We start from the raw sequence: 70,241 nt of genomic DNA on the forward strand, positions 1-70,241 counted from the left end.
GAAACCTTTAAAGACCATATAATAACCTTGTATGAGTCATTTTACAGCGATACCCATTTTAACTCTTTGTCCACGAGGCACCATAATTTGAATGACAGCACACAATGTGAAATAAGGACACCAGATCTTAAACTGGCTTTAACTTAAATCAAGGCTTTTTTTTGCGTTCTTTCAATTCCTGTTTTCGGTTCAAACTAACTTTTTAATATTACTTTTAAGTCCTTCATACCTCACCAATTCCCTGTAATGTGTCCAACTTATACTGGATATTTTGTAATTCACACCACTTCAATTTGCACACATTCCTTTCGACATTTGAAAAACCCGCCCACGAATGAATATTTTTAATGTACTGGTAAATAGGCAAATAACAACAAATGTTTCCTCTACTTATACAAGACCAGGGACAATAAAACTTTGGGTGCTCCATTTTACTTCAGTGCCAATAGAAAATGGTATAATAGTATAGTGTGCTGGCATTCAAAGTGTAGATGTCTCGTGGACAAGCATTAAAATTGGGTATCGCTGTAAAATGTGTCATAAAAACAGAACGGCAAGTGCTAATTACTTCGTTTTTTCACACAAGGCTACTAATGAATATATCATGTGTTTTAAATCCTAAAAGTTCAATCTGGTTATAAAATAAAGATGAATTCTTTGCACTATTGCACTTTTGGACTCACCCTGTATATTGCTTGTAGAAAATAAACACCATGTTTATGCACTGAACATCTAGTGTTGAGCACTATAGCAGAGTGTGTTTAATCTTTTGTAATGAATTTGTATGCAACTTTTTTATGCAATTTGCCGACAACTTATGCACCTTTGCATCACTTAAGTTGCAGAAATTTTATCACATTCACATTGTGAGACTTAACGCTACTGTGCGACAGGGTAAAAGATGGTAGGGACACGTGTCCATTTTATTCACCATTTAATAAAGAGGTTCTGTGTACTTTTATGGAGTTTTCAATAATGACAATTCAATTAAATGGAATGATATTTTAAATGAAACCTATTACCTTTCTATGTAAATCAAAAGGAGTTTTATATTATTATTATATTTTACAGATATTAATTTGTGCAATTGTAGGCACCTGTGCGCATTTTATGCATTTTTGCAGAGATTGTATTCGTTTTTGCATATCAATACCATCAATACCATAAACTAATGACATTTATGATCCTAGTCTGTACTTTCATGGAGCTGTAGGTAATTGAAAATGAAATGAATTTGTGAAATACATTAGTGAACCAGACATGAATCAATTTTCAACTTTAAGTGCATATCATTAGATTGATAAACTTTACTTCGGGGACTGTTAATGTCAAAAATGTCATTTTTTTAAATATAACTTGTCATAAAATTTTTATTATATCGCAAATTTCAATTTGGTATGTCTGAGTGATGTGCTCTTAGCTCTCAGCCCTTAACTTCAAAAATGAGTCAGTAAAATGCGTGATTGTAACGCGTGATTGGTAAATATTTACAGAACTCAAGGGGAGACAGCCCCTCTGCAGCAACCCCTTCCCCTAAAGCTTGTCTCCGCTAGCTATCTTTTAGATTTTACGTTTGCTAACGTGCAGTGACTTTTTCTTCTAAAATAGCCCCTGATTCCCCCTCCCTTTTTACCAGCTCACCCCACCAAGGTATTCCTGAACACTCCCTTAATGAACACTCCCTTAATCCCCCCATACTTTTGTTGGTCATTCGAAAGAAAACGCTTAAACCGCACCTTACACACGTACCTAAATCAGACCTTATTAGGGGGAACTGAACAACCTGCCCCCCCCCACTTTCAATGTGCAGAGCCACTGTTAATTATTTGTTTATGGTTTTTGGGGCACCCGCCTTAAGTGGGCGCACCTATAGGCATGACTTTGTGAAAAGCTTCTAATTTCACTCTTGCTAGATTTACTTCGCAATTCATGAATTGTTTTGCTAAAACTATGCCCATATGCCCAACTCAGAAATAAAACCACAATTTGTTTGGATTTTATTTTATTATTGTTTTCTGATATGCACGGGATAAAATGTTGAGCGTATATTCTTTGTTTAAAATACAAAATTAATGGACTCATAAAAACACCTAATAAATTCAGACCTTTGACCTTTGTATGCCCTCAACCGGTTTACTTCTTCTTCTTCTTCTTCTTCCAGTTATAGTGAAGGCTTCTTGAAAAGAAGATTACTCACTCCAGAGTGGTGGGTGCGCAGACATATGACGCAGACAAGAGATCACAGGTGCAAAAAATGTACAGTGAAGTGCTGATTAAAAATTTGATGCTGTCTGCTGTCTAGATGGAGCCGTCCCTCAATGCCATCTTGAAGGCATTGAGTGTTGGGAAGGCTGATGGATCCTTCTTTAAGGAATTCCAATCCCTACTTGTGCGTGGGAAGAAGGAAGATAGGTACACTTGCGAGCTGCAATATGGCGTCCAGATGCGGGAGTTATGACCTCTGGTGTTGGATGTTGCTTCAGTGACGTGATCTTTCCAACTGATGTCAACCAGATCGGAGTGAATCCTGTAGAGCATAGTTAGCCGGCTTTGGCGACGTCTACTTTGTAGAGATGGCCACTGGAGCTCACTCAGCAGGGGGTAACACTTGATCTGCGGTCGTAGGTGTTGGTAACGTATCTGGCACTGGTTCGCTGGACTTGTTCCACTTTCTTGATGTTTCTTTGAGTGTGAGGGTCCCATACTGCAGCTGCATACTCAGTAGTAGGTCTTACATAAGTCGTGTACGTAGCCTCCTTAATCCTCCGACTGCTGTGGTAGAAGTTGCGCTGGAGAAATGCACGGGTGGAATTTGCTTTTTTTGTGTTGTTGTCTACATGGTCGTTGAAGCTCAGCTTGTTGTCTATGTTGAGACCAAGATATTTGGCAGATGACACTTCTTCAAGAGTGGTACCATGGATGCTGTAGGAGAAGGTGATTGGTTTCCGCTTCTTGGTAACACGCACCACCTGACATTTGGCTGGATGAAATTGCATAAGCCATGTGTGTTCCCACTTCTGCAAAGCATTGAGATCTTCTTGTAGTAAGGAAGCATCATGATGGGACGATATCCTCTTGTACAGTGCAGTATCATCAGCAAACAGGCGGGTTGTCGAGCTCTTTACGCAGTCCGGAAGGTCGTTGATGAATGCCAAGAAGAGCAAAGGTCCCAGGACGCTGCCTTGTGGTACGCCTGACGACACATTGGCTTGAGTGCTGATTTGGCCATCAACCAGAACTTGCTGTGTACGGTGGCTGAGGAAGTCCGTAACCCATTGAAGAGTAGGTCCACGTATGCCGTAATGCTGGAGTTTGTGTAGGAGAAGCCTATGTGAAACCTTATCGAAGGCTTTAGCGAAGTCCAACAATATCATGTCTGTTTGCCCTTTTTCTTCGATCCCCTTGGCCAGATCGTTGATAGTCAGGATTAGCTGTGTGTCGCATGATCTGTTCTTTCTGAAGCCATGCTGTGCATCGGACAAGATCTTTTGTTCAGACAGATGGTTGATTATTGCACTATGGACCACATGCTCGCATAGCTTACACAGAATGGCGGTGAGAGATATAGGTCTATAATTTGCTGGTGACGATCGGCTGCCCTTCTTAAATATGGGAACTACCAGTGCTTTCTTCCACGAAGATGGGACAGATCCTTGGTCGAGGATGCTTGGTAGAGGAGGCAGATGGCTGGAGCGATCTCTTCCGCAGTTTCCTTCAGAAGTCTGGCAGGCACGCCGTCAGGACCAGAAGCCTTGTATGGGTTAAGATTCTTCAGCAACTTGACAATACCTTGATTGGTGATCTGGATACCATTCATTGGTGGATGAGTGCTGGGTCCAAGATCAGGTAGAGTTGATGAATCATCCTTGGTAAAAACTGATGCAAATTGGCGATTCAGCAGATTGGCCTTGGTCTTTGGGTCACTGAAGAGATGGTTGCCTTCTTTCAGAGGAGCAATACCAGCTTGGTCACAACGCTTGGCTTTGATAATGGCCCCCAGTCTTCTACTTGCACCAGGTTCACTGCGTATTATGTCAGTAAGGTACTTGTTGTAGGCCTGACGACAGGTAATTTGGCTCTGCTTCTTCAAATGCCTAAATCTCCTCCAATCACGGTCTCTGTTTGTCTTCCTAGCTTTCTTGAAAGCCCTTGCTTTCCTTCGACAGATCCGTTTGGTAGAGGTGTTAAACCATGGCTGGTTGAATCTGGTGGAGCTGAGCTTGGAGGGTACTCTGTCATGGAGTATTTTCTGAAGATACTGTTCAATCTCCCTGGATAACAGTTCCACTGGAGTAGATGTTGTGTTGCGAGAGACAAACTTGTCTGCCCATTCCTTGGTCTCCTGACGGATCAAATCAAAATCAGCATGATTCCACAGGAAGATCTTGCGACGGGATGGTTTCACTCTGCTGGCCTGAGCATTCCAATCAGCATACACAATGTCATGGTCGCCCAGAGCTGGCAACCCCTCACAGCGGTTGATTAGAGAGGGTCGATTGGTAATGATGATGTCAAGTATACTTTCATTACGGGTTGGAAAGTCAACAAGCTGTTCCATTCCAGTTCGAGCCAGCATCTGCAGGAAGGATTCATTTAATTCAAGTGGATACTGGTGGCCGACGACTCGGTCTGTAGCCCAATCAATGTCTGGTAAGTTGGCATCACCTGCAATCCATACTGCCACACCTGGGTTGGAAACGCATATTTCCTCAATAACCTGGTTTAAGACATTCATGTAAGGCTGTTTGCTGCTAGGGGGACGATACAGTGCACCAATGATGATGTTTTGTTTACCACTGATGATTTTGGCACCTACGAACTCTGCTTCGGACTCAATCTGGAGTTGTTGGCTGATTAAGCTAGAATGGACACCAAGCAGAACTCCTCCCCAGCCATGTTTACGGTCTTTTCTGTACAGGTTGTAGCCTGGTGGAAAGATTTCACCTTTGCTCATATCAGGTTTCAACCAGGTGAGGGTACGAAGGTTAGAACCAGTGTTGCTCGCTTTAGCAGATGGTTTTGCTGGAGACGATTGAGCAGATGGAGATCCTGGCTCTGAAGAACTACAGCTGCCTGTTGAACTACGCTTGCTGCGGTCAAACACATCTCCAGAGGCTGACGAGTCGATGCTACAATCTCCAATGATGGAGTCAAACAAGCTGGCTGATATATTTGGCAAGCCACAGCTAGTGCATTCCCATGGTAAGTCAGATCTGCCCATGCAGGAGAACATGTCTTCAGACATTTTAATGCAGTCAGCATGGAACCAGGTGTTACATTCTTCGCATAAGATACTTGCTTTTGCACCTTTATAGTCAGTGCATGCTCTTCTACATTCACCACATGGGTACCTGGGTAACCTTGGGCCTGGATTGCTCTCTATGTCACCTGCTTTCAAGATGGTTAACAGGAGGCCCAGGATAATACGTAAGGTATTAGTCTATATACATAGTATACGGTTAACAACATGGTGGATGACATTTTCAAGATCATGTCCAGGACACATGTCCATCATTTAATAATACATTAAAAAGATCAAGATTAAGATCAGTTCATGAGGATTTCATACATGATTATACACATGGTCCATAATTGCATTACTACAGGCATGTATAAATGTAAGCAACATTGATCAATCAATCACAACACACACACAATCACAACACAGCAGGTTGGTTGGCTGTAGGATGGAGGGTGAACAGGTGTTGAAGGATGGAGGGTGAACAGGAGCACACCAGGATGGAGGATGAAGGATGGCAGGATTGGTAACAAGGGTTGGTATAGACAGGGATACAGTCTCTCTCTCCAAACATAAACATTGGCAACAATAGTGCCCTACCTGTTTTGCAGCACTCTCTACACTATCCGATCGATCGCTACAGAAGGTGATTGAAATGCTTCCAAATTCGGCAGTCTAATTGTAGGTAGCAGTAGACAGCAGTTGGGAATTGATACAACGGAAATGGTGGGATAATCTAAATACGTCGAATCCACGGCAAGGCTTGGTAAAGATGGTAAACACCAAGGGGATGACGATTGGGTGGAGAAAACCACACAAACTAAGATAAAAACCAAAATTTTGCGGGAGCGATCTCAAAAATGCGCCATATTGGTCATGCGCACGAACCACTAACTGTGTGTCTTAGAACCCGATAGACGGTGACATGTGACCATACACTACTAGTAGGATCCACAACATGCTCATCTATCATGGGAACAGTTCTTAAACCCTAATACATTTGTACATTCATCCTTGGAAGATTTGGGTAAACAAACTCTACTCTGCAACTTGAGGTCAAATTTTGCACTATGATTATGTAATTGAGGTTATTGGACTATGCCATTAGGATGAGACTCTTGTGATCTATAGTACCCAGTAATGTTTGCTTAATTAGATGTTATCTTAATTAGAGCTCTAGTAGGCCAAAGGGTATAATTGCTGGGGAGATGTCAGAGTCAGGATGTAGGTATATCATTATGAATCAAATCACGAATAATTGTAAGATTAGTGCAGAGTAGGTTAGATATGAAAATGGAAAGTTAAAACAAATGACTAGGGGAGAGCGGGGAGTGTTCGCCCTAGGGGTAGGTTCGCCCACCCCTTGTTTCTCAGCACTACGGCTATCGAGGAATTTGGTGATGGCAAAATTAGGTGACAAAGGTCATGATAAACTTCTCATATTAGCTAAGCGACATATAGGGACATGTTCATCGAACTGCAGCCAAAATAAAAAAATTACACCAAAACGTAATTTTTTCTTGCATTAATAATGTTGTTTTATCATTGATACATAAATACAGATGGTTTTAATGGAATTCTGTATTTGGAACATATGGGATTTGTTAAAGATTTAATGTAGTTATAAACTCCTTATTCGATTTGTTTTTTGCATACCCTGAAGAAAATACAAAAATGTGCACAAGGTTCACGTTCGCCCTTTTTAGGATGGGGCGTGTTCACCCTATATTTTATCCGGGCGGACTTGCCACAGACTGGTGGGCGGACCTGCCCCATCAGCCTATTATGCAAAATATTGATAATTATACCATTAAACAAGGTAAAACTACTGAAAAGCATATTTTTTAAAGTTATGTGGTATCAGTATTACACATATCACCGTTTATGTCCTAATCCATAATCCCCCCGAAGTTGTAAACATTATACGTTTAAGCTCACTTTGGACCCCTACATTTTGCCTTGACCTGACCCCTGCAACAAATTTAGTGATTCCCCAGAAGAGAATGAATGCCCTGTATACTCTTGCTAAATGTTTCCATTGAATATGTTATTGTTACGCAATGTTTAAACCTTTTTTGTGATTAGGGTGAACTTACCCCACCATATGGGCGAACCTGCCCCAATATGGGGCAAGTTCGCCACTTTGCAAAAAACTTTTTGTTTGCTCTACCCTGTTGCTATTGTAACGCCTATAGTTCTGAGATTGTGGTCATATATAGCTAAGACATAGGGCTTTCACATGGGCTAATCAGGTCATCCCTAACCTTAAAATTGACATCGCTAGGCTGGTCAGAAAAAAATAGGGCGAACACTCCCCGCTCTCCCCTATACACCTTCCTGTTTATCCTTCATCTCTATTTGATTTTCAGTGTATTAGCAAGTAGATGATGTATATGTATCACAGACGTTATACAATATAAAAACTTAACGTTTTCTATTGGTTAACATAGGCGTAGATCCCGGGTGGGGGATAACCCCCCCACCATATTTTGCCAGTGGAGCTTACTTATATGTGTCTTCTATACTATTCACCATATTCCCCTGCATAACGAAATTCAACAATATTCAATATCCAAAGCAATATCCTCACTATTATAGGTCCCAAAAACAGAATTTCCCCACCCCACATAATCACAAATTGACACAAAAGCTAATAATTCATTCCCATTTATTTCATCCAAAACGGTCCTGTCATACACCTTCCCCAATCAAACACATTTCTCTTGCATTTGATCATTTCCTACTCTTCCCTAGAAAAATCATTATAATACCAAATCTACACACCATGGAATTCACCATATCACGTCCAAGCACTAGAGGGCACGGTGGCTCAGTGGTTACGGCCTTGGACTCATAATCGGAGAGCTTGCTTAACGTGCATGGGGTTCGAGTCCCCGTCACGCCACCGTGTTGCGCCCTTGGGCAAGGCGCTTTGTCTCACTTGCTTCACCCCGCCCAGGTGCAATGGGAGAAGCTGTTAGGGGTAGTCACATCACCCCACCCAGGTGCAATGGGAAGCTGTTAGGGGTAGTCACAGTCGTTGTACTGATGAACCCTGCGCCATTTGTAGGCAGCAAACGTGGTTCCGACATATTCTAATAACGGCGGAATAAATGTAAAGCGCTTTGAGGCTGTTTACGGCATAAAGCGCTATATAAATATCTACATTTATTATTTACTATACATCATATACCCCTGCATAACGAAATTCAACAATATTCAATATCCAAAGCAATATCCTCACTACAATAGGTCCCAAAAACAGAAATCCCCACCCCACATAATCGCAAATTGACATGAAAGCTTCATTCCCATTTATTTCATCCAAAACGGTCCTGTCATACACCTTCCCCAATCAAACACATTTCTCTTGCATTTGATCATCTTTTACTCGTCCCTAGAAAAATCATTATAATACCAAATCTACACACCATGGAATTCACCATCACGTCCAAGCTCACATTGGGCGCCCCATTCCTTTTTTAAAGGAATTTTTATATGGTTAGGACTGATAAAGGAGATGAGAAAAGGGTCCTGTGCTGGTCCTTATCCATGGCCCCGATTTTTTTCCAACCCCATCCACGAATGTCAAAAGGAAATCTACGCCGGGCTGTGTGTGTGTGGGGGGGGGGGGGGCGTGCCGCTAATATGGGTAGCATTTTCGGCCTTTTGGTATATCAATGACCCCTTTTTCTAAGCCAATTTTGGTATATGAATGGGTCCTTTTTTCAAAGTTTTGTCAATTTTTTCCAAAAAATAGCCAAAATTTCGAAATTTTCCATAGAAGTTTGGGAAATTTTTTAAAAACTAAGACAATTTGGATTAAATTTGGTTGAAAATTTTTACTATCAATGGGTCCAAATTTCTTGAAAAATTGGTAGGCCTATATTTATGGGTCCACTTTCAAATTCTCAGCGGCACACCCCTACCAAAATCAAACTTGAGTGCCTCCGGAGAAAAACAAACTTTCATGCCATCTATATAAATAAAAGGAAGTCGCTAAATCTTGTGCACGAATAGACTCAGAGATGATTTCACTTTCAGCTCTGATTTATTGGTACATTGATCGGGTACATATTGCCATTAAACCATCTGAGGTTCATTTTTGCTATAATTGGTGGTAACTAAGAGAATAACATAAAAACTGTCGTGTTGCTATGCAAAATCGATCGCAGTGGCATTGTGGGTAATAAGGACAGTGTGAACCGCGTAATAATATTTCCATTAAAAACCATACGCAGATCAACATTGCCCCGTTTTCTGCCAACTGCGAGGTGGCCAAGAAATGATTCAGGCTATCTAGATGCACAACAGCGCATAATTTAATAATGATCTTACGAGCTTTTCGTCCCTACGCAGATCTACGCGCCCCATTTACCGCCACTGCATCAAGGTTGGCAGCCAAGAAATTAAGGCTACGACGCGTGAATCAGGTCTTTGCGTCATCACTAAGGTATCACTAAGGTAACGTAGGAAACAGTGGTCTGGTAGTCTAGAGTGGTGATAGTGCCTGCGTGGAGACCCGGGGTGCAGACAGTCAGTGTACAATTTCATTATTTATTCTAGGCCTATGAATCGTCCGGAGATTGAGGAATACGGAAATGCATTGCACTTTATTTGGTTGAAAACGGTCAACAAATATGGTTAAAACCGGAATTTTTTTCCCGGGCCTTTTTATTGTCAAAACTCAGTGGTAGCGCGTACCGTAACTAACTGGCAGCGCGTTGGTGTTAGTGCGTTGGCGTACAAGGGATGTGACTCGCACGCACGGGTCGCATATGCATAGGCCAACTTTCCGTGCCAGAGAAATAGAAAAGAAAAGAAAGTAGGACAAAACTGAAAAGGTAGGCCTACTATGGATGGGTTATGGGTACAGGGTTGTGGATTAGAGTAAATAAATAAATAAATCAATCTATATAAATAAAAGGAAGACGCATATGCATAGGCCAACTTTCCGTACCAGAAAAGAAAAGAAAGTAGGACAAAAAGGGGTAATGGGTTTGGTTAAGAGATTACCAAAATGATAAAAATCGTAAGGATACGGGAGGCAGGAAGGAACCTAAAAATGAAAGAATAAATAAATAAATAAATAATTCATGAAAAAAGGAAGCTAAAATAATGAGAACAGAATTAAATACAAACGGGAAATCACAAGCTATAACTTATAAGCAGGAAATATGAAAAATGGAAACAAAATAATAGAAAAAAAAAACCCTAAAGCTAAAAGGACAAATCTAAGTAAGGGTAGATTTATAAAATAATGCATATGAACGGGTTTCAATAAATAAATAACATGGGAACGGAAAATCACAAGCTAAGCAGCATATATCTATTGGAACAAAATAGATTTATGTAGAAGAAACTGAAAAGAAAGAAAGAAAAAAATGAATAAAAAAGAAAAGAAAGAGAAGACAAAAAAGATACGGGTATTATACAGGTTACTAAATGAAACGGGAGCAAAATAAAGAAGGAAAGAAAGAAACTAATCAGGAAACGTAAGAAAAAAAAGCTAAAATTAAAAACTAATCAGAAAATATAAGAAAAATGAAGCCAAAATAATGAAAACAGAATTAAATATATTAACATAAATAACGGGAAATCACAAGCTAAGCAGCATAAAAAAGAAGCTAAAAGGGAAACGTAATAAAGGACAGATTTAGAAAATAATGGGAATGCGGTTAGGCCTAAATAAATAAATAACATGGAAACGGAAAATCCCAAGCTAAATAGCAATTTTTAATGGGAACAAACTAGACCCATGTAGAAGAAACTGAAAAGAAAGAAAGAAAGAAGCTAAATGGAAATGCAAGAAGGAACAGGTTTAGAAAAATAAAATTTACCTTTTCAATGATTCTACCTTTTCAGTAATTCCTCCTGTTTTAGTGATCGCTCCCATTTACTCATCTAGCGGGGACCCGCGCGAAGCGCGGGTATCCCGCTAGTTATTAATAATGTGTAGGCCCTATTTTCAATGGGACTTTATTTATTGGTGAGCCAATTTTGGTTATATGAATGGGGCCTTTTTCAATTTTTTTTTCCGAAAAATAGCTTAATTTTGCCTCAATCTAGCCTAAATTTCGAAATTTTCCATACAATTTTGGGAAAATTTTTAAAAAACCAAGACAATTTGGGTTAAATTTGGCTGAAAATTTTGACTTTTGGTATATCAATGGGTCCAAATTTCTTGAAAAATTGGTATAATTATGGGTCCACTTTAAAATTCTCAGCAGCACACCCCTACCAAAATCAAACTTGAGTACCCCCCCCCCCGGAGGAAAACTTTCATGCCATTATTAATACGTGTAGTAGGCCCTATTTCAATGGGACTTTATTTAGTGGTGTGCGCCCTGGAACACGGTGGCTCTGTGGTGCTACCTCTGAGTGGCTCTCTCGTGCTGGCTCCGGGCTCTTTTGTTCGATAGAAAATTTTTACGGGTTGGTGAACACGGGTTACGTAACTAAATGTTGAAAATTTGGCCGGCAAACATGTTTTAGCGAAATAGCTCCAGAAATGGGAGACACGGATCGTTTTTTGCTTAAATTGTGTACCATTATCACGGATAAGATACCAAACATTTGTGCAAAGAACAAAAAACGAGTAAAAGTTGAATAATATTGAAAATAAAGAAGCTTGAACATGTCCAAAGTGCCCGGGAAAATGAGAAAAATTGCATGTCACGATCACCAAAATGGTTATATCTACAACTATGAGCAAACGCCGGTCTTATGCTTTTCTGTAATGATAGATATTAACTAACTTGAGCTTGTATTAAATTTTCAGCGAAAATGATTGGTGGAACAATCGAGTCGTAGGTTGGAAAGTTACTCTCAAAACGGCCCGTGTCTCAATCGTGCGTGTCCCGTTAGTGACAAGTGTCACTAGCAAGATAGCAGCCGGCCTTGTCATTATATCGAATAATAATTCGTCAGAATCGTCCAGTTGACTCCAGTGATATTTATTTATTCAAGTAAAATACTGCATTGACTTACAAAATATTGAAGTCAATATAAAAAGTAATATCACCTCATTTGACTGAACTTAAAGGCAGTTTTAAAAATATTATTGTTGATCGAGTCCCTGAATGAGAAATAAGATTGCAAAAGATACGAGTATGTTACAGCAGGTTGTGATGGTCTAGTGGTTGACGCCGTGGTTTGAAGTGCGAGAGGTTGAAGGTTCGAATCCTACAGCATTTCGATTTTTTTTCTCTTTTGTTCTGTTAGGCCTATGGTGTAGGCCCGTCAGTATTATGATCAATTTAAAAATATTTCTATGCAACACGTTTGCAATGTTTTTCTTTATGCGTAGGCCTACATATTAAAAAATAAGATAGCGTCAGCCATAATTTACGAATTTCAAACCTGATATTTTGGCACAATATTATTTGTAATTTTACACCGTTCTTACACCATACCCAGCCATACACATAATTGGAATCAGCGTTTCGTTGTCTAGAGTAACTTTAATTATCTTCAATAGAACACCACAAGCGGTCAAGATAAAAAAAAATGCTTTCTTTCATTTTACCTCATTATTTCTGCTTCAAATGATCAGAAACCCTTCCTGAAAGTTGTTTACTAATATCATAAATATTTTCAAAAAAAAAAAACCCGCTATGGTAGGGTTCGAACTTCCAACCTCACGCACTTCAGGCACGGACTTAGCCACTAGACCATCACAACCTGCTAACTTATTCTCGTACCTTTTGCAATTTTATTTCTAATTCAGTGTCTCGTTCAACAATAATCTTTTATAAACTGTTTGTAAGTTCAGTCAAATGGCTTGAAATTACGTTTTATATTGACTTCGATATTTTGTATGACAGGGCAGTATTTTGAATGAATAAATAAATATCATTGTAGTCAACTGGACGATCCTGACAATTATTAATCGATTATATGGACAAGGCCGGTTGTTAATTTTCCTGCTGACACTGGTCACTTATGGTCACGCACGATTGCGAGGGGAAGCCGTTTTGAAAGCAACTTTCCAACCTACGACTCGATTGTTCCACCAATCATTTTCGCTGAAAATTTAATACAAGCTCAAGTTAGCTAATATCTATCATTACAGAAAAGCATACGACCGGCGTTGGCGCATAGTTGCAGATATAACCATTTTGGTGATCGTGACATGCATTTTTCTCATTTTTAGGCTACTTCGCGCACAATAAACATTCATTTTCTCCACAATAATTGGACTTTTACACGTTACTGTTTGCCTTATACTCATGTTTCATATCTTATCTATGGGCTCAATATGGAAATGAAGGGAGAAACCACTCGTGTATTCCATTTTTTTTGATGTTTTCTGAAAAACTGTATTTGCCACCTGATTTACAACATTACGTTACGTAACAGCAAAGGTCACGCCGGTAAAAATTACCGGAAGTGAGCTAAGTTGCTGTCGTACTGCATGTGGACGGGGCACACCGACATCGCCTGGCTAATAATTATTTGGTGCAGCAGTGACATTAAAAATATGAATACACGGGATCGATACACGTGAATTGCTATGCACGATTTTGATATCAGACGAAAATCTTCGGATACTGAGTTAGAAAATGATGAATATCTCACGTAAATGAATTTTTCTCAAGAAACCAGATGTGGTCTCATACACTTGAAAATACGTGTTGAACAGATATTATAGTCGTTAGCGTGCGCTTTGAAAATTGGCCGTGCGCTTTGAACTCAAAATTTGACCAAGACTCTCAATTTTATATTGCGTTGGTCTTGTATGGACTACAGCGAGCAGCAGGCTATAGCGACACTCACTCAAGTGGAGAGAGTATAACCATTGACCGCAATGTCGTATACAAGCTTGCTCACAGAGCGAGAAATCAATTACCCCGTCTATGTCAGTAGCCTTAGTCAGGTCACTTCGCTAATAATATGCATCTCATAAGGTCCGAATAAAATGGTCATGGGTGGCTGTGGATTCAACCTACCATGGCGATTTCTACCTGAGACTATTATACCTGTAGGTATAATAGTCTCAGATTTCTACTATGAAGATATCGGGGCGATGTCACTGTGCGGGGCGGGGCAAACGTGGAACGAGACAAAATGAAAAAAAAAAGTAGTCCAAAGTGATTATGGGGCAACAGACCCCACTCAGCTCAGAACTATGCAATACAAATGTATCCGGCCATAGTATATACTGATGTACCAGGAGGTAGGCCCTAAATTGTCCACTTTTTCAAAATCCGCCCAGTCCGAAATGGTCCAAATTTTGGGGGAAAAAAGTTCACTTTTTTCAAAAGCAGCCACCCAAAAAAAAAATCCTGGTTACGGGCCTGGTTTTAGCCCATTATGTTTTGCCAATAGCAATTTTTAGAAAATAAAATAAAAATTGTGAAATAAAATTTTATTTCAACGTTCAATGCGCGCGGGGACATGAGACAAATGCTAAATGTGTCAAAAAGAAACCAATAGGCCTATAATATTTATTCTTTATATAAGTAGGGGAGACTGGGCAAAGTGGACTAATCCCTGGGACCAATGGGCAAAACGAAACGCCCCCATTAACTTATGTATATGAAGAGCTTATTTCCAAAAAGTCCACAAACTCATGTTTCTGATTTACCTGTGCGATATTGCAATGGATTGGGACGCTATATAGGTATTATAATTTTAGTTGGATGCACCATTACAAAGCAAACAGTGGATGGATGCACAGTAAAAATACTGTGTGAGGCCTTTGTTTCCCAAATGAGAACAATAGTCTGCACTATATTGTTATGCTACATTGTTATGGTAAATAATGCCTTGTTGATGGTACAACAATTGCTAATGTCAAACTTGTCAAAATAATTGTGATTGTATATGATATCACACAAGTAAATGAGACACATGGGGTTGTGGACTTAACACGGTTTGGAAATAAGCTCTTTATACGCTGCCCTTATCTCCCGGCAAGCTTATGTGCATTTAGAACACGGCATGGATAAGTTCAGCATTGTTTGTGATAGGGGGCATTCGAGTGAGTCGGTATCTGCATTCTTCAGAAAATTTCCGTTTTGTTTTTCACAGGCCCATGTTTAATCCGATAATTTAAAGAATATAATTATCTGCCAAAACACTGTGCTAAGTGCTTTTCCTCTATGCATATGGTAACAGGGCTAGTATTTAGCAGAGCGTACAGTGATGCATGTCAGGAGAACTCTCATGTGGACGGGGCGGGGCAAACGTGGAACGAGACAAAATGAAAAAAAAAAAAGTAGTCCGACCAAAGTGAATGGGGCAACAGACCCCACTCAGCTCAGAACTATGCAATACAAATGTATCCGGCCATAGTATGTACCAGGAGGTAGGCCCTAAATTGTGCAATGAAGACACACGAAGGGGATGCTTCTGTAATCAGTGGCGTACCATACCGTGGCCGCTCCTATCCCGGTGGGCTGAAGAATATCGCCCCTTCATCAACAGCCCGAAAAGGTTGACCCATTTTTTTTCCGGCGGTGGTTTGAAAAAGTGAAGAGCAAAAAAAAAAAAAAGGATTTTAGGCGTTAGCGCCCTAAATCAATGTATAGTACCATTTCTTCACAGTTCTTCAAAATTGTTCGCCCTTTTTCTCTTTACTAATTCTTTTTGCCGCCCCTTCGTTTTTGCCGCCCCCTACTTTGACCCCGGGGCTGGCGCCCCAAAGCCCCCACCCCCAAAAAAACTACGCGCATGGTAATGCCCTCTACACGTTTCACTTTAAGTTTATCCCAGCCCAAAAAAACTTGAGGCAAAGCCGAACGACTTTTTGTACCGGCCAGCTGTGGCTAGCTGGCCGCGCCGGTACTTATTAAATTGGCTCAAGTTTGTTGTTGTTTCTAACTTTCTATTAGATAGTGTAAGAACAAAACAGAAAATATGGTCAAAAAATTATCAAGTTGTCAAGGCAAATAGAGTACCAAAATTGGTGTGTGAAGACAACAGAAGTTTTGTGTTGATTTTGCATTACTAAGGTAAAATCAGTATATATTTTAGGAACTTTCTTTCTAAATTGAAAATTTGGCAAATTCGCTGGTCCTCTTACCATGCACGTTGACCTTATTAGAGTATAAAGCACAGGGGACAATATAATACTCAGTACAAGTTCCAATATCTGTGTGTCAGTCTGTGGTCGGTCAAGGTTATCTAGCAGCGACCTTGCGGGTTGGTACAATTTGTGACCCTACTTTTCATACCCGACTTTTCATACCCCACCTGACCCGACTTATTTTTAAAGTTTTGTTAGATATTCGCAGTTTATTCCGTTGGTAATCAAATATTAAGCAAATACCATACACATTTCCTTAGTATTATTGATAAAGAACATCATTTTCAAGCATTTTCTCATCTCAAATTTCAAAGCCTCGTTCAGCCATATTTAGATACAAAATTGTGATAGGTATTGATGAGTTTTGAGCCCTGTGCAATTCTAAATGCCTGGACTAAGGGATTGTTCAGAAATACTATGGGGGTGGCAAAATGGAGGGGTCAAAAAAGTTTTATGTCTTCAAAAAGGGGAGTCAAAAAAGTTTTTGCTCCTGATAGGGGGCGGGGGTCAAAAAAGTTTTAACAAGAAAATACCAAAAGAACAAGAACATACAACATTTCTTTTTGGAAGCTCGAAGACTTCACATTTACCCATTTCTCTATAAGAAAAGAGTATACCGGTATGTATATTCCACTGATAATACCGGGTCAAAATGATGCAACCGACATTTTTTGCCCCGAAATTTATATTTTTCCACTGACCAAGAAAAATTACGCCCCTGATAAACAAGTCTGATAAAGCACTAAAAATCTTGAGTATGTGCCCAGATGTTTCTCTCAATTTCCCTTTTGTGTTATTTTTATTTAATTATTGGTTCTAAGAATGAAACATGAAAATATTAGAATGCAAACAATGAAATTAAACTTCATACAAGTCACCCTATAAAACTTGCATGTTTCAGTGTAGGAAATAGGCCTAAAGGCCCGGCCTAAAGGCCTATAAATTAAAGAAATGTACAACCATTAAACTTAGTGTATACTTGTTATAATGTAAATTGGGATTGTGATCGTTACTGCACAAATCATAAGTTGTCTTTTAAATTCTTGGAAAGGGTTGATCTAAAAGGTTGTGTATGTCCAAAGATGGGGGTCAAAAAAGTTTCAGGCTCTCTGGAAAACTGTGCACGTACGTAAAGCCCGTGCGTTGATACTCAAACTGTTGAGGTAAGCACGTATATGGAAGGAAGGAAGAGGGGGGGGGGGCAAAACTTTTTGACTCCAATTTCCAAGTGCCCAGCCCCCCCCCCAATGTTCTGAACACTCCCTAAACCTGGTTATAAAGTTTGCTCAAGCCAATCAATAATTGTTTGCTTATATCACAATGCATTGACCAATTAAGCCTTGATATGCTAACTTGATTGAACTTGCTTGGAGCAACTGAGCGGTACACTGAAGTCAATACTCAATTAATCTCAAATGTTGGTAGCAGTGAAAGGGCTGAATAACATGCAATGACAATATTGACGTTTATAATGTCACCATGCGTAGATCTTAATGTGACAGACAGGTATACTTCCTCATGAAAAGGTAACTTATGAACGACTGGTTTGGAGATTATGGCTGCGCACGAGGAAGGGCGATGTTTATAAATAATAATTTCTAAATCATATTTTTTCACCAATTACACTGATTTAGCCTTTTCAATTCGGTAGACTTCATTTACACTTTATTTAGTATTCATTGAAATATCTAAAATGATTTATCATAACGATAAAAAGTTGGGTCAAGTGGGGTATGAAAAGTCGGGTATGAGAAGTAGGGTCACAAATTGTACCAACCCCGATCTTGCTATAAGTTTAAAATGAAACTGTTTTGATGTCATTACACATCTATTCCAGAAAACTTACACATGAAAATTAATTGGTAATTGGTGGGAGAGAATAATTGGCAGGACAATTGGTTCTACATCTTAATAGGAGTTTCACAGGATAATAAATAGATGTTATGATAGAAGAGGGTGTAATGTTATGCCCTTAATCAAAAGTCTGCTATCAAAACCTATTTGCACACATGATAAACAATTACCTTCTTTTGGATAAGTTGATTAACTTCATATATTTTGGTCTATAATGATGATATAAATCAGAAAATGGAGCTTTAATGCAGATGTAACGAATTATGTTCCTATACGTATATCACTAGTCTTTAACCATGCTAACAAAATTAATACAATAGCTTTGGGTTTCAATATGTGTAGGCCTATAATATATTTGTTGTTTATATATATATTCCAAAAATAATTATTGTTGATACATAGTGTTTTTAAAATATTCTGTGTGTTTAAATTTTCAAAACTAGATTGTTATGAATTAATCTATACTAAAAGATGAATGTTGTTTGCTTTGACAAGTTTCATTTGTGCAATATATGGACAGTTTTGACGTAAGTGAGAGAAGAATACATAAACCATTGGGCAAAATCGCTAATGAATTAGCTTCCGAAATTCTTGAGGATGTAGAAGGGATCACATCAAATGATCACATTTGGTACTATACCAAATGATCACATTTGGTGCTAAATGTTATTAAATGTTTGGAATTTATTTCATCTTATTTCAAATTTATGTAACAACGTAAAGACTGATTTTGAGAGAATAGCAACAAATGGAATTTGGCTCAAAATACAACCATAATCTTTACACTTAAAAATTATTTTTACTGGAAATTTATATTTTAAAAATGAAATCTAATGTTACTCATTGTAATTCATCCTTTTGCCGGTACATCCCTTTTAAAGGGATTTTTATTCAAGTTCACACCATCTTACTATAAACTAGATTTCGCGGTTCTCGGGTCGGGCGCTTCTCGTGATTACATACTGCAGTTACTGTCCGTTTTCCTATACACAATACACAGTGCTCTCACCATTGAGCTGTGACCTGTACAAATCGTGCCATGTTAGAAGAATAGGCATTTGTCTAGTTAACGTCAATGTGTGAAAATAACCGGCCAATATTAAAAGTACTCTCAAAAACTTCTAGCAAATATATTCCTCTAACATGACCTAAAATTACAGCTAGGTTAGATGCTCAGAAATATTCGTACTTTGGTAAAATAGTGAGTGAGGGCAAGACATAGCTAGCCAACGTCTCGTGTTAATTGAATTCAGATTTGACCGAAAATGTTGGTAAACGGACCGCTCACTTCTGAAGAATGCCACACGAAAACGGTACAAGCTACATTTAAAGTACTCTCTGTTCGATCATCATGATGAGTTTCTTACATAGTATGCCGAAATTGGGTACTGTAGGTGGTTGAAAAAGGGTCGTACTTTGCTGATGAGTAAGTGACAGTAAACATGAAATTCAGCGCCCATAACCCAAGTTAGTAGCTAGTTAGTGGAGGCCGTCACGGGACTGATTATTGATTATTGAAGTGCCTTATTAATAGATACGCACGATTTAGGACAAGAAAAAAAAACCCGGGACACTTTTGGAGACATCATCATCATCATCATCATCATCATCATCATCATCATCATCATCATCATCATCATCATCATCATCACTTTCTACATTTTTTCTAAACAACATACTGTTTTAATAAGATTTTTTTCTTAAAATGCATTTAACTATAATTATTGTTTAGAGCGTGGTGAAATAAAACATCACGATTTTCATCACAAAACAAATATAATGCATAAGAAATCGTTTGTTTTAGAGCGTGATGATGAAATAAAACATCACGGTTTTCATCACGAAACAAAGTAATACATAAGAAATCAATTTTTCGTGAGTGATGAAATAAAACATCATGATTTTCATCACGAAACAAAGTAATACATAAGAAATCGTTTGTTTTAGAGCGTAATGAAATAAAACATCACGATTTTCATCACAAAACAAAGTAATAGGCCTACAAAAGAAATACTTTTTTCGAGAGTGATTAAATAAAACATCACGATTTTCATCACGGAACAAAGTAATACATAAGACATCGTTTGTTTGATTGCAATCAACCGCGACAGTTCGTCTCACACACATAACAATGCACTGCGATCAAATAGGTTGATGACAACATTTGATTGAATGGACTGCACTGCGACATGATTACGGTGCACCGGTTCAAATCCTTTGTTTGGAGCCAATCAATAATTTCACGTACAGCCTCTATGCAAATTAGAGTTTACACACGCTGCAGCTGGGGTAATCGACCGAAGCTGGTTGTCGTTAGTGATCGAATGCATGAGCTTATTTGCTTTACTGAATCGATTTACTGGATTAATATCCTGTTAACTGGGTTTAATGCCACAAAGGTCGAATCGGGCTTGCCATGGACCATAAGTGCATCATGACCCAAACTCGTTACCCATATACCTGCCCTGACTTTTTAAACTACTAAGAAATGCGTCTCTCAATGATCAAGACCCAAGACACAACTTAATCAACTCTGTTTGTTTTAAAGGTGTGATGCTTACTTCGGTAGGCCTACCCATAATCTGGAAACCAATCATTCGCCTCTTCCAAGCCCTGCCCTGTTACCACATTTAGAGAAACCGAAATTAGTATCTGGACGTGGATATAGGCCGTTACTAAAGTAATGAAATCAATCGCGAGAAACGTGAACGCAAAAACGGTTCATAGGCCTAGGCCTACATGCACGTGTTTGGTGTGTGCACGTGTTCGGTATCTTAATATTGAAATATGTGTTGAAAATAAGGCCTATAATTATTGGTCCGATGAGATGCACCTGTTAGTCACACTGTAATGCTTTTCCGATGCGCGGACTGTACTCCGCGCACACTCCCGTTCATACTCCGCGATAGCGCACCGCGAGCACGCGATAGTGCAGCGCGAGCACGCGATAGTGCACCGCGTGAACGCGAAACTCGCGGGACACGAACGCGATAGCGCGCGGACAGAGGACGGACGGACGGACGGACACGCCGTAATTAGTATTAAGACTAGATTTCGCGGTTCTCGGGTCGGGCGCTTCTCGTGATAGGCCTATTTCTAATTACCCAAACTCGTTACCCATATACCTGCCCTGACTTTTTAAACTACTAAGAAATGCGTCTCTCAATGATCAAGACCCAAGACACAACTTAATCAACTCTGTTTGTTTTAAAGGTGTGATGCTTACTTCGGTAGGCCTACCCATAATCTGGAAACCAATCATTCGCCTCTTCCAAGCCCTGCCCTATTACCACATTTAGAGAAACCGAAATTAGTATCTGGACGTGGATATAGGCCGTTACTAAAGTAATGAAATCAATCGCGAGAAACGTGAACGCAAAAACGGTTCATAAGCCTTTCGGAAATAGTCATGTTCTCATAAAAATAGGCCTACATGCACGTGTTTGGTGTGTGCACGTGTTCGGTATCTTAAGGTTTTACCGTCGTTACTAAACCTATCGACGAAATTTTTTTAAATTGACATATTTTGTACATTAATATGTGTAGATAATAAATCAGGAAAAAAAACAGGGGGTGCCGGACCTCACTTTTGAGCTACAGCCGTTTTAAAAGAGGTGGACATTTCCAAAAATCTCTGTACACTTCAATGGCAAAATCAGCAATTTGCCCAAAATATATCACCTTTTGCGTTGTATAAAAAATTGTCGAGACAAAATTTTTTAATTTTATATATGTTATGAAAAAGAAAAAGCTCTGTAAAATCGCGCAAAAAAATTGGGGTACCGGACCTAGTTTTCGCGTAAATTGACCAAAATAGGTCAAAAATGCATTTTTTCTGCGACACCATGCGTAGTTAATTGCGTACATGGATATTTTGGTGCGTACCAACGCGCTGGTATGAAGCGCGATCTGATGCCGGATCAGCGTTCATTTACGCATATGGCCACAAAAACGGAATTGTCTGTTTACGCAGGAAATTTTTCACTGTAAAAAAAAGTTACCTAAGATAGGCCTAGGAACAATTATAATGATGTCGACTATTAAGGCTAAGAATATCAAAAAGATCTTAGCCTAATTCTAATTTGGTGTATTTTGGTCACAGACGGGTGTAAGAAAGTCTCCCATTCTGCAAAGATATTGGGCCAAAGAGTTATCAAGTTACACAAAGTGAGTTATTTTCAGCTTTATGTTCACCTGACTCGAATGACCAAAAAGAGGATTTATTAAACATCATTAAAGCGAAGCGTTTGACACCATGCGCGGAAGTGTTTGACTATAATAGGCCCCGGGTAATAGGCCTACAATTATTATAGGCATATGCCTACTTAGCATGCTTAGTGCCTTTACCGAGAGGAAAACTTTTTGGTCACAAAAACTATAGGCCTTCGGAATTATCTCGAGGTGGATTCATATCATAAATTGTTGCAGTTCAATTTAAAGCAAAGTTAAACGCTGGGTTGCCAAAAGCTGTAGAAAAACGTTTGGCCAATTATGATATCATTTTTGTAAATGTATGACACATTTTTTTAAAACTGAATAGTTTTGATGGTGTTGTCTATATCGCATGCATTATGAAAATAACAATCAAAAACATTGAACACTTGCTGCAAAACATATTCTTAGTTGGAACAATGTTGCCAAAATAATATATGTCTACAATAACATTTTCACATGTTTTTAATTTTGTTGTAGCGTGTTTCATTATGAAACGTTCTACAAACCTTTAATACGCCAATATACCGTAGTGCTTACCCAACATTTAGACCAAAATATTATTAAAACGAATTAACCAATTTACCCAACACTCGTTTAGGCCTAATGTTAAAAAAAACCTGATTCTGTGTTTGTTTGGTAGGCCTATAACTTCATACCATCTATTTGACCCTATACTGTCGTAGGCCTACTTCGGGGAGGGGGGTCCAGGTCCGTCATTACTGGAAGCACGCTGGCAAGATTTGGTTTGTACATGTTGTATTTAATATATTAGAAGCGATCGACCACTTTTTTTGCGCTCAGCAAACATTGTTTTCTTTATTTTTTGGCCCTAGCTATCGCCGGTGCGCAAAAATAGCATTGACACGCACAACACGCATCGTTCTCTGCGATCTCTGCAACGCAACGCAGAACACGACGCGGCGTACGCACGCCTTGAAAACAGGCGCAATAGTCAAGTCGATTCGGCTGACGACGGTAAAACCTTAATATTGAAATATGTGTTGAAAATAAGGCCTATAATTATTGGTCCGATGAGATGCACCTGTTAGTCACACTGTAATGCTTTTCCGATGCGCGGACTGTACTCCGCGCATACTCCCGTTGATACTCCGCGATAGCGCACCGCGAGCACGCGATAGTGCAGCGCGAGCACGCGATAGTGCACCGCGTGAACGCGAAACTCGCGGGACGCGAACGCGATAGCGCGCGGACAGAGGACGGACGGACGGACACGCCGTAATTAGTATTAAGATAGGCGAATGTTGTTTGTTTGTTTACCCAGGTCCGTGTGTTGAAAGGCTCCGTCAGTTTCGATCCCGATGTCGGCAAATTCATACGGGAGATTGAGGAATATACGGGGAATGCATTGCACTTTATTTGGTTGAAAACGGTCAAGAATTGGCCTCAAAATTAGTAAAAAAGTGAGTTTTTCGGGTAAATTATAAGCTATTATAGCGGCTGGTTGTTTACGGGTTATGCCAACCAACGCGTCCACATATCTAGCAGAAAGCGTGTCGTTAGCGCGTCGGCGTACACAACTCGCGCCACTTGACTCGCACGCACAGGTGCACATAGCCGACTTGCGTACTGGGTTATAGTTTATGATACGGGATGGGATATCGGCGGGGGAAACGGGATTAGGCCTACGAAGACTATAAATATACGGTCAGGAAGGAAGGAAGCAAAAAAAATAAAGAAAGAAAGAAAGAGCAAAAATTAAAAAAAAGGAATGGATCAAAAGTGGCCCATGTAGAAGAAATTTAAAAGAAGGAAAGAAGCTAAAAAGGAAATATTGGTCTAAGGAGAGTCAGGTTTAGATAAATAAAATTTACCTTTTGGCCGTGTAAAATTAATATTTTGGTTCTCGTCCCTCCCTCCTCAATTTCTGGGATTTGTCAGATTTTTTTTTTTTTTTTAGATTTTCCAATTTTTTAGACTTTGGAATGATTTATGAAATCTTCATACATATAAATAAGTTTATTAGAGAACAAGTATCACTTCCAAGTCTTTTTGTGGTACTCTAGGGGTTTATCTCTCAGAATCTCACATTTGAAAAAAAAAAAGGGCCTCATCGTTTCCTCGAGCACAGTTGGAGAAGACCGAAAACTACTGACAATTCTAATTTTACATTGAGAAAAAAAAAAAGAAAAAGAAAAACCTCCTCCCTCATCAATTTATTCATGAAAATCCTCTGGACGAGAACCAAAACATTAATTTTATACGGCCTTTCATTTATTCTACCTGTTCAGTAATTCCTCCTGTTTTAGTGAACGCTCCCATTTACTCATCTAGCGGGGACCCGCGCGAAGCGCGGGTATCCCGCTAGTCTTACTATAAATAGGGAAATGTTGTATCTATCTATTACCCCGTTTACATTGGAAGAAAGTCGTAATCGAATTCACTAAAGTCGTAATCGACTTAATTCGTATCATAGGCCTACGTGTAAACAGGTACAGTCGTAATTAATCGTAATTCAAAAGTCGTAATTCCAATGATGACTTGTATCATCATTCATTTAAAGTGAATTCGAATAAGTCGTCATTAATTACGACTTTTCGCTAATGTAAACGATCGTGTTGTTGAATTCGCATTTACCAGCCGTAACCACTGGTAACAAACGAATTCGATATTCGTGAATGCGAATTTCGAATCGCATTCAGCCGATGTAGTGTAAACACCCACCAAACGAATTAATCTGCTGTCGTAATTCAAAATACAGCTTAAGTCGATTACGACTTTTGCCCAATGTAAACGGGGTATATGTATCTATAAAGGCTCCGTCAGTTTCGATCCAAATGTCGCCAAATTCATACGGGAGATCGATGAATATACGGGAACGTGTTTAAACTTTATTTGGTTGAAAACGGTCAAGAATTGGCCTCAAAATCAGTGAAAATGTGGTACGTTGCTATGCTGGGTAAACAAAAAAGGGAGTCAGTTGTCAGGCTAGCCCGTGCGCGTCGTACGGGCGTATCTAATGCCAAACCGCTCGCGTAGCGCAGCTATAGCGTGCGGGTAACGCAGCACTACGCCATGTCGCGCGTAAACGACGCAGAGTCGCGCAATGAATGATAATACGGGTGAACGACCGACCGTAGGCGTAATAAATACGGGGAAAAGATGTGTGTTAAAAAGTACAAACAACATGAAGAGGTAGGCCTACTGTAATTAAAAAAGAAAACAAAATGAGGACAAACAGGCCTACGAGTAGGCCTATGTGGGTTAGCCTATAGTTAGTCACAGTAAGAAAATGAAAACGGGAATAAAATAGGCTAAATGAAATTTACCTTTTCAATGATTCTACCTGTTCAGTAATTCCTCCCGTTTTAGTGAACGCTCCCATTTACTCACCTAGCGGGGACGCGCGTAGCGCGGGTGTCCCGCTAGTTTAATAAAACCGTGTTTTGATAAACTTAATATCATATGTTATAGTTGCAGTCCTAGGTAAGATTATAAACCTAAAGTTTTGCCTTGCCTTGCTTTGTAATCTGTTTGGGCTGGACAAATTTTTTTTTTTTTTCTTTACCCCGGTCTCCCCTACTCCCTGTTCCAAAAAAAAAAAAAAAAAAAAAAAATACAGCACTATTTAAAAAAAATATATTATCCTGTTTTGCCAAATGAAACACAGCTAAATCCTAATCCTTTATTTGGTTCTATTAAAGGCCCATTCAGTGATTTGCTCATCCGGACAATCGTAAAAATCACCAAAATTCAGATTTTGGTACCTTTGTCATTGTCATAAATATGTAAACATAGCCTGCTAGTGGTTCAGCCGAAAGCCGTGTATTTAAGACAAAAATAAGGAATTTACATGAATCTGTAATTTAGATACTGACAGTATGGGGCTTCAACTTCGTTAATACTGCTGTTTTCTTTGTGTTTTGCCAAATTTTTCATTTCAAAAATACCAAATGACAAGTTGAATGACTTATCCTTCACCTTTAAGCAATTTATAAACAATTTTGATTTTTTTACATTTTTGCTGGGATCACTGAATGGGTCTTTAATGGCAATGAAATTTTAATTTTATTTTTTGGAAATAAGGGCCAAAAACATGCGTATTTAGGGTGTTTTTTGGTATGCTGTGACAATCAAACCTGACAAAGACTAATTTCAAGCAGGGCCGTCGCTAGAGTATTTTCTCAGGGGGGTGTCGAGAATTTTTTTTCTGGCCGAGTTTACCTTTTGATGGCCCCTGGGCAAGGCAATATTGTAACGAAGATGGATTTTCGCTCATTCTCTAAAAATTGGTTATTTGAGCTCGTGTGAGGCTTATGGTCTTATTTTTGTATTGTTACACGTACCTATCTCTGTTGGACTAGTTGTCATGATTTTTATAACTAAATTTATCAATTTTGATGAGTCCTCGATTTCGATGTTCTGGTCATGCATTTTTATAAGCTTACTGAATGAAGAGTATTGTATTACTCACCAGTCACTGATTTTGTCGCCAGATTTTTATGATCCAAATTCTTATATTGTGCAAATTAATCAAAGTTTATAGCAAAGTTTATAGCAAAGCACAGGTGGAAATACTACCTAAATTACTTATTGAAATCTGAAATGAATTTCAGCTCAAATTAATTGATTTAAAATGATGTGTTTCGTGCATATTTTCGATCTGGGAAAGTTTTTATTTGTTTACTAGTTGCCAGTTCTTTGTCGATTTTGGGTGTAATTCTCTGAATCTAGTAAAGATTCTGTCAAATTTGCGGCCCTGGCAACTCGCTTTTCATTCTGGAGATCGACCCCGTCTGGGGATGTCTATGGTCGGATTCTCGCTTGTCTGGGTTTGCGCCGCGTTCGTTTTTCATGTTTTTCAGTCAATCAGAAACCTTTTCGGTGAGTGAGTTCTCGTGAGCAGAATGTGCTGTTTTCTTGCTCACGAGAAAAGACGATAAATTGCTCGCGAGCAAGGAAATTAATTTTTCTGCTCACTCAACTCTCGTTTTGTGCGTGTTTTCGCGATAAATTGCTCACTATAAAAGCGGCTGCTCGCCAAAATTGCTCACTTTTTGGTTTGACGCTGCCAGGGGCAGTCACGCCCCTGGTCAGCTCTGTCACAGCAGATTTGAAATGAGACTCATCGGGCATTGGAAGTGATTGCCACTCACTGCCGTAGCCTCGCTTTCCTTGACATTGGTTCAGTAAACTTCAGCTTCGATGTGGAAGACATTTAATGCAATTTATGGGAACTTTCAGCCAAAAATGATGGTCAACTTAGCAGACGACATGCAGCCATGTCAGCAGTGTAAAGTGGGTTGTCATCATCGAGCCTTTTTCAAGGCTAGCCTAGCTTTCTCCGCTTCGTAGTTTAATGGTTCCCATGAATGCTTAATTGTCTCCCTCGAAGATAGGCCTACAGAACTGCACCATTTTCAGCATCTTTACAGTCACAAATCGTCATAAATCGGTAAGCTTAGATGGCCTAGGCTGCTGAGCTTTGCGCCTGTAGGTGGCCTGGAAAGTTTAAGCTTACCTAGGCTCTTGGATATCATGGTTCAACGTGACTGATAAAGCTTCATTTTAATCATCTTTAATTACGATAGAATATAAAAGGGGAAGTTCCTAGTCTTCAAGAAAGGCTAAGCTTAGCCTTGCATTATGATGTGCATGCATGCCATGCAGATGGTGGCTCTGAATTTAGGTGTTATGGATTAAAGGCACACTCGTCGTTTATGAATTTAAAAGGAACTTCCTGTTTATTCTATCAATCGTGCAGTTCTATACTTCATAATCAAGTAAAGCATGTGGAAAATCTGCCAGTGACTTCAAAATTAATCAAATAGGCTGAAGCCTATTATTTTCTGGTTTCATTTATTGATTTTTATATCACAAAGAAAATTTGACTTCTGATTGGCTTAAATTGCTCAATTGCCAAACTAAGGGAGCGATCGTTATTTATGGCAGGGGGGGGAATGGGTAAATTTAGGGGGGAACACGAAATTTTTTTGTGGTCTTGAGGGGGAACCTGAAATTTTAGTTGAACCAGGAGGGGGATTGTTAAATTTTAAATGGAGAAAATTGGGAAAACAAGGGGAACGCGAAAATTTTGAGCGGACGCGAGGGGGGAACGCGAAATTTTTTGTCGATATTTTTGCCAAAACACCCATTCCCCCCCCTGCCGTAAATAACGATCGGTCCCTAATAGACAAGCTGGCATCAGTCGAAAGCTCCCGCCATGAGTAATATTTTTAAGAACCAGTGAAATTAGCAATAACAGTAGTTCACCATTTTAGATGGCATTTCGTACAGTTTGTCTTTTTGTCCAGTCGTTCCAGGTTCCGGATTCTCAGTATTCACCCCGCGGCCCAGCCGCGTTACAATATGATTGCCACCTCTGACTCTTCGGATAGAAAAACACCCCTCCCCTCCCTCAACTGTAACCCAAGTTTTTTCCAAGCTGTCCCCAGAATTCCTTTACCGGGGAAAGCGAACGAAAAGTTGACAAAGTGCGCGCGTAGCGCGAGAAAATTTGCTATTTCAAGTGCTAAAATTCAAAGGGAAATGTACCGGAGATACCGAGCCAGGGGAAAAAAAAGAACATTATTGTGACAAATGCGAGCGAAGCGGCGAAAAAATTGCAATATCAATGCTAAAATGAACAAATTGAGGACAACTTGTGCCCTAAAATCGTGCCAAAGGAAGATGCATCTAGGCCTTTAACAACTTTTGGTTAATTTAGTCCCGGTATTTTGATCCAGTAGGCCTATACAAGTTTTATGCTCTTTCCAGACATCAGAGGAGCTGCCCTAGCACTTATATTACTATATTCTAGACTACCCCGTATAGCCCGGGGGGGGGGCACTTCCATGACAGATATGCATCATGTGCCTCGTGATAGACCCCCTTTTTCAAACCGACTTGTACCCAATGACCCCCTTTTTTGTGTTATGGTCCTACCTATTACCCAATGACCCCCTTTAAAAAAATCATGTACTCAATGACCCCCTTTTTCTATTTCCTGCTACACCCGTACCCAATGACCCCCCTTTTAATTCCCAAATTTAGGTGGTATTTGTGTTCTCCTCCAGAAATAATGAGATTTTTCACATTTCCAAGGTGGCCAAGTTGTTTTTACGCAGTTTGGCCCTAATTTATGTGTACTTAATGATACTCTTTTGGCAATCCTGTACTCAATGACTCCCAGGTTATTCAGGTGTGTACTGAATGACCCCATATTTTTGTAATTGTACATTTGACCTGAATCCCCCTACTTTTAACATGGCCGAGGCACATCCCTGCCATTTCACTTGTCTATTGTGCATAGGCCTACTCTGATTTAATCAATGTGTGCACAATGAGATTTTCACATCTGATCTTTTCAGTTACCCTACCTCCCCCCCCCCCCCAGCCGTGTTAAGCATGTAAACCGCAATCCAAAGTCAGTAGTCCACTTGGGAAGCTTACAAACAGAGGGAGTAGGGTGACTGAAAAGATCAGATGTGAAAATCTATGTGCACACATTAATTAAATCGTGGCGACGGGCCTGCGACCCGGGGGGGTCACTCCCATTGTGGCCTGTACACCATCCGCGATAATCAACTTTTGAAAAGCACCCTAAACAAGGATTTAACCCTTGGCTAAAACGACACCCTAAACAGGGATTTCATTCCTAACATCAAATTCCAGACCCTAAATTTCATTTCCGCGTATTTAGAAATTGCAATTTTGCTACCCTTTTTTCCAATTTTTCATGGTTTTGACACCCTAAACGCGATACGCGCGTATCGTGCCTACCCACGAAAAACGTCCTTTATGCGTTTTCATTATCGCGGATGGTGTACAGGCCACAATGGGAGTGACCCCCCCCGGGGCCTCGAGGCCTGACACAAAACATTTAGACTAATTCCAATCAGCCGTCTACACTTCGCATGTACTGTGTATGCTTCGTAGACGGTTGACGACTGAGGGCAACAGTCTACAAAACATTACGACCAGAGAAGACAGTGGCGTAGCTAGGGGTCGCGCGAAAATTTGGACAATTAGGGCCTCCCGGGGTTATCTCAATAAGTTAAATGGGTGGAATCCCTATGATCCAATCAAATTGTCTCTTGGAGCACTACTAGTTTGAGACTGAGAGCAAATTTGTAAAATTGATTTGTTGGGAGTGGCTTTTCTTTTCCTTGTTCTTTTTTCCTCAATCCTGTTTCCACGTGCATTTCCACGTGATACTGCTTGCTTTTGGGCTTTCTATCCTCATTAGAATATCCCATTCATAGAACACTCATGCTGTCATGCACATAGACAACTGCTTCCCCGGAAATAGACGCTAGTTGCTTCCAGGTGGTGGCCGCATTGCATTCTCTAAATTCAGTAAATTTTCATCGTCAACCGTGTAATTGAATGGGATTATTTTGAAATTTTAAAACGCTTGAAATATCACAAACAAATGGGCCTATGTTAATAAGTAATAGGCCTATAAATACAAGCTAACACCGTTGGGGTTCGATAATGAACCCCACAAAACTAACCAAGTATATTGAAAATGCCATACGGCCGGGGCGATTTCATAAGTTGCCGGCTCGATCATGTCATCCACCACCTGGTTGCTTCAGAAAATTCACCATTTTCCTTTTCCTGTCTTTTCTTGTCCGTCCCGTCTTGTCCTTGTCCATTGAAACAAGAACTTTGTCTTATTTTGAACATTATGAGGTGGGGGCCAAGCTGAAAGCTCTTCTGCGTTTACTGGCCTCTCCTCTATCATAATCTTTTAAAAAAAATATTTCCTTTTCAGTTGTTTTTAGACTTATTTAAAAAGATCTTTAGACATCGGAAATAGATATGTTATAAATACTTTAGAATAAGCAAAGTAGATTTCAGATGTCATTCAACACAAACATATTATAATTATTGAGATAGTTACCTCAATATTTCGATATGTGTAGGTCTACATATCCTCATCAGGAGGGCTCCAATGATGAACTTGATCATGTACGTATTTTGAGGGGACTTAGGGTGCGCGAGCCCCCCGGGTAAAAGCAGGGGGCGGCCAAAACGAAGGGGCGGCGGAAGAAGAAGGGGCGGCAAAAAGAGGGGCGGCGGAAGAAGAAGGGGCGGAAAAAAGGATTAGTAAAGAAAAAAGGGCAGACAAAATTGGAAAAAGTATAAAATTTTTTGAAAAAATGGTACGGTACGATACATCAAAATGTGTTGTTTTTTTGTTCTTCACTTTTTCAAACCACCGAAAAAAAATTTGGTCAACCTTTTCGGGCTGTTGAGGAAGGGGCGGCAAAATTGAATTTTCTTCACCCCCCCGGGGTAGCCGCCTACGCCACGGTACGCCACTGTTGATGGAGTTGAATGTCCTTTTCTCGACCTGTGATGTCCTTTCTGTCATGGAAATAGTTCCATGTTTCTATTGATCGAACCGTGAGCAAGGACTTGAACTCCCTTCAATAATCCGATCAATAGAAAGGACATCAGAGAGGACATCAGAGGCGAGAAAAGGACATTCAACTCCATCGGCAGTGATATACTTTATAGATAATTACCCGGTATATAGCCTACTTAAGAATGATCACAAATCTATTTTTCATGTAGAAAAGAATGCAAATGGTACTTACCTTTACAAGGTCAATAGGGTATTTCTATTTTTTTTTAACAAAATCTATTTTAGTTTCTAATGTTATTTTATGCATTCATGTTTTTGCCTGTGAATTAAACGGTTTCAAGTTTGTCTATTCTTCGATCATGAGCATCAACCACACGTTGGTGCACGTGATGTTGGAGCGCTCTGGACAGTGAATCTTCTTAAGGGTACATGTCTTGATGGGTGCAGCCGGTCACTCAGAAGACCCGGTAGTTAGAAGACCAGCTATTCAGAAAACCCACTATTCAGAAGGCTCGCTAGTCAGAATTTTCTGAGTAGTAGCGGGCTTTCTGAATAACGGACTTTCTGAATAGTGGGCTTTTTGTTGAATTTTATGTAAAAGTCCCGCTACTCAGAATTTTCTGACTAGCGGGCCTTCTGAATAGATGAGGTTTTGGCTAGCGGGCTGTATCCGTTAGATGACCCGCTATTTAGACTTCTCACTAGTGGGCTGTTTTAACCCTAACCCCAACCCTAATCCCTAACCTTTATTTATTTATTTATTTATTTATTTATTTATTTATTTATTTATTTATTTATTTATTTATTTATTTATTTATTTATTTATTTATGTATTTATTTATTTATCATTATTTATTTTTAAATTTATTTCACTCCTTTATATATTCTTCACTCAAATAATTAATAAAAGATTAATGATTCAAAATTATCATCGAAAATATTTAATTCAAAGTAATTTAAAAAACAGTGTGAATGGACGAGCATTTTTTGTTTCGGTCTTATATGAACCATTTCAAAATTTGTGGGCGCGCATGAGACTATTTTAGCCCCAAATTTGTTGTTTGATGTGCCAATTATGCGAGCGAAGCCCGCAAAATATGGTAATATTACCCGATTTGGGCCTAAAACATGGCGTTTTCGTGCCAAAAAGGAAGATACACAGAGCAATTATTGCTTTATTTTCCCCCCCTTCTATTATGATTTTGAGGGGTCGTCCCCTCCCTCCCCCCCGCTTCCACCGCCTTCCACCCTGGTTTTTTAAGAAGTTTACACCCAATCTGCAAATTTTTGCACGCTCCGAATGAATGACCCCCTTTTTTCGAAAAAAATCCTACTCCGACTGGACTCTATTGTCGCCTTCGGTAGGCAGAGGTAGGCCTACAGTGCCCTCCCCCCACGTACCCTTAAGTTGAATTACGCCCACCACAGAACTAATTCTGTGAGGCCCACACATTATGCCACGTGCACGGCGGCGATCAATTGCGGTCAAGTTTTTAATCCGAAAATTGAAACTTTTTTGTCCTATAAAAAGGTTGCCAAACCCGCGATATTGGTTGCCCAATTAGGTGAATTCGGACTATCATCTTGTGACTTGAAAATGCCCATCACGGTGCGATTTTATGACTCTTCATGCTCTTGGGCGACTTTAAAAATGATGATTTTAGCCCTTTTTTGGTGCATTTTGTTATAAAAATTAATCAGTTGTGGATAAGAATTTACAGAAATATAGTTTTAGACCATGCAAGTTTGACTCATGCCCCCGGGCTCATTGCCCTCCATGTTCTCTGACATGACTCTAATTTTGGGCGGATTTTTGTACACTTTGTGTCGGCTCTCGAGATGATACTCATTTGTTGAAAGGTTATCTATGCAAATGCCAGGCTTGGTCTGATCAGAGAAGAGGACCATTTATCTGTTTGAAACGCAGGTACATACGGATAGTTTATTGCTGCTGCTACATATAATACATTAAGGAAGTTACGCAAATGATTGCGTTGGAAGAGTCAAACTTTTTGATCTTTGGATTTTTGGATCTTTAGAAAGTTTTTTCAGCTCAAGTTCGAGGTAAGTTAGTAGGTCTTCAGAAACACCCAGCAAAACACAAACATGTTTTTAAAACGTTTTAAATATGTTAAATTTGGGTTTGAGCTTACATTTTAATAACATTAAATGTCGGGTTATTATAAAGGTCATGGTTTTTGAAATTCGCGATATAATACAAATTTTATGACAAATTATGAAAATTTGATAGTTTAAAATTGTTTGATATAATTTAACAGACCTTGAATTAAACTTAATCTAATGACAATGTATATGTAGCTATGTAGCTGGGATGAAAAGCCAACGATCAATTGAAAATGTTGACTTTTCATATTAAAGATAGGCCCTAGGCCTATACATTTTTCTCCCAAAGACCTATTTTTTATGTGTGTGTTTTGGGGGAAAATCCATATCTTCTATACGAAAGGTAAAATTTTCAATTGATTGTCGGCGCTTGACACCCGGACCCTGCACTCCGTGCATCCGCGGGTACTCAAGCTCGTCGAAAATTTCGCGAAATAAGGGGTGTTTTTAGATGAAGAAACGCGATTTGCGAAACACAAAAAAAAAGTGGCGTTATTTCACGCGAAATTGAAAGAAAGGGGCATTTTCATCGAAATATCACTTCTCTTGGTTTTACCAGAGAAGAGGTAATATTGATCAATTATTAATCTACAGTGGTGTTACGAAAATATCGCAGTTTCACAAATTTCCGTTCGGTTCATCCGGTATGCACCCGGCCAAGTGATTGAAGTTCATATACATTAAACCAAGAGAAAATAGGGGTATTGTCGAAGGGTAAATAATTCGCGAAATCGCGAAAAAAAAGGAGTGTTTTTCCCCTAAAAACTTCGCGAAATGAGATGCAAAAGGGGTGTTTTTAAAGTTCACCGAGAACCCCCTCCAAATGGTGAAAGTCAAAAATTTCGAGCGCTTCGCGCGCATTTCAGCACAAATAGTCATACGAAAGATCAATTTAAGACCGAAATTCAACTTCATTCTAACCAAATTTCATTAAAGTGGTGTTTGTGCAAATTTTCTCGCGCTCCGCGCGCAATTGTTTTAAAATGGTTGGGGGGGAAGGGCATTATACATCCTTGCCCTGCAACCCCTAGCTATTGTTGAATTCACAATTGCATTTTTGTATTATCATGTCCCCTTCAGAGTTCAGTTCATGCAGCAAAAGTCCAATAGAAATAATGAGGTTATGAATATCAAATACTAGTAAATTATATTTTCCTATGATTTGCCGAGAGGAGTACCGTAATTTAAGACAAATTTCGATTGAATCGGAGTATTTTGAAAATTTGACTTCTGTACATGATATATTTGACATTTGACCTTATTTACTCTAAAACTCCTTAACTAGCATCCTAGTGCAATATGACAATTGACTTTTTTATTGCTAGCAATGAGAGGAATTTGATGTATATTACAGCATGATAGAACATTAGCTTTTGGCTCCATTTTGGACCTCCGCCCCCTCGTGGGAAGAATAGGGGGCATAGGATTGAAAAAATGGAACCGATTCTAGTTTTAACCTTTGAGGTGTAAGGATACTAATAATGTAGGAAAACTAGATGTCATATCCCCTGAAATGTTACCAGAGCCCGGAAACGGATCTTGCTCAGCGTCGAGAACAGGAGGTAACACTATGCAGGTGCCATCCTGCACGAGTTCACCATTTCCAACTAAAGACTCTTACAACAAACTATAATAATTATTCCGAAAAACTACATTAGCATGTGAAGACCTGGGCGCAAGAAGACCTTAAGTCCACTTGGCCCCTCAACATGTAGGCCCTATACACTAAAGTTACGTATAGTTTCTTAGGGTTTTATAATGTTTAATACATGTTCAAGGGTGAACAACATCATGAAAGGTTGTGAAAAATTTGTTTTGGCCCCTGAACATGTATAAAATATTACCAAACTATACGAAACTTTAGTGTATACATGTTGAGGGGCCAAGTGGACTCGGGTCTTCTTGCGCTCAGGTCTTCATGTTCACCATACTTGATTAATATGTTATACAAATTTGTTTCAATTGTACTTTTGAATTGTAGCCATATTAAAATAACATTCTTCTTTCTTTCAGGGCACCCCCGGATTACTAGTCATCATGATGCCACGACCAGTCTTAAAACAAGCAAAACTGCGTCCTATCCGCAGTGAACCAAAAATACGTAAGAACTTCATCCTACTGCGTCGTATGAGTCAAGTCAACATATCTGCTCTTGACAAAGAACAATCTGTTGTTATCAGTACAATCAAACAGCAGCAGAAGGAATATATCAAGGAACTCAGGTCGCTACAAGATGGTCATTTGACCGTGCCTGTGGCAGACCTTTGCGAGGATGACAATCATAGGACTCAAAAGAAATGCGCGATGTCCAGAAGAATGAGTCTACCCGTGATGCCATATGAAATTACGAAGCGTCTGGGCAGTTTGCAAATATCTCACGAATCAGATGAATTAACAAAGAAGCAAGAGAAGGGAGCTTGGCTTAAAGAATATGATTCATCGTCTGTGCCATATGTTGGTGGTGGCAGCGGTGGGATGGATGACAACGGAAATGATGATTCAGCGGAAACGTTTCATTCAGAGGTGTCAAGGTCGTCTTCATTTTCAAAACATGCGAATGAGGCAGAAGTTAGCATAGATCCAATGGAAGACGAAATACTTCAGAACATTCGCCGGACATTGACATCTAACCGGGCACCTAACACTGGAGGGGAAACGAATGGCCGCGTGGCAACGCCTTACTACCAACAGAGACGCTCGTCACTTCCTGATGCCAATGCTATGAAAAGGGTGCAAGCTTATCGCCCGCGTAGGAGTCTTTTACGATCATCGACGGAATATTTTCAAAATAAACCTGAAGAAGCAGAGGCTATCAAAACCGAGAAGATAAAAATAATTCCCAACCAGCGACCTAACACGCCGATAGGTGCAGTTCACCACGAACACCACGCGAAATGTTTTCACAACCTTCCACCGCGCGAGCGTCCATTGTGCATGACACCCAAAGCCGAAGTTTCTCGTCGACAAAGACAATTCCGTGCCAAAGCTTCTCCTCGCGAGGCCCTTCTGAATCTTAACCTTAAGGTGAATAATTCGACGACTGAACGACCGCTGACTTATCGAATGCCAACTTTGATTCCGGATGAAAATGATAATAAAAACATTTTACAGACATTGAAAAAAGTCTCCAGGTCGCCGACGTTGACGAAAGAAGAAGGGGAAAGACATTATTGTATTTGTGTAAAGTTAATCAGAATAGACAAAACAACATGGTTATGTCCAAACTTGACGACTTCTTGAAAAGAAATGTAAGGAAGGATGATGTCATATATGATGATGAATCAAAGCTCATATGAGGCCAAAATTATAAAAAAAAGTAATGTTTAGAAAGTAGTCTATGTTATGGTGTATAACAAAGAATATTTAGGTGTGTACCCGGTACCGTATCCTTTAGTTAGTTCTATATATAATTTAATTTGACATGTTTTATTACAATTGTAAGACCTAAGACTTGGCTCAAGTAGCATTCAAAATCTTGAAAAATTCTGATATTTTTGACAACGGTCCTCGAAGTAAACTTTATAAATCTAATGATGAAGTCGGAGAGGAAATGCCGTCATCATTTGAAAATGTTGACCTTTCGTATTGAAGATATACATTGTTTCCACCAAAACACCTAAGAAATTTTAGTGTTTGGGGGAAAAAAAGTATATCTGCAATTAGTCTTAGTCAAAGACGATTCATAATCCTTGCCGAGGGGGGGGAGCGGCGAAGCCGCGACTACGGAAAGCCGCTTGGAACCCCCGCCCCCCATATTATTTTGCATACAAATCAATAGGGAAAGTCGGATTTTAAGATACCGGGGCGGGATTATGCCGCCCCGAACAATTTTTTTCCGAACCTATTTTTTTCTCAACCGCCCCCTTCATTTTTAATACTGACGCGGTCGCATTTTTACCGATATGTTACCGCCCTGACGCCGATTATTTGCCGACCGGGTGCAAATGACTGCCGCCCCCACAGCGAAGAAATTGGTAAATTTTGCCGCCCCCTAATTCCCCCCCTCAATTTCAAATGCGCCCCCCATTCATCCCCCCAATATTGTCAAATGCATTGCGGTGGTCGATTTTTTTTAGTATTCATTACTATGATTATTTTAATGGATGTAATTAGTTCAGCAATCACTAAAATGCACGTAACAAAGTCTGATGTAGGAAGTAATAATATGTAGGATCATTTAGTGTTAAATGATAATTAATTTCACTAACGAAACTAATCGCATTAAAAAATTTGCCGACATGTCTGCTATGGTTACGGTTTCCGACGATGTCGACGACCCAAATGTCGGCATGTCGGCAATGGTATCAATCGACGCGGAATGGTCTGAAACGTGTGCAAAATTGATTTTTAAGTCCATATCTCACATAGTTAAGATTTCCGACGAGGTTGAAAATTTGCCGACATGTCGGCATGCCGACATTAGTGCCAATCGTTGCGGAGGAGGATAAAACGTATACAAACCAACTTTTACAGCAAAATCTGCTATGGTTACGATTTCCGACGATGTCGACGACCCAAATGTCGGCATGTCGGCAATGGTATCAATCGACGCGGAATGGTCTGAAACGTGTGCAAAATTGATTTTTAAGTCCATATCTCACATAGTTAAGATTTCCGACGAGGTTGAAAATTTGCCGACATGTCGGCATGCCGACATTAGTGCCAATCGTTGCGGAGGAGGATAAAACGTATACAAACCAACTTTTACAGCAAAATCTGCTATGGTTACGATTTCCGACGATGTCGACGACCCAAATGTCGGCATGTCGGCAATGGTATCAATCGACGCGGAATGGTCTGAAACGTGTGCAAAAATGATTTTTAAGTCCATATCTCACATAGTTAAGATTTCCGACGAGGTTGAAAATTTGCCGACATGTCGGCATGCCGACATTAGTGCCAATCGTTGCGGAGGAGGATAAAACGTATACAAACCAACTTTTACAGCAAAATCTGCTATGGTTACGATTTCCGACGATGTCGACGACCCAAATGTCGGCATGTCGGCAATGGTATCAATCGACGCGGAATGGTCTGAAACGTGTGCAAAAGTGATTTTCAAGTCCATATCTCACATAGTTAAGATTTCCGACGAGGTTGAAAATTTGCCGACATGTCGGCATGCCGACATTAGTGCCAATCGTTGCGGAGGAGGATAAAACGTATATAAACCAACTTTTACAGCAAAATCTGCTATGGTTACGATTTCCGACGATGTCCACGACCCAAATGTCGGCATGTCGGCAATGGTATCAATCGACGCGGAATGGTCTGAAACGTGTGCAAAATTAAGTCCATATCTCACATAGTTAAGATTTCCGACGAGGTTGAAAATTTGCCGACATGTCGGCATGCCGACATTAGTGCCAATCGTTGCGGAGGAGGATAAAACGTATACAAACCAACTTTTACAGCAAAATCTGCTATGGTTACGATTTCCGACGATGTCGACGACCCAAATGTCGGCATGTCGGCAATGGTATCAATCGACGCGGAATGGTCTGAAACGTGTGCAAAATTGATTTTTAAGTCCATATCTCACATAGTTAAGATTTCCGACGAGGTTGAAAATTTGCCGACATGTCGGCATGCCGACATTAGTGCCAATCGTTGCGGAGGAGGATAAAACGTATACAAACCAACTTTTACAGCAAAATCTGCTATGGTTACGATTTCCGACGATGTCGACGACCCAAATGTCGGCATGTCGGCAATGGTATCAATCGACGCGGAATGGTCTGAAACGTGTGCAAAAATGATTTTAAGTCCATATCTCACATAGTTAAGATTTCCGACGAGGTTGAAAATTTGCCGACATGTCGGCATGCCGACATTAGTGCCAATCGTTGCGGAGGAGGATAAAACGTATACAAACCAACTTTTACAGCAAAATCTGCTATGGTTACGATTTCCGACGATGTCCACGACCCAAATGTCGGCATGTCGGCAATGGTATCAATCGACGCGGAATGGTCTGAAACGTGTGCAAAAGTGATTTTCAAGTCCATATCTCACATAGTTAAGATTTCCGACGAGGTTGAAAATTTGCCGACATGTCGGCATGCCGACATTAGTGCCAATCGTTGCGGAGGAGGATAAAACGTATATAAACCAACTTACAGCAAAATCTGCTATGGTTACGATTTCCGACGATGTCGACGACCCAAATGTCGGCATGTCGGCAATGGTATCAATCGACGCGGAATGGTCTGAAACGTGTGCAAAATTGATTTTAAGTCCATATCTCACATAGTTAAGATTTCCGACGAGGTTGAAAATTTGCCGACATGTCGGCATGCCGACATTAGTGCCAATCGTTGCGGAGGAGGATAAAACGTATACAAACCAACTTTTACAGCAAAATCTGCTATGGTTACGATTTCCGACGATGTCGACGACCCAAATGTCGGCATGTCGGCAATGGTATCAATCGACGCGGAATGGTCTGAAACGTGTGCAAAAATGATTTTTAAGTCCATATCTCACATAGTTAAGATTTCCGACGAGGTTGAAAATTTGCCGACATGTCGGCATGCCGACATTAGTGCCAATCGTTGCGGAGGAGGATAAAACGTATACAAACCAACTTTTACAGCAAAATCTGCTATGGTTACGATTTCCGACGATGTCGACGACCCAAATGTCGGCATGTCGGCAATGGTATCAATCGACGCGGAATGGTCTGAAACGTGTGCAAAAGTGATTTTCAAGTCCATATCTCACATAGTTAAGATTTCCGACGAGGTTGAAAATTTGCCGACATGTCGGCATGCCGACATTAGTGCCAATCGTTGCGGAGGAGGATAAAACGTATATAAACCAACTTTTACAGCAAAATCTGCTATGGTTACGATTTCCGACGATGTTCTCGACCCAAATGTCGGCATGTCGGCAATGGTATCAATCGACGCGGAATGGTCTGAAACGTGTGCAAAAATGATTTTTAAGTCCATATCTCACATAGTTAAGATTTCCGACGAGGTTGAAAATTTGCCGACATGTCGGCATGCCGACATTAGTGCTAATCGTTGCGGAGGAGGATAAAACGTATACAAACCAACTTTTACAGCAAAATCTGCTATGGTTACGATTTCCGACGATGTCGACGACCCAAATGTCGGCATGTCGGCAATGGTATCAATCGACGCGGAATTAGTTTTAAAGTTTTAATATTTATTTAATATTATTATTATTTCTCAGAAATAGTTTTAAAATTATGCACCGATATAAATAAGCAATTGGCTTCATTACGCGATACAGCCGGCCAGGGGCATAGCCAGGATTTATTGGGGGCTGATTTTGAAAAGGTGGACCTGTTTTGGACCTTTTCCTAACATTTTGACCAAGAAAGCATAAAGAGCCTAATTTTTTCGTTCGCAAATTTTGTCCGTTTCTGATTGAAAAAGCATAAAAAACCCGTAAGGGGCGACTACCTCCCGCCTACGCTCCTGATTATGGCTTTCAGTTTGAAATATTTCCAACTTCAAGACACCCCCCATTCATATCATTTTATCGTGCCAATTTAATATTTTGATAGGGTAGATGGTCCATACAATCATTCCCCAATGTTGACGCCTGTATGTGGGTTTCTGACCAAAGTAACCTCATAATTATTTGGCCATTTTAGCCTAAAAAGTGGCAATTTTTTCGCGCGAACTTCATTTAACATTTCCACCATATTTCACTTCGTGCAAATTTGTACCATGAACTTATTTTGTTGCCAAAAGGTGCTGGATTTACTAATTGAGTAGGTCCATGCCTAAAACCAGCGGGCTGAAAGTCGGGCCCGTGAATGAAATCCATAAAAATATGCGGTAAAATAAATATATAGGCCTAACCATAAAAAGGGTGAAAATGGTGCATCAAATGGCTTCATTTGTGTTTTCATTTTGAAAATTTTCCAAATTCTGAGGGGGCCACACCCCCCTCAGACACCCCCATGCCTCGCGCAAGCGCGACGGGCAGCGCTATCGCGCCGCATAACAAATTTACAAAATTGTTTTGCCCCCCTATCAAAATACCCTGGCGCCGCCCCTGTCAGCATGATTATGTGTATTACACTGCTCCATAAGCCACTGTTGTAATACCAGAACGAAATTCAAATTTGGCGATATTTTTGCTAAACGAATTAATCTGCAAGAAATATTTGGTACATAAACATTATGTAGTCAGAGGTATCCAGTGTATAAAAATCTCAACTTTTTTGGGAAAAGTGGGAGATGAGGGCCCATGAGGGCATGAGGCTGTGGATCACGAAATGCCCTTTTAAGGACTAGTAGTACGGCAAATATTTTTAGTGCATGTCAAATTAAATGACTAATTTTTTAATTTACAATCCATCAATTTGTCATGCAATAAAAATAGTTAATAAATGACAAATTGATAATGGCTACTTAGTCATTTAATTTGTCATTTAATTTGTTATGCAATAAAAATATTTGTCATACTACATTTTTTGTCATTCATTAAGGGATCTAAAATGAGCGTTTATTGCGTTTCGACAGTATTTTTTGTGGGACATGAGAGCACCTCAGACCTATCGAATTGCATTCTGAATACGAAGCATGTCTTTCTGATATCAAATAATTTTCATTTTTGAAAATCACAATATAATACAAATTTTATGACAAATTATAAAAATTTGATATTTTTCAAATATTTGATATATAACAGTCCTCGAAGTAAATTATATTAATCTAATGATATATTCTTAAAGTGTATGTAGTAGGGCGGAAAAGCCGACAGTCAATTGAAAATTTTGACCTTTCATATTGAAGATATGGATTTTTTCCCAAAAAGACCTAATTTTTGTTGGTGTTTTGGGAAATAAAATCCATATCTTCAATACGAAAGGTCAAAATTTTCAATTGATCGTCGGCATTTCATCCCACCTACATACACGTTAAGTATAAATCATCAGATTTATAAAGTTTATTTCGAGTACTGTTAAATATCAAAATATCAATTTTAATGATTTGCCATAAAATGTGTATTACATTGCGAATTTCAAAAATCAAAATTATTTGATATCAGAAGGACATTCTTCGTATTCAGAATGCGATTCGATATGTCTGATGTGCTCTAATGTCCCACAATAAATACTGTCCAAACGTTCATACCCCTTCCCTTAATTTGTCATTTTACAAATTATTCATTAATTCGTCATTAAATAAGTCGTAAAAATATTTATAATGATGAAATTTAATTTAAAATGCTGTTAATTGTTTCCTCATTAACATACCAAGCACATTTTCAACATGTTTATCTTGATAACTGAAATGAGGTGTCCGGTCACTATAAAGGTACTATAATTTTGGATTGACCCCCGGGATTGACCAGACTGACAAATAGTTTTACATACACATTGATTATTGACCCTGACCCGAAATCATAGAATCAGAACTTGACCTAAATAAAAATTCCTTTAAAAAAGGAATGTGGCGCCCAATGTGAACTTGGACGTGATATGGTGAAATCCATGGTGTGTAGATTTGGTATTATAATGATTTTTCTAGGGAAGAGTAGAAGATGATCCAAATATAAACTTAGTCCACCTCAAATGACCTGTAACAATTTGTGATTGACATTACTTAATTCACCTCGGATGACTTTGATCTGACATTCAACATTTTCGCGCTTACACCAATCATATCCATAACAATTTAACTCTTACAACTTCCTGTCAACTCTCTAATTTAAAACTCTAAATTTCTGTCTGTTTGCCTTTTCTGTCTTGTACATTACAATTATTAAGATAAGCAAACATTGCTGGGTAGATAACAGGATTTAGTTATTTACTTAATCCAATGAATAACCGTTTATATAGATTCTATGGTAATTAGCAAACAAAAGCCATCAGTTTAAGAGGCCTCGTTAATTGACAAGAGTCTCATCCCAATGGCATAGTCCAATAACCTCAATTACATAATCATAGTGCAAAATTTGACCTCAAGTTGCAGAGTATGAGTTTGTGTACCCATATTTTCAAAGGATGAATGTACAAATGTATAAGGGTTTAAGAACTGTTCCCATGATAGATGAGCATGTTGTGGATCCTAGTGTATGGTCAAATGTCACCGTCTATCGGGTTCTAAGGCACACGATAAACTGGTTGAACGCATACAAAGGTCAGGATTTATTTGGTGTTTTATAAATCCTAATTTTGTATTTTAAACAAAGAATATACACTCACCATTTTATCCCGTGCATATCAGAAAACAACAATAAAATAAAATCCAAGCAAATTGTGGTTTTATTTCTGAGCTGGGCATAATTTTAGCAAAACAATTGCGAAGTCAATCTAACAAGAGTGAAATAAGAAGCTTTTCTCAAAATATCTCAAAATCATGCCTATATTGTGGCGCCTCCGTAGAGGGCGCCACAAAAAGGTAATGTTTATTGCTATAGGCCTACCCACTACAAGCTACCTATGTATGTATGTATGCTACTACAAGCCTGTCAAACCCGGGGGGGGGGGGCACTCCCATTGTGGCCTGTACACCATCCGCGATAATGAAAACGCGTAAAAGGGTCGTTTTTCGTGGTTAGGGTGTCAAGAACATGAAAAATTGGAAAAAAGGGTAGCAAAATTGCAATTTAATTGATCACGATAACACTTCAAACAAGTGAAATTAACATGATTTATAGATATGATTTCAGACGTCACCGACAGAAGCCAGCGCTATTAGGTATGACGTATGGATAGTATATTAATACCGCGGTTATATTAACATGCACTAACAATAATTTCTCAATGTACTATAAATGGAGGACTGTGTCATACGACATGTTTGTTTGTACACCCATGCACATTTCCATATTTGTACACCCATGGACATTTCCATGGTACACCCTAGTAGGTTTTAGAGAACAAAATAAAATGTACTTTACTACAAACTTGGATTTGTTTAATTACTTTTTACTGAGTGTCGTCTTATGTCTATTTTTCATAAAGCAAACTATCAATAACCGTTGCTATTATAGTATTAAGGGCTCTGGTATGAACATGATATTCCCAAACACAGGTTAAGAGTCGGATTTAAGAAAAAAGGGCCCTGTCAGCAAAATATCCTAGGGCCCAATAGCAAAGAGTTGAAATCAGGAGCGTGCCTGAACCTTTTGTTTAGAGGGCCCAGGATGGCAAGACAGAAATTAGACTGTCACACAGTCTCGGTTCCATCTCTGGGTAAATATTTAAAGCTAAAACCACCTTCCCCTTGACTCCACAGATTAATACCAACACACCACTTTAGCCGAGCTATAAACCGTGCTAACTGCCAGCAACAAAGTTACCGGTATAGTGCTCCTAGAGCACTGTGTCTATACGAAAACTCAATTAAACTACAGACCAACTTTTGAAACAGATTCATCAGGATCGTTCATAGTTCATAAGATTGATATCAGGGAACAACCCAAAAGTTCGATGAAGCCCTATAAACGAAAGACCTTTCGTTAGTGTGGGAGGGGGTCAGAAAGTCCGATTACGTTTGTAAAAAAGTAGTTAAAACATCGGTTCAAGTTAATTTTTTTTAAGGATATTTTAAAATGTTTGTATTTTCCGAAGAACGATAGGGCCTATTGACATTTTACAGTGGTTTCTTTAAAATGATTTCAAATCAATACGGAGTGCAGTACTCACAACCTGCAATGACATGTAATTTCATTTTTAAAGGAGCTGTCCCAGCAAACACAAAACGTTTAATAACATTAAAATGTGAGGTTAGATAAGGGAACTTCGTTAACTGGGAATTGGCTAGAATACTTCGAGTGTATCATCTCTACGAACTGAATTGACATAGGTCAGTTTATTTCCCGTCATTTGGTCACATTTAATCAATATGATAAAATATTTTAAATATATTTTATGATATAAGAACTATTCTATAGTAAATCAGTTATACCAAGTAACTGGAGAGGCATAATATTCAGGATATTATCATCTTGCTATCACAACCAAGCAAACACATAACGTTTTCGACATCGTTCGCAAAAGGTTATAAAAGGTTGTCAGAAAACGTTTATATGTCGGGTTATATAAAGGGTACATTAATGGTATAAAACGTTTTCACAACATTAAATATCATTTGTTGGTAATTTACTGCACAGCAAACACAAATGTTTTACAGACAACATTTAAATGTCGGGTTATATAAAGGATATAAAAACGTTTTAATAACATTCTAAAAACATTTTTGAAAACTTGGTACAAATCATTCTAAACAGAATGTTATTTTGGGGTTGAAAAATATTTTGCAAAAAATGTTTGCCCAAAATATTTACAATAACGTTTTTAAAATGTTTCCACGACCTTTATATAACCCGACATTAAAATGTTATTAAAACGTTTTGTAACTAGAGCGGTTCTCGGGTTGCGCTGTTTTCGGTATACGCGGTTGGTGTGTAAGGTTGTTGGGTGATGGTATGGTAGTGGTTGTGTTTAAATGTGAGTTTCTTTTCAGAACCCTGTATGGGCGTAGTCTGGATGGTGGATGGGGACTGTGGGGTGATTAAAGAAGGAAATAATATGGAAATGTAATAGGCCGCACAGCTGTGTAAATGTTTATGTTTTACAAGATGCCCAGAGCACGGGTTGGGATATCCCCTCGTGGTGTCGAGTTCACAACAGGTGTTGGTATTGCTTTACCAAACCAACCCGAGCCGTGTGTTGGAAGTTTTTGTATGTATAGACAGTTTTCTAGCAATGTTGACTGTACCCACCAAGTTTCATGCCCATACGACAGATTTTAGTCATTTGACCTCAGATGATCCCTAAGTGACCTTGGATTACCCCCAAAATGACCTTCCAAACATTTGACTCTTAATGTTGACTGTACTCACCAAATTTCATGCTGTAATGTCAGTTTTTAGTAATTTGACATCTGATGACCCCTGGGTGCCCTCAGATGACACCGAAATGACCTTCCAATAATTTGACTCTAAATATCTTGGTGTAGATTATTCATCCAGTAGTTCAAAACATTATTTTGTAAATTAAATCTAATACTGGAACTAAAATTTGCAACTCACTTTGCTACGTTGCGTCCGAAAACATCGGACTTCGTCAGGCATCTGATTGAAGATGTTGTGATGACGTCAGATGTTGTCACAACATCTTCAATCAGATGCCTGACGAAGTCCGATGTTTTCGGACGCAACGTAGCAAAGTGAGTTGCAAATTTTAGTTCCAGTATTAGATTTAATTTACAAAATAATGTTGACTCTAAATGTTGACTATACCCACCAAGTTTCGTGCCCATATAACAGTTTTTAGTCATTTGACCTCAGATGAACCCTGGGTGACCTTGGATGACCCCGAAATCTATTCAGCTCTGTAAGAACATCAACTTCAAATACAACTGACCAAGTTCATGCGATACACCCTGTTGTTAAAACCCCTGTAAACCCTATAAGGGAACAAACCAAAAGATCGATGACGTCCTATAAACGTAACTAGGCCTAGTTTCATTTCTCAGCCGACCCCCTCCCTCCCTGCCAGAAACGTAATAATGGAAATTTTGACATAATAATAATAATGACATATTCTTCAGACCGATGTTTTTGTACAAACGTAATCGAGTATTTTTACCCCCTCACCCCTAAACGAAACGGTTTATATGACGTCATTTGGTTTGTTCCCTAATACTCGGCATCATCGCACATGTTGACTTCCAAACTTCATCACAACATAAACTTCGAAAATGATCCATTCATACTGTCCCATTTATTGATACGTTCTGTTTGTATCAATTGCCAGTGAGCAAAATACACGTGCTCTGTTCACTATACACAGCAAGGTATAGGTAGCTATGTGCACGATATTACAACATCTACCTTGCTGCATTTGATTTGCAGTTCTGACATCTGGCCTGCGCCGGTTTAACAACCAGGTCAGACCTTTGGAGCGGGGCTAGACAGGGATGACAGAATGCGGTGTCGTCATAAATGAAATAAAATTTATTACTTTTGGTAAACAAGGATTGTCTGAGAAGAAAAAAATGTGGAAAGGTTACAAGCAAAACTAGTGGCAAATGGTGGTCATAGACCACAAACCTAGCTGGGCATGTTGGTGTTGTGGAGGTATGTTCCAAAAGTGTTCCCCTGATCATTAAGTTTGTTGCCACCAAGTTTGAGCCCCGTACCCCTTACAGATGTCCAGAAAATTCATTTCTAAGATTTGACCTCTGCATGACCTTTGCCCTAAAATGTTCCCCTGGTCATGAGATTTGTTGTCATTGAGTTTGTATTGAGCCCCATACCCCTTACATATATCCAGAAAATGAAATTATAAGATTTGACCCCAGATAACCTTTGACCTGACCCTTGCGAAGTGTTCCAAAATGCCCCCCCCCCCATCATTAAGTTTGTTACCTAGCTGGGGGGTTTACACTGTAATGCTCTCCGATTCTTCTTTCTGCCAACAAACTTCAAAATGCTTCTTCTACTATATGTTACACCCTACAATTACGTAACTTGCACATATGTATCGGCTATGTCCAGTGCCCATAGTGTCTAAACAGAATTGGGGTCAAAGGTCATTAAGGGGGCATTTCTGGTATTTAACCAAATACTTTCAAAATGCTTCTTCTATCACATATTATATAGTACAATGATGTCATTTGCATATATGCATCGGCTATACTACACGCCTATAACTTGCATACAAAATTGGGGTCAAAGGTCATTAAAGGGGTAAAATCTTACAATTGCATTATCTGGACACCTTTAAGGGGTATGGGGCTCAAACTCGGTGACAACAAATCTCATGACCAGGGGACCATTTTGCAGGGGTCAGTTCATAGGTCATGCAGAGGTCAAATTTTAGAAATGCATTTCCTGGACATCTGTAAGGGGTATGGGGCTCAAACTTGGTGGCAACAAACTTAATGATCAGGGGAACACTTTGCAGGAGTCAGGTCAAAGGTTATATGGGGTCAAATCTTATAATTTCATTTTCTGGATATCTGTAAGGGGTTTGGGCTCGAACTCAGTGACAACAAATCTCATTAGCAGGGGAACATTTTGCAGAGGTCAGGGCAAAGGTCATGCAGAGGTCAAATCTTAGAAATGAATTTTCTGGACATTTATAAGGCGTAAGGGGCTCAAACTCGGTGACAACAAACTAGATGAACAGAGGAACATTTTTGGAACATTTTGTAGGGGTCAGGTTAAAGGTCATCTGGGGTCAAATCTTTAAATAGCATTTTCTGAACATCTGTAAGAAGTACGGGACTCAAACTCGGTGACAACAAACCTCATGACCAGGGGAACATTTTGCAGAGGTCAGATACCTCCACAACACCAACACGCCCCAGCTAGGTTTGTGGTCTATGACTACCATTTGCCACTAGTTGTTACTAAGTTTGAGCTCTGCATGACCTTTGACCTGACCCCTGCAAAATGTTCCCCTGGTTATGAGATTTGTTGTCACCGAGTTTGAGCCACATACTACTTACAGATGGCCAGATAATGCAATTGTCAGATATTACCCCTTTAATGACCTTTGACCCCGATTTTGTATGCCAGTTATAGGCGTGTGGTATAGCCGATGTATATATGCAAATGACGTCATTGTACTATATAAGATGTGGCAGAATAAACATTTTGAAGGTATTTGGTTATATACTGGAAATGCCCCCCGCGTGAATTGATACCATTGCCGACATTTGGACTGTCGACATCGTCGGAAATCGTAACCATAGCAGATTTTGCTGTAAAAGTTGGTTTGTATACGTTTTATCCTCATCCGCAACGATTGGCACTAATGTCGGCATGCCGACATGTCGGCAAATTTTCAACCTCTTCGGAAATCTTAACTATGTGAGATATGGACTTAAAAATCAATTTTGCACACGTTTCAGACCATCCCGCGTCGATTGATACCATTGCCGACATGCCGACATTTGGGACGTCGACATCGTCGGAAATCGTAACCATAGCAGATTTTACTCTAAAAGTTGGTTTGTATACGTTTTACCCTCCTTCGCAGCGATTGGCACTAATGTCGGCATGCCGACATGTCGGCAAATTTTCAACCTCGTCGGAAATCTTAACTATGTGAGATATGGACTTAAAAATCAATTTTGCACACGTTTCAGACCATTCCGCGTCGATTTATACCATTGCCGACATGCCGACATTTGGGTCGTCGACATCGTCGGAAATCGTAACCATAGCAGATTTTGCTGTAAAAGTTGGTTTGTATACGTTTTATCCTCCTCCGCAACGATTGGCACTAATGTCGGCATGCCGACATGTCGGCAAATTTTCAACCTCGTCGGAAATCTTAACTATGTGAGATATGGACCTAAAATCAATTTTGCACACGTTTCAGACCATCCCGCGTGAATTGATACCATTGCCGACATGCCGACATTTGACTGTCGACATCGTCGGAAATCGTAACCATAGCAGATTTTGCTGTAAAAGTTGGTTTGTATACGTTTTATCCTCCTCCGCAACGATTGGCACTAATGTCGGCATGCCGACATGTCGGCAAATTTTCAACCTCGTCGGAAATCTTAACTATGTGAGATATGGACCTAAAAATCAATTTTGCACACGTTTCAGACCATTCCGCGTCGATTGATACCATTGCCGACATGCCGACATTTGGGTCGTCGACATCGTCGGAAATCGTAACCATAGCAGATTTTGCTGTAAAAGTTGGTTTGTATACGTTTTATCCTCCTCCGCATTCGATTGGGACTAATGTCGGCATGCCGACATGTCGGCAAATTTTCAACCTCGTCGGAAATCTTAAGTATGTGAGATATGGACCTAAAAATCAATTTTGCACACGTTTCAGACCATTCCGCGTCGATTGATACCATTGCCGACATGCCGACATTTGGGTCGTCGACATCGTCGGAAATCGTAACCATAGCAGATTTTGCTGTAAAAGTTGGTTTGTATACGTTTTATCCTCCTCCGCAACGATTGGGACTAATGTCGGCATGCCGACATGTCGGCAAATTTTCAACCTCGTCGGAAATCTTAACTATGTGAGATATGGACCTAAAAATCAATTTTGCACACGTTTCAGACCATTCCGCGTCGATTGATACCATTGCCGACATGCCGACATTTGGGTCGTCGACATCGTCGGAAATCGTAACCATAGCAGATTTTGCTGTAAAAGTTGGTTTGTATACGTTTTATCCTCCTCCGCAACGATTGGGACTAATATCGGCATGCCGACATGTCGGCAAATTTTCAACCTCGTCGGAAATCTTAACTATGTGAGATATGGACCTAAAATCAATTTTGCACACGTTTCAGACCATTCCGCGTGGATTGATACCATTGCCGACATGCCGACATTTGGACTGTCGACATCGTCGGAAATCGTAACCATAGCAGATTTTGCTCTAAAAGTTGGTTTGTATACGTTTTACCCTCCTCCGCAGCGATTGGCACTAATGTCGGCATGCCGACATGTCGGCAAATTTTCAACCTCGTCGGAAATCTTAACTATGTGAGATATGGACCTAAAATCAATTTTGCACACGTTTCAGACCATCCCGCGTGAATTGATACCATTGCCGACATGCCGACATTTGGACTGTCGACATCGTCGGAAATCGTAACCATAGCAGATTTTACTCTAAAAGTTGGTTTGAATACGTTTTACCCTCCTCCGCAGCGATTGGCACTAATGTCGGCATGCCGACATGTCGGCAAATTTTCAACCTCGTCGGAAATCTTAACTATGTGAGATATGGACCTAAAAATCAATTTTGCACACGTTTCAGACCATTCCGCGTCGATTGATACCATTGCCGACATGCCGACATTTGGGTCGTCGACATCGTCGGAAATCGTAACCATAGCAGATTTTGCTGTAAAAGTTGGTTTATATACGTTTTATCCTCCTCCGCAACGATTGGGACTAATGTCGGCATGCCGACATGTCGGCAAATTTTCAACCTCGTCGGAAATCTTAACTATGTGAGATATGGACCTAAAAATCAATTTTGCACACGTTTCAGACCATTCCGCGTCGATTGATACCATTACCGACATGCCGACATTTGGGTCGTCGACATCGTCGGAAATCGTAACCATAGCAGATTTTGTTGTAACAGTTGGTTTGTATACGTTTTATCCTCCTCCGCAACGATTGGCACTAATGTCGGCATGCCGACATGTCGGCAAATTTTCAACCTCTTCGGAAATCTTAACTATGTGAGATATGGACTTAAAAATCAATTTTGCACACGTTTCAGACCATTCCGCGTCGATTGATACCATTGCCGACATGCCGACATTTGGGTCGTCGACATCGTCGGAAATCGTAACCATAGCAGATTTTGCTGTAAAAGTTGGGTTGTATACGTTTTATCCTCCTCCGCAGCGATTGGCACTAATGTCGGCATGTCGACATGTCGGCAAATTTTCAACCTCGTCGGAAATCTTAACTCTGTGAGATATGGACTTAAAAATCAATTTTGCACACGTTTCAGACCATTCCGCGTCGATCGATACCATTGCCGACATGCCGACATTTGGACTGTCGACATCGTCGGAAATCGTAACCATAGCAGATTTTGCTGTAAAAGTTGGTTTGTATACGTTTTATCCTCCTCCGCAGCGATTGGCACTAATGTCGGCATGCCGACATGTCGGCAAATTTCAACCTCGTCGGAAATCTTAACTCTGTGAGATATGGACTTAAAAATCAATTTTGCACACGTTTCAGACCATTCCGCGTCGATCGATACCATTGCCGACATGCCGACATTTGGACTGTCGACATCGTCGGAAATCGTAACCATAGCAGATTTTGCTGTAAAAGTTGGTTTGTATACGTTTTATCCTCCTCCGCAGCGATTGGCACTAATGTCGGCATGCCGACATGTTTGGGTCGGTCGGAAATCGTAACCATAGCAGATTTTGCTGTAAAAGTTGGTTTGTATACGTTTTATCCTCCTCCGCAGCGATTGGCACTAATGTCGGCATGCCGACATGTCGGCAAATTTTCAACCTCGTCGGAAATCTTAACTATGTGACATATGGACCTAAAAATCAATTTTGCACACGTTTCAGACCATCCCGCGTGAATTGATACCATTGCCGACATGCCGACATTTGGACTGTCGACATCGTCGGAAATCGTAACCATAGCAGATTTTGCTGTAAAAGTTGGTTTGTATACGTTTTATCCTCCTCCGCAACGATTGGCACTAATGTCGGCATGCCGACATGTCGGCAAATTTTCAACCTCGTCGGAAATCTTAACTATGTGAGATATGGACCTAAAAATCAATTTTGCACACGTTTCAGACCATTCCGCGTCGATTGATACCATTGCCGACATGCCGACATTTGGGTCGTCGACATCGTCGGAAATCGTAACCATAGCAGATTTTGCTGTAAAAGTTGGTTTGTATACGTTTTATCCTCCTCCGCAACGATTGGGACTAATGTCGGCATGCCGACATGTCGGCAAATTTTCAACCTCGTCGGAAATCTTAAGTATGTGAGATATGGACCTAAAATCAATTTTGCACACGTTTCAGACCATTCCGCGTCGATTGATACCATTGCCGACATGCCGACATTTGGGTCGTCGACATCGTCGGAAATCGTAACCATAGCAGATTTTGCTGTAAAAGTTGGTTTGTATACGTTTTATCCTCCTCCGCAACGATTGGGACTAATATCGGCATGCCGACATGTCGGCAAATTTTCAACCTCGTCGGAAATCTTAACTATGTGAGATATGGACCTAAAAATCAATTTTGCACACGTTTCAGACCATTCCGCGTCGATTGATACCATTGCCGACATGCCGACATTTGGGTCGTCGACATCGTCGGAAATCGTAACCATAGCAGATTTTGCAATAAAGTTGGTTTATATACGTTTTATCCTCCTCCGCAACGATTGGGACTAATGTCGGCATGCCGACATGTCGGCAAATTTTCAACCTCGTCGGAAATCTTAACTATGTGAGATATGGACCTAAAATCAATTTTGCACACGTTTCAGACCATTCCGCGTCGATTGATACCATTACCGACATGCCGACATTTGGGTCGTCGACATCGTCGGAAATCGTAACCATAGCAGATTTTGTTGTAACAGTTGGTTTGTATACGTTTTATCCTCCTCCGCAACGATTGGCACTAATGTCGGCATGCCGACATGTCGGCAAATTTTCAACCTCTTCGGAAATCTTAACTATGTGAGATATGGACTTAAAATCAATTTTGCACACGTTTCAGACCATTCCGCGTCGATTGATACCATTGCCGACATGCCGACATTTGGGTCGTCGACATCGTCGGAAATCGTAACCATAGCAGATTTTGCTGTAAAAGTTGGGTTGTATACGTTTTATCCTCCTCCGCAGCGATTGGCACTAATGTCGGCATGTCGACATGTCGGCAAATTTTCAACCTCGTCGGAAATCTTAACTCTGTGAGATATGGACTTAAAAATCAATTTTGCACACGTTTCAGACCATTCCGCGTCGATCGATACCATTGCCGACATGCCGACATTTGGACTGTCGACATCGTCGGAAATCGTAACCATAGCAGATTTTGCTGTAAAAGTTGGTTTGTATACGTTTTATCCTCCTCCGCAGCGATTGGCACTAATGTCGGCATGCCGACATGTCGGCAAATTTTCAACCTCGTCGGAAATCTTAACTCTGTGAGATATGGACTTAAAAATCAATTTTGCACACGTTTCAGACCATTCCGCGTCGATCGATACCATTGCCGACATGCCGACATTTGGACTGTCGACATCGTCGGAAATCGTAACCATAGCAGATTTTGCTGTAAAAGTTGGTTTGTATACGTTTTATCCTCCTCCGCAGCGATTGGCACTAATGTCGGCATGCCGACATGTCGGCAAATTTTCAACCTCGTCGGAAATCTTAACTATGTGAGATATGGACTTAAAAATCAATTTTGCACACGTTTCAGACCATTCCGCGTCGATCGATACCATTGCCGACATGCCGACATTTGGACTGTCGACATCGTCGGAAATCGTAACCATAGCAGATTTTGCTGTAAAAGTTGGTTTGTATACGTTTTATCCTCCTCCGCAGCGACTGGAACTAATGTCGACACGTCGACATGTCGGCAAAATTTTTAATGCGATTAGTTTCGTTAGTGAAATTATCATTTAACACTAAATGATCCTACACATTATTACTTCCTACATCAGATTTTGTTACGTGCATTTTAGTGATTGCTGAACTAATTACATCCATTAAAATAATCATAGTAATGAATACTAAAAAAATTGACCACCGCAATGCATTTGACAATATTGGGGGGATGAAGGGGGCGCATTTGAAATTGAGGGGGGAAATAAGGGGGCGGCAAAATTTGCCAATGCCGCTCCCCCCCCCCCCCCATTCATCGCTGTGGGGGCGGCAGTCATAAGAATCGGGTCGGCAATTAATCGTTAAGGGGGCGGCTAAAAGTCGCATTGTATGTGAAAAAAATTATACGGGTCGGCAATTATTTTCAGTGGGGCGGGAATTTCGGTTGGGGGGCGGGGGTTCTAAACGGCTTTCCGTACGCGACAGCTGGCCGCGAATTACAAGCGGCGAGCACCAGGTCGCCGCGGAAGCGGCGACCAGCGATGCCGCGAAGCGGCGAGCGCGAACCGGTCGCCGCGAAGCGGCGACCGGTGAACTCAATTTTAACCATGCTATACTCCTACACATGTTGGTAGCTCGCGGGTAGTAAGTTTTCCAGTCTGTTCCAGACGGCTTTTCTTCCCAGCTACATACACTTTAAGTACATATCATTAGATTTTATCAGGTTAACTTCGAGGACTGTTTTAAATACAATGTATATCAAAAAAAATATTTAAAAATATCAAATATATAAAAAATGTCAATTTTGAACTATATTTGCTATAAAATAAGTAATAAGTATGATATATTTTCGATGGTAAATATATTTTCAATTTAAAAGTTTGTAGTTTTCATAATTGCAATTTGTTAATATTATAATTATACAAAGCACGTGACCCATTCCATGTCAACTCCAGGGATGTGCACCGCAGCACCTCTTCAATTTTTTTTTTTTTGTGTGGTGGTAGATATTGATGAGAAAGTAAAATCCCGAAAATTTGAGCTTCATACTCCATTTTGTTTTCCTGTGGCATCACTTTGAAATTTAGGGGGGTCAGCATAAAAAATGTGTCGTAACGCGAAAGACGATGTTTGGAGGTCCATAAATGTATAAAGGGAACCCTTTACAACTTTTAAAAGTATGTATTAGTTAGGTTTGCATTCTCCATAGACTTGTACATAAAGTCATTAAACATGCAAAATCAAAAAACTCTATAGAGAATGCAAACCTAACTAATATGTTGAAGCCATCGAGACCCCAAGCCAATATCTCTCAGAAATGTTGTCCAAGGACATATTTTCAACATACCTGAAGTTGATGGTGGATCAAATTGTCTGACATTGGTTTTCAGGGGGTCAAAATGTACAAAAATGTACAATTGGGGTTTTGCATGGGTAATATCTCAGCTAAAAGTATTCTAATAGGCTCAATATTGGATAAGAGTAATGTCCTACCAAAGGGCTCTGACTGGCAAAAAATGGACAAAAAATTATTTTTACTTTTGGAGTTCTGACCCCCAAAGTTGGTCCTGGATGGACGAAGTTGCATTTTGAGGGCCCTATATCTTTTAAAGTAAAGAAGTTACAAGTTTTCTGATGCCAGATTTGAATTCTACACAAATAAGTATCCCAGGATACATACTTTTCAAAGTTGTAAAGGGTTCCCTTTATACATTTATGGACCTCCAAACATCGTCTTTCGCGTTACGACACATTTTTTATGCTGACCCCTTAAATTTCAAATTGATGCCACAGAAAAACGAAATGGAGTATGAAGCTCAAATTTTCGGGATTTTACTTTCTCTTCAATATCTACCACCACACAGAAAAAGAAAAAAATTGAAGAGGTGCTGCGGTGCACATCCCTGGAGTTGACATGGAATGGGTCACCGTGTATAAATCTATAACTGTAAGAGTATCGGATCATTTTGAATGTTAATAACTGTGAAACGCCGGTAGTGGATACAAGCAATAAATGTGTATATCAGGGATTCACGCGATATTCTGCACGCGATCCATGCATTAGTTTTTATTAAAGGGGCATTTCGTGATCCACAGCCTCATCCCCCCCACTTTTCTCAAAAAAAGTTGAGATTTTTATATCACTGGAAACCTCTGGCTACATAATGTTTATGTACAAAATATTTCTTGCAGATTAATTCGTTTAGCAAAGATATCGTGAAATTTGAATTTCGTTCTGGTGCACCAGAACGAAATTACAATGTATTGTCTATGGAGCAGTGTAATACACATAATCATGCATAACTCGCAAACGCAATATCGGAATCAACTGAAATTTTGGGAATATGCTTTTTTCGTGGATATGTACTGAAAAATGTCATAAAAAGAGGATGCTAGGATCACGAAATACTCCTTTAATAGAATAGCGGATAAATAAGCCTCGTCGCGTTGCTAAAATTCACTTCTTCTTTTTCATTAACTAACCTTTATTTTTTAAACTTTGGCAAAATCTCGACCGAGGTTTTTAATCAACAAGGTAGACTTTCGTGTCACTGGAATACTTCACATTATGAAGAATCAAGAAGGTAAGTTTTCATTTCACTGGATTATTATTAAGAATCAACAAGGTAGACTTTCCTGTCCCTGGATTACCTCATCATTATTAAGAATCAACAAGGTAGACTTTCCTGTCCCTGAATTACCTCATCATTATTAAGAATCAACAAGGTAGACTTTCCTGTCCCTGGATTACCTCATCATTATAAAGAATCAACAAGGTAGACTTTCCTGTCCCTGGATTACCACACATAAAGAATCAACAAGGTAGATTTTCCTGTCCCTGGATTACCACACATAAAGAATCAACAAGGTAGACTTTCCTGTCCCTGGATTACCTCACATAAAGAATCAACAAGGTAGACTTTTCTGTCCCTGGATTACTGCACATAAAGAATCAACAAGGCAGACTTTCCTGTCCCTGGATTACCTCATTATTATTAAGAATCAACAAGGTAGACTTTCCTGTCCCTGGATTACCTCATCATTATTAAGAATCAACAAGGTAGACTTTCCTGTCCCTGGATTACCTCATTATTATTAAGAATCAACAAGGCAGACTTTCCTGTCCCTGGATTACCTCATCATTATTAAGAATCAACAAGGCAGACTTTCCTGTCCCTGGATTACCTCATCATTATTAAGAATCAACAAGGTAGACTTTCCTGTCCCTGGATTACCTCATTATTATTAAGAATCAACAAGGCAGACTTTCCTGTCCCTGGATTACCTCATCATTATTAAGAATCAACATGGTAGACTTTCCTGTCCCTGGATTACCTCATCATTATTAAGAATCAACAAGGTAAACTTTCCTGTCCCTGGATTACCTCATCATTAAGAATCAACAAGGTAGACTTTCCTGTCCCTGGATTACCTCATCAGTATTAAGAATCAACAAGGTAGACTTTCCTGTCCCTGGATTACCTCATCATTATTAAGAATCAACAAGACAGACTTTCCTGTCCCTGGATTACCACACATAAAGAATCAACAAGGTAGACTTTCCTGTCCCTGGATTACCTCACATAAAGAATCAACAAGGTAGACTTTCCAGTCCCTGGATTACCACACATAAAGAATCAACAAGACAGACTTTCCTGTCCCTGGATTACCTCATCATTATTAAGAATCAACAAGGTAGACTTTCCTGTCCCTGGATTACCTCATCATTATTAAGAATCAACAAGGTAGACTTTCCTGTCCCTGGATTACCTCATCATTATTAAGAATCAACAAGGTAGACTTTCCTGTCCCTGGATTACCTCATCATTATTAAGAATCAACAAGGTAGACTTTCCTGTCCCTGGATTACCTCATCATTATTAAGAATCAACAAGGTAGACTTTCCTGTCCCTGGATTACCTCATCATTATTAAGAATCAACAAGGCAGACTTTCCTGTCCCTGGATTACCTCATCATTATTAAGAATCAACAAGGTAGACTTTCCTGTCCCTGGATTACCTCATCATTATTAAGAATCAACAAGGTAGACTTTCCTGTCCCTGGATTACCTCATCATTATTAAGAATCAACAAGGTAGACTTTCCTGTCCCTGGATTACCTCATCATTATTAAGAATCAACAAGGTAGACTTTCCTGTCCCTGGATTACCTCATCATTATTAAGAATCAACAAGACAGACTTTCCTGTCCCTGGATTACCACACATAAAGAATCAACAAGGTAGACTTTCCTGTCCCTGGATTACCACACATAAAGAATCAACAAGACAGACTTTCCTGTCCCTGGATTACCTCACATAAAGAATCAACAAGGTAGACTTTCCTGTCCCTGGATTACCACACATAAAGAATCAACAAGGTAGACTTTCCTGTCCCTGGATTACCTCATCATTATTAAGAATCAACAAGGTAGACTTTCCTGTCCCTGGATTACCTCATCATTATTAAGAATCAACAAGGTAGACTTTCATGTCCCTGGATTACCTCATCGTTATTAAGAATCAACAAGGTAGACTTTCCTGTCCCTGGATTACCTCATCATTATTAAGAATCAACAAGACAGACTTTCCTGTCCCTGGATTACCACACATAAAGAATCAACAAGGTAGACTTTCCTGTCCCTGGATTACCTCATCGTTATTAAGAATCAACAAGGCAGACTTTCCTGTCCCTGGATTACCTCATCATTATTAAGAATCAACAAGGCAGACTTTCCTGTCCCTGGATTACCTCATCATTATTAAGAATCAACATGGTAGACTTTCCTGTCCCTGGATTACCTCATCGTTATTAAGAATCAACAAGGCAGACTTTCCTGTCCCTGGATTACCTCATCATTATTAAGAATCAACAAGGCAGACTTTCCTGTCCCTGGATTACCTCATCATTATTAAGAATCATCAATGTAGACTTTCCTGTCCCTGGATTACCTCATCATTATTAAGAATCAACAAGGCAGACTTTCCTGTCCCTGGATTACCTCATCATTATAAAGAATCAACAAGGTAGACTTTCCTGTCCCTGGATTACCTCACATAAAGAATCAACAAGGTAGACTTTTCTGTCCCTGGATTACCACACATAAAGAATCAACAAGACAGACTTTCCTGTCCCTGGATTACCTCATCATTATTAAGAATCAACAAGGTAGACTTTCCTGTCCCTGGATTACCTCATCGTTATTAAGAATCAACAAGGTAGACTTTCCTGTCCCTGGATTACCTCATCATTATTAAGAATCAACAAGGTAGACTTTCCTGTCCCTGGATTACCTCATCATTATTAAGAATCAACAAGGTAGACTTTCCTGTCCCTGGATTACCTCATCATTATTAAGAATCAACAAGGTAGACTTTCCTGTCCCTGGATTACCTCATCGTTATTAAGAATCAACAAGGTAGACTTTCCTGTCCCTGGATTACCTCATCATTATTAAGAATCAACAAGGCAGACTTTCCTGTCCCTGGATTACCTCATCATTATAAAGAATCATCAAGGCAGACTTTCCTGTCCCTGGATTACCTCATCATTATTAAGAATCAACAAGGCAGACTTTCCTGTCCCTGGATTACCTCATCATTATTAAGAATCAACAAGGCAGACTTTCCTGTCCCTGGATTACCTCATCATTATTAAGAATCAACAAGGTAGACTTTCCTGTCCCTGGATTACCTCATCATTATTAAGAATCAACAAGGTAGACTTTCCTGTCCCTGGATTACCTCATCATTATTAAGAATCAACAAGACAGACTTTCCTGTCCCTGGATTACCTCATCATTATTAAGAATCAACAAGGTAGACTTTCCTGTCCCTGGATTACCTCATCATTATTAAGAATCAACAAGGCAGACTTTCCTGTCCCTGGATTACCTCATCATTATTAAGAATCAACAAGGTAGACTTTCCTGTCCCTGGATTACCTCATCATTATTAAGAATCAACAAGGCAGACTTTCCTGTCCCTGGATTACCTCATCATTATTAAGAATCAACATGGTAGACTTTCCTGTCCCTGGATTACCTCATCATTATTAAGAATCAACAAGGTAGACTTTCCTGTCCCTGGATTACCTCATCATTATTAAGAATCAACAAGGCAGACTTTCCTGTCCCTGGATTACCTCATCATTATTAAGAATCAACAAGGTAGACTTTCCTGTCCCTGGATTACCTCACATAAAGAATCAACAAGGCAGACTTTCCTGTCCCTGGATTACCTCATCATTATTAAGAATCAACAAGGTAGACTTTCCTGTCCCTGGATTACCTCATCATTATTAAGAATCAACAAGGCAGACTTTTCTGTCCCTGGATTACCACACATAAAGAATCAACAAGGCAGACTTTCCTGTCCCTGGATTACCTCATCATTATTAAGAATCAACAAGGTAGACTTTCCTGTCCCTGGATTACCTCATCATTATTAAGAATCAACAAGGTAGACTTTCCTGTCCCTGGATTACCTCATCATTATTAAGAATCAACAAGGTAGACTTTCCTGTCCCTGGATTACCTCATCATTATTAAGAATCAACAAGGTAGACTTTCCTGTCCCTGGATTACCTCATCGTTATTAAGAATCAACAAGGTAGACTTTCCTGTCCCTGGATTACCTCATCATTATAAAGAATCAACAAGGTAGACTTTCCTGTCCCTGGATTACCTCATCATTATTAAGAATCAACAAGGTAGACTTTCCTGTCCCTGGATTACCTCATCATTATAAAGAATCAACAAGGCAGACTTTCCTGTCCCTGGATTACCTCATCAGTATTAAGAATCAACAAGGTAGACTTTCCTGTCCCTGAATTACCTCATCATTATTAAGAATCAACAAGGTAGACTTTCCTGTCCCTGGATTACCTCATCATTATAAAGAATCAACAAGGTAGACTTTCCTGTCCCTGGATTACCTCATCATTATTAAGAATCAACAAGGTAGACTTTCCTGTCCCTGGATTACCTCATCATTATTAAGAATCAACAAGGTAGACTTTCCTGTCCCTGGATTACCTCATCATTATAAAGAATCAACAAGGTAGACTTTCCTGTCCCTGGATTACCTCATCATTATTAAGAATCAACAAGGTAGACTTTCCTGTCCCTGGATTACCTCATCATTATAAAGAATCAACAAGGCAGACTTTCCTGTCCCTGGATTACCTCATCAGTATTAAGAATCAACAAGGTAGACTTTCCTGTCCCTGAATTACCTCATCATTATTAAGAATCAACAAGGTAGACTTTCCTGTCCCTGGATTACCTCATCATTATAAAGAATCAACAAGGTAGACTTTCCTGTCCCTGGATTACCTCATCATTATTAAGAATCAACAAGGTAGACTTTCCTGTCCCTGGATTACCTCATCATTATAAAGAATCAACAAGGTAGACTTTCCTGTCCCTGGATTACCTCATCATTATTAAGAATCAACAAGGTAGACTTTCCTGTCCCTGGATTACCTCATCATTATAAAGAATCAACAAGGTAGACTTTCCTGTCCCTGGATTACCTCATCATTATAAAGAATCAACAAGGCAGACTTTCCTGTCCCTGGATTACCTCATCAGTATTAAGAATCAACAAGGTAGACTTTCCTGTCCATGGATTACCTCATCATTATTAAGAATCAACAAGGTAGACTTTCCTGTCCCTGGATTACCTCATCATTATTAAGAATCAACAAGGTAGACTTTCCTGTCCCTGGATTACCTCATCATTATAAAGAATCAACAGGGTAAACTTTCCTGTCTTTCTTTTTTCAGGGTCTATGAATCAACAAGGTAGACTTTCCTGTCCCTGGATTACCTCATCATTATAAAGAATCAACAGGGTAAACTTTCCTGTCTTTCTTTTTTCAGGGTCTATGAATCAACAAGGTAGACTTTCCTGTCCATGGATTACCTCAAATAAAGATTCAACAAGGTAGACCGTGTCCTTGGATTATGTACCCAATATAACATTATTAGAATCAAATTGGGAACCCAAAACAAATTAACAATATACTTTCCTGTCCTGGGATTACCGACACTTCCTCGCAAAAACACTCCAACAGCTTCTAACTCATATAAGAATCGATAGGGCCTACTTTTAGAATTAACATGATCAATATTCGACAACCTGTCCCATGACGAATCATAACGAACCACCAAGGTCGACTTTCCTATCCCCAAATAAGAACAAACAAACAAAAAATAATTAACATGGTTAAATCTTTCCTGTACCGTAAAATGGGGTAACTTCGGTCAGCGGGGTAACTTTGGTCGGTCAAATATATTTTTTTAAATGGTCATATTTTCGTACAGCAATATTGTTTTTAGTCATATTTGGTGTCAATTTGTTAAGAAATATATTTGGAAGAAATAATAGCTTATGTCCAATTTCCTCCAAATTTACCAAAAAAATCGAGATTTTTGACCAAAAATGAACATTTTTTAAACATTTTTTTTCAGAAAAATAAAAATCTATATTTGTGAGCAAGAATGTGTGCTTGATTAATTTTGCAAGGGGTCAAATGTCACAAAAACAACAACTTGCCCTTATACAGCGAAGATCATTTTTTAAATTTTTTTTAATGTAATACTCTGACCAAAGTTGCCCCAAATTACGGGGTAACTTTGGACAGGATATTTTTTAACCCCTAGGGCACCCTTACAAAATTATTTTGAAATCTCTTTCAATTTCAAGGTGTAGAAGGCAACCCTAATGTCATAAAAAAGAGATAATTAGAAATATTATTGGTTTTGTTGGAAGCAGTGGTTTAACAACTCTGAAAAGTGCCCAAAGTTACCCCATTTTTATTCAGGCAGTGGTATACCAGCGCCAACGTAACCGCCCTGGTATTAAATGGTAGTTTTGTATTTTCCAACGCCACCTATATGTTTGGGTCCCTCATTCCCACACCACTCCACGCCATACATAAATTATGCCAGTCACATTTCCCCAATATGAAATTTTTTTAAAGTAAAATTTTAACTTTAATTTTACTTCATTAAAGTTTGACGGAGGCGGCGTTCGAACTCACGGCGGCGGACTGCTTTGGACACACTATGAACCCAGCGCCTTAGACCACTCGGCCACTTGTCTAATTGTCTTGTTGGAATTCATTTGAAAGTTATTTGAAGATATAATCGCAAAGTTCAACACAGGCCTACCACGTGACAAGCAAAGGCAGAAAACGTACCATATTTTGGAATTTTATTTGCCTAAAAACATTTATGTGTATTATTAGCGCTCAATTATTGTTAACTGCGTGTTTTATACAAAAAAAAATCCATCAATAAACATGATAACTGGGCGTCTATATGGACAATACATTATATCGATTTTGACACGTGCTTGTGTCTCAGTCCCGAGGTCTCAGTACATTTCCATGGTCAGTAAAATACTATAGAGGAAAACCTACCATTTTCTTGTATACTCGTTCGATGTTTTGATCAAGTATGTGAATATTCGACATTAGACCCAAAATGTTTTTTCAGGAAATAAAATTTTAAATTACCATAAAAACAAAACAGTAATCTTTGGTTGGGTCTAATGTAATATTCACGTAGGATTTTCACCGTTTTTTCTATCCTTATTCTTGCTCAATTAAAAAAATATTTTGGCGTAGGCTATATAAAATTGAAATAAAATTCTCTGCTTCTTAAACGACATCAAATGTGCCACAATTGGGTATCACGAATCGTTATATATGATGTGCAGTTAATATTCATATTTTTTTTAATACAGAGGATGCTTCAGTTTTGACAGGAAAAATATTTTCTTGAAAACCCTCTCACTCGGTTATTTTAAAAAGGTAACCACGCTTCCCTAGAATGTGCAATAAATTAGCATTAAATTTTTTCTTATTCTAACAGCAAGCGTTTCTAGAATGTATTATGGCGAAATGTGGTGTACCTCATTCCTGATACATAAACCTCACACCCTACGCCATACATAAATTCGCCTAGCCCCATTTCCCTAAATATGAATTTAACAGAGGTGGGATTCGATTCAAACCCACACCGCAGCTAGCCGCTATCAAACAAAAGGCGCAGGATTGGTTGTTTAGGTACATTTCCCATACTGTACTTAAGGTATAGGGAAATTTTACATTTTGCCACACTTATAAATAGCACAACAACATAAATAGCTAGAAGTATATCGCCAGTGCCGGGCGTAACTAGGGTTGGTAGCGCCCGGGGCAAGAAACAAAATTGGCACCCCTACCCCCCCAGAATATCTTAGATGCCCCCCCATTCTTGAAATTTTGGACAAATAAGGCCTATCACTAATTAATTTTGGTTACTAGAATTTGAATACCGTACTGTCTTAAAATGTTCTTTCAATTGATTTTGTGCTGGCGCTCGAAGCGCACAAACATTTTGACTATTATCGCTCAGGCGCAGAATCCATGCTAAATTGGTCATAAAGGTGGCGTCCGGGGCATGTTGCCACCCCCTCTGGTTACGCCACTGGTATATGCAATTGACAAGGGTTAAGGGCTTTAACGTAGGCCTACCTGCTATCATAAGCAATTATGACATGATCCCGAAGTCCCTTCTAGCCGTCAGCAATGTGTGCGATATTATTATTACTTAGAATCTTTTTGGGCGAAAAATGCAAAGCATTTTTCGTCCTTATTGCGATGGGTTTTGGCATACTTATTTCCTCACAGCGTTGCAGAATAAAAATAAAATAATCGTGCTGTCTATGTAATCAGGAAACTACAGAGGCGATAGTGTACATTTAAATTTGTCATTACTACTTCATGTTGATATTCAAACAGTGCTATAAAGTTGTCTTACCAAGGAATGTGTTTATATAAAAAGAAATAATTGTTTTACAACTTGGATGAACTAGAATTACTTTTATGCAAATCCGAAAATTGCAACAGATATTTTTCATTGCTTTAAGATTTAGCGGTATTGCCAGATTGTACGTACAGTTGGGCTACATTAATAGCCTCATTATAGTTTTATTGATACTGGCAAAATACTTGCCTGTATGTGCTTGTTGTTCTGCTTTTAATGATACTTTAAGCACACAGTCAATTAATTTATGTCAACATGACCTTTTCATGAGGCTGTGTTTATATCAAACACAACCTTGAGTAAATTAAAGAGAGTAGGCCTACTTAAGGGATTTGGAATGGGCGTTTCGATATTATTTTTTGTGGGACATGAGAGCACATCAGACATTATGGAATTGCATTCCTAATACGAAGAATGTCTTTCTGATATCAAATAATTTTCATTTTTTGAAAATCACGATGTAATAGTAGGCCTACAAATTTTATGACAAATTATTAAAATTTGATATTTTTCATATTTTTGATATATAACAGTCTTCGAAGTAAATTTTATAAATCTAATGACATATTCTTAAAGTGTATGTAACTGCGAGGAAAAGCCGATCAATTGACAAATTTTGACCTTTCATATTGAAAATATGGACTTTTTTCCCAAAATTACCTAATTTGTTTGTGTTTTGGGAAAAAGATCCATATCTTCAATACGAAAGGTCAAAATTTTCAATTGACGCGATTCCAAATACAGCGCGCCACCTACGATCACGCCTGGCTGATCAACTTCGCGCAGAGCATCATGGGTAAAAGTCGACATCCATGACGCATCGGCGATGAACCATCGACCCTGGAAACGTAACGAGTGTTGCTATCGATTACTCAAATTTGTTTATTTACGTTGATGATGATCAGCTGTTAAGGGTTGTGTTTAGCTATTTCAGGTGGGTAGGGGTAGAAAAAAGATTATTGCCATTTTGACCAAAACACGTGAGTATTTATGATTTGCCAAACAGAAACTAACAGAATAATACCTAAAAGTATCACTTTTTAATCATTTTGTCATAAATACGACTTTCCACCATTTACAATTATTTGTACCGGGGTGTGCCTGTTGTCAAGTCGATCAAGATTGTGATGTAACATTCCGTACAGAGGGTAATCAGTACGGCGTGAAAAGTATGGCTTCTATTCAGTATCGAAGTTACGTAATGTTACTATGTCAACGGGATCACGCGCTTGAGTTATGAACCACGATCGAAACAATCACCACACAAAGTATATGGCACTTGAAGGCATATCAAAATAGCGTGATCCGGTAACCAAGAGAATTACGTAACCACTTCGATGCTGAATAAGGTTACAATAAGGGAACAAACCAAAAGATCGATGACGTCCAATAAACGTAACTAGTTTCGTTTCTCAGCCGACCCCTCCCTCCATGCCAGAAACGTAATAATGAAATGTTGGAAATTTTGACATAATAATAATAATGACACATTCTTCAGACCGATGTTTTTGTACAAACGTAATCGAGTATTTTTACCCCCTACCCCTTAAACGAAACTGGTTTCGTTTATAAGACGTTATCGATTTTTGGTTTGTTCCTAAAACAGGTAATAGGTATGAATGGCCGTGTAATCGATCTAGAGAAACCTGTCTCGCTGTCATCTTAAGCTGCATGGGTGTCCCAGAAAGATCCATACCGGGAAAGTTGAATTTTGTAGGTAGCATTGTTATCAGTCGTATTGTTTTGAGTTCTAAATATTACATATATTTAGCTTTCTTGGTAATTTAAGATTTTAAAGATCGAATGTTTCTAAAATAAATTACAGAATATTGCGTACAATGGTGAAGTTTAAGTTTTGACAATACAATCTATTATGAAAATAATGAACTAACCGTTCAGCACAAAGTTATTTGGAAAAAGTTTTGCAGCTAATTTTGTTATGATCTATCGATTACTAGCATGCATGGTATAAAGGATTTGTTAAGCTTGATTGACCTAATACTGCATGTGTCGTTTCGAAAATAATGATTGCGGTGTGTGAGTTTCATCATTTGAAATGCCGGCAGAGATTGATTTAGGGGCCTATTATAAAAATATTATAGAGAAGATTCGTCCTTGTGCCACAGCATGTATTTATGTCCCTATTGGCAAACACACAACTAGGAAAAGGTGAAGATTACATTTGCAGCAAGTTTTTCTTAAACAAGTTATACCCTCTATAAGAATTACATTTTTGGCGTAAAATTGATCGTAAAATTTTTTTTTAAAATTCAGCACAAATATCGGGACTAATATTGAAAACACATGAAAAAGGTCACTTAAATCAATATTAAGAATTATTCAGGGTTTCAAGCTCTACATTTGTGCCAAATTTGGTGTATCTCCTTTGACAACTGAATGATTTCTACACTATATTGCAAAGTACGTCTACGTCTGGGCGATAGTGATAAAGCAGGTCAATGTCTGGTGCTTATGAAGCCTGTGCTGTAAGTTACACACGTGCAATTTTTGTCCAGTTTTAAGAATATCAATATCACGCCAAAACGAATCAAGTTTTTGAAATGAAAGTAACACAATAAGTAGGTGACATTTATGTCATTAGAGAGCTTGCGAAATGACGTTACTTTAACTTTAACGTCTAGAGGATTATAGAGGATTATGTATTCAAAACCAAGGTGGTTTTGAATACATAATCCTCTGTAATCCTCTAGACGTTAAAGTTAAAGTTAAAGTAACGTCATTTCGCAAGCTCTCTATTGTATTCCATGTATACCGGTACTAAAAATTAAATACACTGTTGATTAATTTTTCAAACACGGTATAGATCATTCTGGAACACCCTGTATCTCAGAACTGTCCTTCAACACAGGTGGTAGTATACGGTTATATTGTTCCGGTCCATTTATGACATAGCCATCCTCATTTTAATACATGATAATACAATAAAACATGAGATCGGTTTGAATGGTTGTGGAATCAAACTAGAGACCTGTTCCTTTGTCACCTTTATAGACCTGATAAATCAAGCGGAACGATTCTTGTCATATCGTTTTACAGAATTGGTCGTATTGCCAGCGCTGCAGTGTTAGTATTAACTTTGGGCTTCTTATGAATTGACTGTCAATATCTTATACTAGGTATACATTAAAACTCAAACGGGAGAAAGAATCGCGCATACGCATGTTAGAACATTTTCAACAATGTTTTAAAATTGTATATTACAATGTATTTACATTAACATTGTACCCTAAATAACATGGACATTTGGGTGATATGTTGATGTAGTTACGGGCCATATTTAGTGCCGATTTGTCCCAATTTGCTTTTGACTTGCCTGGCAACACTCCATAAAATATGGCTAGTCGTGTGAAGACAAAGTTGAAGACCTATAAGGAGTTATATTCGTTCTCAAATGGAATCATTATGAAGATCGTAAGTAAAAGTAATATAATAACATAGCGCTATTAGCTCGCCTATGAACCTTGATATTCGTTAGTTAACCGGATAAATAACTTCGGCAAAACTGACAAACTTGTAGGCCCCTACCAAAATTGGCGTTAACTCGTTACTGTCGAAAATGTACAACATATGGCTTCCGTGAATCTGAAAATATTGATATTTCAAAATTGGTTAATTGTATTACCATAAATCGAACACGGACATGCAGGATGGTATCTCCAGAAGTCTTTTTGAATAAAAAAATGGAATTTTGTTGAATTTAGAGTAACAAAATAACATGCGCCAGACAGTGGTCGACGAGACTGTAAAATCAGGTAGAAGTTTGTATGTTGACGAGCTTCGAACATGCCTTCGTCGCATTCCGAAGTCACAAATATCTATCATAATTCTTATTTCAAGGTCCTGTAAATACCTCAGCAAAAAGATAGGGTCATCGTCCAACACGGACTGCTCGAAAAGAGTTCACCTATAAAAAACTGCGTGGGCTGTTATGCGTCGTTATATGTACAGGCATATTTGAAGAATTTCCTATCAACTAATAATATTAAGATTGCTAAAATATTAATCTAAAGACTTCAATCTTTCATGTGCACCATAAATTTTGCACCTGAGATAGATATTGCTAGGCAAAATTTCACAGCAAACATTGCAGTTTTCTCCCATTTCGGAGATATTTGAGACAATACAGCTCGACCCCTTAATTCAACCCTCCGACGATTTTTTTTCTCCAATTCTGCCTCCTTTTTAAAGTTAATTTCGACAGTCATGGTTTAGGCCTACCGGTATAGGCCTACCTCTGTGAATGTTCAGAGTGTTAGGCCTATTCCCACACAAGATAATGGCCATCAATTAAACCCTTATTTTCAAACTTTTCCGAACTTTCCGAGGTGTTGGGAAAATACTTTAGGCTCTCGTTTACAAGAAAAGAAAACACTTTCAGGTCTTTAAGCTTTGTTGTAAGCATGGTAAGAAGGCCAATAATAGACTTGATTAAAAAAATATGATTGGGGATAGGCCTACTTTAGACCCTCATGCATATCCTTAAAAAAAACCAATTTTTAAACCTTGTTCAATATTTAGAATAACGAAATATTCAATACAT

At 39.3% G+C, this 70,241-nt stretch overlaps 2 protein-coding genes across 2 annotated transcripts; one reads left to right on the forward strand and one right to left on the reverse strand.

Moving 5' to 3' along the window:
* Positions 1-3,616: 3,616 nt before the first annotated feature.
* Positions 3,617-5,245, reverse strand: LOC140140452 (uncharacterized). The gene has a single exon (XM_072162212.1). The coding sequence runs from the start codon at positions 5,243-5,245 to the stop codon at positions 3,617-3,619; it is 1,629 nt and encodes a 542-aa protein (XP_072018313.1).
* A 28,127-nt stretch (positions 5,246-33,372) lies between these two features.
* LOC140141059 (uncharacterized) lies at positions 33,373-37,513 on the forward strand. Its single transcript, XM_072162834.1, has 2 exons — positions 33,373-33,738; positions 35,812-37,513. Exon 2 carries the CDS (start codon positions 35,836-35,838, stop codon positions 37,036-37,038), a length of 1,203 nt encoding a protein of 400 aa, XP_072018935.1. The 5' UTR covers positions 33,373-33,738; positions 35,812-35,835; the 3' UTR covers positions 37,039-37,513.
* The last annotated feature ends 32,728 nt before the right edge of the window (positions 37,514-70,241 follow it).

This window comes from Amphiura filiformis, chromosome 19 (assembly GCF_039555335.1).
Source record: "Amphiura filiformis chromosome 19, Afil_fr2py, whole genome shotgun sequence".
Classification (NCBI taxonomy): domain Eukaryota; kingdom Metazoa; phylum Echinodermata; class Ophiuroidea; order Amphilepidida; family Amphiuridae; genus Amphiura; species Amphiura filiformis.

Excerpts from the sequence above, each read along its gene's own strand:
- LOC140141059 (XM_072162834.1), top strand. The coding sequence starts at position 35,836 with ATGATGCCACGACCAGTCTTAAAACAAGCAAAACTGCGTCCTATCCGC.
- LOC140140452 (XM_072162212.1), bottom strand. The coding sequence starts at position 5,245 with ATGTCTGAAGACATGTTCTCCTGCATGGGCAGATCTGACTTACCATGG.